The sequence below is a fragment of the Musca autumnalis genome, unplaced genomic scaffold, assembly GCF_047663935.1.
Source record: "Musca autumnalis isolate F117 unplaced genomic scaffold, ASM4766393v1 scaffold_4, whole genome shotgun sequence".
NCBI classification, from domain to species: domain Eukaryota; kingdom Metazoa; phylum Arthropoda; class Insecta; order Diptera; family Muscidae; genus Musca; species Musca autumnalis.
The window spans coordinates 159559629-159631717 of NW_027411977.1; the positions used below are offsets into that span (position 1 = coordinate 159559629).

The 72089-nt window shown below is 38.0% G+C and overlaps 3 protein-coding genes and 2 long non-coding RNA genes across 11 annotated transcripts in view; all 5 read left to right on the forward strand.

The window, feature by feature from the left end:
• Positions 1–9202: 9202 nt before the first annotated feature.
• On the forward strand, positions 9203–11304 carry LOC141404218 (uncharacterized). Its single transcript, XR_012412975.1, has 2 exons — positions 9203–9372; positions 9441–11304. It is a non-coding gene; the product is annotated as an uncharacterized lncRNA (long non-coding RNA).
• Positions 11305–16865: 5561 nt separating this feature from the next.
• LOC141403138 (uncharacterized) lies at positions 16866–25183 on the forward strand. Its single transcript, XM_073985303.1, has 2 exons — positions 16866–23288; positions 24983–25183. The coding sequence occupies exons 1-2, from the start codon at positions 16866–16868 to the stop codon at positions 25181–25183; spliced, it is 6624 nt and encodes a 2207-aa protein (XP_073841404.1).
• Positions 25184–30498: 5315 nt separating this feature from the next.
• On the forward strand, positions 30499–33531 carry LOC141401407 (uncharacterized). The gene is made up of 2 exons (XR_012412349.1): positions 30499–31696; positions 31760–33531. It is a non-coding gene; the product is annotated as an uncharacterized lncRNA (long non-coding RNA).
• A 19446-nt stretch (positions 33532–52977) lies between these two features.
• Positions 52978–53811, forward strand: Spase22-23 (Signal peptidase complex subunit Spase22-23). Its single transcript, XM_073979892.1, has 3 exons — positions 52978–53213; positions 53275–53541; positions 53607–53811. Exons 1-3 carry the CDS (start codon positions 53071–53073, stop codon positions 53734–53736), a joined length of 540 nt encoding a protein of 179 aa, XP_073835993.1. The 5' UTR covers positions 52978–53070; the 3' UTR covers positions 53737–53811.
• An 18021-nt stretch (positions 53812–71832) lies between these two features.
• Positions 71833–72089, forward strand: part of LOC141401865 (uncharacterized) — a 7187-nt gene continuing 6930 nt past the window's right edge. For all 7 annotated transcript variants that reach the window (XR_012412462.1, XR_012412461.1, XR_012412460.1 and 4 more), the window contains exon 1: positions 71833–72089. This exon is cut by the window's right edge. The gene's annotated coding sequence lies outside the window, so the exon portion shown is untranslated.

Consider the following 72089-nt stretch of genomic DNA (forward strand, 5'->3'; position numbering starts at 1 on the left):
GCTGCCAGACCTACCATTTTTCCGTTCCTTTACTTTTCTGGTAAAAATGTTCATGAGAGAGCAATTTTGACACTTCTCTCTTTTACCACCCTTACCATTAAAAAAGTAAAGGAACAAAGCTATTGTCAGTTTTGAATGACAGCTTTGTTGTTGCTTGCTAGTGTGGCCGTTCATTTTTATCATTCATCATGCAACCGCAAAACGTTTTGTGGTTGCTGGATGGTTGGACAGTTATCGATACTTGAGAAATATCGACATTCACAACAATTTTAACAAAAAATTAAGGAAATAGGTAAAGAAAACGAAAATGTGAGTGCTATTAAAGTTTTTAACAATATAAATTGTGTTCTTTGCATGATTTATATTTTGTGGTCATATGAAATTGTATGCTAGTGTCATGGTACAATAAAGTAGAGGTAGGCCAGGTATGAAAATCACTGAGAAATGCCACCCTGCAGCCATGGCTTAAAACGTCAAATGGCATGGTACAATAATAATGGTAGATGTACCTGCATAGCTATCCCGTATTACAAAAACAAATGGAACTTAAAGCCTGTTTATATTATAGCTTTTTGCAGGGTTAACCTTCTTTATGAGGATTTGTTTGAAATATAAGCAATGGAATTGACATTTGAAAACCACTGGTTTTGCTAAATCCGGTTATATATAAACGTACTATTAAGGCCTACGTACATAAGCTGCCTCGCCTGGTTGCGTTGCTTACTTCTAATAAAAGAATAAAAAAGAAAAGGGCAACTTGTTATGTCACCCGGTAAATTTTCTTTGCCATCCAATGAAAGTTTACTGCGTCACTGATAAGGAATCATCTTATCGATCAGCTGACAAAAGATATCAATTTCAGTGAATATCGATATTATCTCATGACAGACGAAAATCAGGCTCGCGATCCCTAAAACGCCATATTGGTCATTGCAAAAAATTCGTGGAAGCGGCAACAAGTTTTAACATAAAACTTGCAATTTAATAAAGTGTGTGTGTGCGCGGTAAACATTAAAAGTTTGCATTCGTTTTAAGGACATATCTAAAGGTTTCCATTGGAAACCACCTAGTATAAAATTCCTGTGGAAACAAGACAAGGTGAATTTCATACTCAGACCAAAACTCTGAGGCAATTGCATTGAAATAATTTATTGCGTTTTTTCTAGAATTCTCGTCCACGAGGAAGAAATAACGGCCCACGCATGTTTTGGCCTAAAGTGCATAGCCACCTTAGCAATAAATTCGTTCGGCACAGAAGCACCACCTCTAACCACCTACCATTAATAACCACAACACCACACAATTATTTCCCCAATATAAATGCTGCACATTTACATCAGCACGTAATGGAATATTAGGCGCTCATTACATCCACGACCTGGTACAGTTCCATTAGGCCAGCAGCACGTGTTCCGTTGTAGAAGATTACACGTGGTACCCGGTTCATCCTTTGGACTACAGCAATTGAATTCCACAATACCATCCACTGTCATATGCCTGTCGTCGCGGAACTGTTAAGCAAAAAGTGCAGTCTTGCTTTCTGGAAATCGAGGTCCGAACCACGTGATTTTATATAACGGAACACTGTACTTCCACCCTGCCGCGGATTAACAGCTTGAACCTCAACCCATATACACGAAACCTGCCATAAAACATTTGTAATTTTGGACAAGAAATTTTAAAACAACATTCCAATTAAGATCAAGTTTAGTGCATTTTGGTAGAACAGCCGACGACGTCAAGCAAATCTGCCCACGTGTCAACCAACATAGCCACATTGCTACAAGGCCGAAACCCAATATTATATCTTTGATTGTTTTATTTCATGGCTTAGACCAACAACTCATGGAATAGCTCCATTAAACATGGCCAACATTAGCTAAAAATGCAACCATCAATCCAAACATACATTTGATACGGTGTAAACTACATGCAGTTTTACTCCACACCGTCACCAATACATCAACATTTATCACCACACAATAGCCCGACATCTACAGAATCTACATTTCACTCCAGCAATAGAATCAACATTTTATACAGTTTTCGACATTTCCATCAACCATCCAAACCTCCATCACCATCATCAAATTTAAAACAACAACACTCATACCCAAATGTAGCCAGCATCATCATAATTCTTTCACCAACCATACAGGATGAGAATAGTAGAAAGGTAGAAAAACCGATATAGTACTTGGCTTTAACATCAAACATATTTTTGGAGACTATGTTGAAATCTCGAAAATAGTCTACAGAAATATCTTTCTGTTTACTCACAATTAATTACGATTATTCATTTATAAGTCTATTGACTAATTGTACTAATTATTACCATATTATTCAACCAGCTAATAATTTGTTCTAGATTAAGTCAATTATTAATTTTATTAAATAGGCTTAATTAGAAATTAAGTTTTCCATGATCTAAAATTTACAAATTAACGTATTCACGTACAATATACTTAATGACGTTTTTCATAAATTTCCAATCTGTCCATGTTTAACGTGAACTCAAAAGAAGCATACCTTTAGGCATGATCTTAAAAAAAATAAAAATAAAAAAAAACATTATTACTTATACATATAATTAACTACATATAAGCTTTTGCCTTGTTGGTAATCCCATTTACAAATATCATAAGAAAATTATATGTCTTTTGACACACCCGTTTACTAATCGAGCTCGAATAGGTTGGGGAATTTAATCGTATTCTATTTACGTGCACAGTGGCACGATTTAAATGGGGTTAACCATTGGTTATACCTTTAATTGTTTTACATTATACTTTTGAATATTGTTTACTCTTAATTACCATTAAGTATTAAGTAGTCAATGATCGTTATTTGCCATAGACTTTATATTTGAAATTAAGTCGACTTTGACTTAATTTTGTTAAATTGTTAGACACCGCAGAATTACAATAAAAAAATGTTTTGAATTACTATCTGAACGAAGAAATTAACATGTGGATATAATTGTTATATAATCGGGTAATGCGAAGGAAGGTTACGGGCAAGAAACTTATTGGGGGTTCGCATAGAACATGGGACCCATAGGGGGTTTAGATAAGGAACCCAGTGGGTGGGCAAGGGTACCTAACTGCCACCTGAGGTACCCACAACAGTGTACATTGCAATTCACCGACGTTTAATAGCTTTTTGAGGATTGTATAGATGTTGATACTACTTTCTTTGTGCATGAACGAGTGAGGCCGACAGAGCAAAGTCGGAGCACATAAACGATATGATGATGAGTACCACTCCACCTGTGTACATTAAGCTGCCACATCACACAAGTACTCGCTCGACATGTAACAATAGATGGCGCCCAACGTAGATCCAGTGTTTTGGGGTCCCAGGATCTCTAAACCTAAACATTTTAGAACTTATAGATTTTGATTTTCTTTCAGTCCTGAGATGTTAGTAGATCCTAACGCTCAATTGCGCAATAGTCAATTAAATCAAACCATTTCTAGATCATCACCATATAGATACATATTTCGTTGTCTTGGATTATTGTCTTATGACAATATTCAATTTAGTAACGAAGTACAGGTAGAAGTTCATTTTGTTATTTAGATATTGCTAGTATATTGTCATTCGCCTACGATAAGTTTTTGATCAGCGTGTAATTTGCGATACTATCAGTTATCTATAATAGTGTCACCATATAAAATTTTTTGTAAGTAATAATTATGATCGGTAGAACTTCCGATAAAATACAATGTTTTTTTTTATTGATTGACCGAATCCTTACCTTTCACATTTACCTTCAAATTCATGCACATAGAAGAAATTTTGACATCGTTGAAGAATTAAACATTGATGTTATTTGAATACTGATAACCATTTATATAAGAGTTAAATTTTTTTTTTTTTTTTTTTTTTTTTTTTGAAAAAAAAATCTTGGTATCATTTGTTTTATTGGTTTTTGAGATATGTTATTTTCATTCCGTACGGCGGTTGGACAACAACACTTTTGATAACTTTTCTTTGATGCAACTACATAATTCCTTCGGAATCATACAACATAAAAAAATTATAAAATTCGTAGACGTTTAAACTGAACTTATAATGAAAGCTTCTAGCATACCTAGGCCTCATGGTATGGCTACCCGGTCCAGTAGCAGGGCAACCGAGGATGCAGAGGGCGGGCAGAATGAAATATCTGAAGACAGTGCGGTAGCGACAGCTGCAACTTCACAGGCTGCAATTAGTGAAGAACCCTCAGGAGATGACAGTGCGGTAGCGACAGCTGCAACTTCACAGGCTGCAATTAGTGAAGAACCCACAGGAGATAACAGAACGATTACGCGGCCACCATATAGTCCTTTGACTATTCATCAAGATAGCGGCGAAGATAACGCGAGAATGAGTAGTACCGGTATTAACGAAGAACGCGAGTCAGCGCTAGTGGATACGCAGATTTCTTTCCTACAAATAATGAGAAATGAGATGCAGACAACAGTTGCTGAAGCTGTAAGAAACGCACTTTCTCAGGCATCTATACATCCTAATAATTCTACCTCACAATCACAGAATATCAATTGGCCTCGTGACTTACCCCCGATACTAACAGCTCCTGATCGATATAATGTACCTCCTCGAAATAACGTACCAGAAGAACCTAATATACCCAGATACTTCTTCTTCTACTACTTCTTTTTCGTGTAGAAAGGCTGAAGAGAAGCCATGGGTGTTCCGATCAGACCTTAGTAGATGGATTTCACCATTTACTGGAAGGTCGTGCAAACCAATGGTATTGGTCGCAGATTAGGTTGTACCCAAATATGAATTTCACTAATTTAAAGCTCTGCATGACCCGCGAATTTCAAAGGTACAATACGAATTTAGATGTACTGCGACAAATGATGGACCGAAAACACGGTCGGGAGGAAACTGCAACCCAATACATCGATGCAATCACCAATTTAAGAACTCAATTACGAGAGCCCTTGCAAGACTTTGAGGTAATGGACATAATTAAGGCATGTTTAAAATCGAAAGTGGCACACCTGATTTTTAGTGCCGACTGTTTTTCTGTAGAGGGGCTTAGAAACGAATGCAAAAAAGCAGAGGACTTTTTAAACCGTGAATTCTCTCAGAGGGCCAGAGTCACTGCATCCAATCGTATGGTCAATGAAATCGTCGAACCTGATTTTAATGACTTCACAGAGGGGATAGATGCGTTGAGACTTGTGTCAAAACCATCTGCTCCTCCCAAAAATGACACGTCACTTTGCTGGAACTGCGGACAAAACGGTCACGTTTTTAAAAAATGTCTCAGTTCACAGCGGTCTCTATTTTGTTTTCGTTGTGGTTCTCCGGGAGTAACTGCTCCCCAATGCACACATTGTATACAAAATAATCGATCAACCAACAAGTTCAAGGGAGAATCCCGCTCAACGCAAACCGTAGATTGACTGAATTTTGAAAATAAATCTACTACTACTGCTACTGCACCGGATCTTCCCCTATTAAAACCAAACCAGACTTGACTCTACCATTTCATGTGCGTATGGCAAATTATATTAAGGCCCGAGAAAGAATCTTTAATTCTGAAATTGTTGCTAAATCTACAACTTTTGTTTCCAAAAGAATGAAAGCTCGAGAGAGATACAGAATTAGACGTGCGAAGAGATTGTCATTGGCATCCACCACTTTTAACGATTTAAAGTCCAAAGATCCTCGACCGTTTCGCGAGGTTGTTCTCAATGGTATTTCTGTTCTGGCTCTCTTCGACAGTGGAGCCACTTTCACCTGTCTCGGTAAAGACTGTTTTGTATTGGTTGAAAAATTGAATTTAGAGGTTATACCTGTGTACAAGTGTAGCGTTGGTACCGCGAATGGGCAGCGAGTATCGTGTCTAGGTAAAGTCAAAGTAGAGCTCTCGTGCGATGGCCAGACGAAAACCATGGAGATATGTATATCTGATCCCAGGTTTAGAGAATTCCATGTACTGTGGTGTAGACTTCTGGAAAGAATTTAGTGTAGCTCCTAACTTAATAAGCAATTTAGAGATCTGTTCCCAGGTTCAAGATTCCGACATGCACATCTTGTCACCAGACCAGTCAGCGTTGCTTGAAGAAGCAAAGCAAAGCTTTAAAGACTTTGATAAGTATGGTCTTGGAAAGACAGGTGTAGAGGAATACATCATCGACACCGGTGATGCAGTTCCAATTAAACAGCGGCACTATCCAGTGTCACCGGCTGTCGAATATTTGATCTACCAGGAACTTGATCGCATGCTAAGTCTAGGAGTTATAGAACCCAGTACATCGCCATGGAATTCGCCAGTCACGCTCGTACGTAGGGGCGAGAAAAATAGGCTTTGCTTAGACGCGAGAAAGCTGAATGATGTTACCATCAAGGACGAGAAAAATAGGCTTTGCTTAGACGCGAGAAAGCTGAATGATGTTACCATCAAGGACGCTTACCCGCTACCCTTCATCGATGCTCTGTTAGGCCGATTACAGGACACGTACTTTATTTCAAGCATTGATTTAAAGGACGCTTTCTGGCAGGTTCCTCTGGCAGTAGATGGTCGACCGAAGACCGCGTTCACAGTGCCGGGGAGACCGCATTATCAATTTACCGTCATGCCGTTTGGGTTGTGCAACGCAGCCCAACGGTTATGTCGGTTAATGGATAAGGTGATTTCACCGGACCTGAAGAACAAAGTCTTCGTGTACCTCGACGAACTCCTTGTGGTTTCTCCAGACTTTGAGACACACATCAGTCTGCTTCGCAAGGTAGGAGAGATGCTGTCCAGAGCAAACCTGACCATAAACCTGAAAAAGTCGAAATTTTGTAGGCGAGAGCTAAGGTATTTTGGGTACATCATCGGTGAAAGGAAGTTGAAACCAGATCCGTCCAAGATAAATTCACGCGAGAGGTCAGGAGATTTTTAGGTATGGCGTCGTGGTTTAGACGATTTATTCGTGACTTTTCTGGAATCACTGCTCCTATAACTTCTACGTTGAAAAAGGGCAAAGCATTTTCATTTGGCGATGAAGTTATCGAGGCTTTCAATAAATTAAAAATTGCTCTTACGACCAGTCCGGTGTTATATCACCCAGTTTTCGATAAGAGATTTTATGTTCAATGTGATGCCTCCAACTTAGGTATTGGTGCAGTCTTGTACCAACTCGACGCTGAGGGGTTGGAGCGTCCCATCGCCTTTCACTCCGCTCAGTTGACTCGAGCTGAAAGGAACTATAGCGTCACTGAGCGTGAGTGCTTGGCCGTTATCAGTGCTGTGAAGAAGTTCAGACCGTTCATTGAACTTATGCCTTTCACAGTGGTAACGGACCATAGCGCACTTAAATGGCTGATGGGGCAAAAAGACCTCAGTGGTCGGTTGGCAAGATGGAGTTTGAAGCTCCAATCGTTCAACTTCAACATACAGCACCGCAAAGGCTCACAAAATGTTGTTGCTGACACATTGTCACGCATACACATATATGAAGTTAACATGTTCATAGATGAAAACCCTCTTGTCGATCTGGACTCACCGGAATTCAAAAGTGAAGAATATCTGCAGTTGATTAATAGGGTATCAGAAAACCAGGATAGCCTTCCCGACGTCCAAATCTCCGACTCTTTTGTTTACAAAAGGACTGTACCGTCAGATGGCACAAATGTGCATGAAAACTTTCTTTGGAAATTGTGGATCCCTTCAGGATTAACAACATCTCTCATTGAAAACGCACATGCCCCTTCAGTTAAAGCTCATTGCGGGATTGGTAGAACAATAGCATCGTTACGGCAATATTTTTACTGGCCTAAAATGGCTAAACAGGTTTGTGAATACATCAACTCGTGCATTGTTTGTAAGGAGACAAAGGCTCCCAATAAGATTCTTCGACCTAAAATGGGCAAAGAGACCATTACTCATAGGCCATGGCAGAAGATATATATTGATTTTATTGGACCATTCCCGAGGTCAAAGTTTGGTAACACATATGTGTTTATTGTTTTAGATCGCCTAACGAAGTTTGTCTTGTTGAAGCCTCTTGGAAAAGCGAATTCCAGGAATGTTATTCGATTTCTAGAATGTGAAGTTTTTCATAAGTTCGGCGTTCCCCAAATTATCCATTCGGATAACGGGAAACAATTCACGTCTTCGGAGTTCACATCATTCTTAAATAAATACGGTTGTTTGCCTCTTAGGAACGCAGTTTACTCGCCACAGGCGAATGCGTCCGAGAGGGCCAACAGGACAATTATAGCGGCGATCAGGTCTTATGTGTCTGAGGACCAAAGAGATTGGGACAGATCCCTATCTGCCATTGAGTGCTCCTTAAGGTCAACGGTGCATACATCCACAGGTTGTTCACCATATTATTCACTCTTTGGGATGCACATGATCACTCATGGCAGCGCATATGACTTAGCAACCAAAGATGGGTCTGTGGATATTATACCGAAACATAACTTACTTGAATTAGTTCGTAATTTATTTTATTTATTTATTTATTCAATACAAAGAAAGCTACAATGCCAATTATACATGTATTGGAGATAACTAAAAAATATATAGCTATGACTATGGTAAGACATTTTTATCTTAAAAACTATTAAGAGATCAAAGGAAAAAAAAATAATGAAATGGCCCCCCAGCCATATGAGTGTCGTAAGCATATTAAGGAATTCAGTAAAAAAAACTTCACGATTCATTTGAAAAATCGGCGGCAAGATATAACAAGAGATCTCTGGAGGTCGCGTTTAATCCTGGTCAAGAGACATTGAGACGCAACTTTGTGTTGAGTGACGCCTCTAAAAACCTTAACGCCAAATTATGTCGGAAATTCGTGAAATGCAGGGTTGTACAGAAAGTTGGAAACGCTCTTTACGAAATCGAGGACCTGAAGGGGAGGAAGATAGGGATCTACCACGCAAAAGACCTTCAGCATATCCTACCTCGATAGTTGCCCGGCTTTTATCTCCGATCTCCCCAAGCTTCAGAAGGAGGTTGACTTCCCGAGTCAGCAATCCTTCAACAGGTCGTCCGTCAGTTGCTCGGGTTTGTTATGTCACCCGATAAATTTTCTTTGCCATCCAATGAAAGTTTACTGCGTCACCGATAAGGAATCATCTTATCGATCAGCTGACAAAGGATATCAATTTCAGTGAATATCGATATTATCACATGACAGACGAAAATCAGGCTCGCGATCCCTAAAACGCCATATTGATCATTGCAAAACATTCGTGGAAGCGGCAACAAGTTTTAACATAAAACTTGCAATTTAATAAAGTGTGTGTGTGCGCGGTAAAAATTAAAAGTGTGCATTCGTTTTAAGGACATATCTAATGGTTTCCATTGGAAACCACCTAGTATAAAAGTTCCTGTGGAAACACGACAAGGTGAATTTCATACTCAGACCAAAACTCTGAGGCAATTGCATTGAAATAATTTATTGCGTTTTTTCTAGAATTCTCGTCCACGAGGAAGAAATAACGGCCCACGCATATTGTGGCCTAAAGTGCATAGCCACCTTAGCAATAAATTCGTTCGGCACAGAAGCACCACCTCTAACCACCTGCCATTAATAACCACAACACCACACAATTATTTCCCCAATATAAATGCTGCACATTTACATCAGCACGTAATGGAATATTAGGCGCTCATTACATCCACGACCTGGTACAGTTCCATTAGGCCAGCAGCACGTGTTCCGTTGTAGAAGATTACACGTGGTACCCGGTTCATCCTTTGGACTACAGCAATTGAATTCCACAATACCATCCACTGTCATATGCCTGTCGTCGCGGAACTGTTAAGCAAAAAGTGCAGTCTTGCTTTCTGGAAATCGAGGTCCGAACCACGTGATTTTATATAACGGAACACTGTACTTCCACCCTGCCGCGGATTAACAGCTTGAACCTCAACCCATATGCACGAAACCTGCCATAAAACATTTGTAATTTTGGACAAGAAATTTTAAAACAACATTCCAATTAAGATCAAGTTTAGTGCATTTCGGTAGAACAGCCGACGAAGACAAACAAATCTGCCCACGTGTCAACCAACATAGCCACATTGCTACAAGGCCGAAACCCAATATTATATCTTTGATTGTTTTATTTCACGGCTTAGACCAACAACTCATGGAATAGCTCCATTAAACATGGCCAACATTAGCTAAAAATGCAACCATCAATCCAAATATACATTTGATACGGTGTAAACTACATGCAGTTTTACTCCACACCGTCACCAATACATCAACATTTATCACCACACAATAGCCCGACATTCCAGAATCTACATTTCACTCCAGCAATAGAATCAACATTTTATACAGTTTTCGACATTTCCATCAACCATCCAAACCTCCATCACCATCATCAAATTTAAAACAACAACACTCATACCCAAATGTAGCCAGCATCCACCATCACGAAATAGACGACAACACCTTTCATCATCATAATTCTTTCACCAACCATACAGGATGGAATAAGTATACACTATACCCAGTATGTAAGTCCAGAATAGTAGAAAGGTAGAAAAACCGATATAGTACTTGGCTTTAACATCAAACATATTTTTGGAGACTATTTTGAAATCTCGAAAATAGTCTACAGAAATATCTTTCTGTTTACTCACAATTAATTACGATTATTCATTTATAAGTCTATTGACTAATTGTACTAATTATTACCATATTATTCAACCAGCTAATAATTTGTTCTAGATTAAGTCAATTATTAATTTTATTAAATAGGCTTAATTAGAAATTAAGTTTTCCATGATCTAAAATTTACAAATTAACGTATTCACGTACAATATACTTAATGACGTTTTTCATAAATTTCCAATCTGTCCATGTTTAACGTGAACTCAAAAGAAGCATACCTTTAGGCATGATCTTAAAAAAAATAAAAATTAAAAAAAAACATTATTACTTATACATATAATTAACTACATATAAGCTTTTGCCTTGTTGGTAATCCCATTTACAAATATCATAAGAAAATTATATGTCTTTTGACACACCCGTTTACTAATCGAGCTCGAATAGGTTGGGGAATTTAATCGTATTCTATTTACGTGCACAGTGGCACGATTTAAATGGGGTTAACCATTGGTTATACCTTTAATTGTTTTACATTATACTTTTGAATATTGTTTACTCTTAATTACCATTAAGTATTAAGTAGTCAATGATCGTTATTTGCCATAGACTTTATATTTGAAATTAAGTCGACTTTGACTTAATTTTGTTAAATTGTTAGACACCGCAGAATTACAATAAAAAAATGTTTTGAATTACTATCTGAACGAAGAAATTAACATGTGGATATAATTGTTATATAATCGGGTAATGTGAAGGAAGGTTACGGGCAAGAAACTTATTGGGGGTTCTCATAGAACATGGGACCCATAGGGGGTTTAGATAAGGAACCCAGTGGGTGGGCAAGGGTACCTAACTGCCACCTGAGGTACCCACATCAGTGTACATTGGAATTCACCGACGTTTAATAGCTTTTTGAGGATTGTATAGATGTTGATACTACTTTCTTTGTGCATGAACGAGTGAGGCCGACAGAGCAAAGTCGGAGCACATAAACGATATGATGATGAGTACCACTCCACCTGTGTACATTAAGCTGCCACATCACACAAGTACTCGCTCGACATGTAACAATAGATGGCGCCCAACGTAGATCCAGTGTTTTGGGGTCCCAGGATCTCTAAACCTAAACATTTTAGAACTTATAGATTTTGATTTTCTTTGAGTCCTGAGATGTTAGTAGATTCTAATGCTCAATTGCGTAATAGTCAATTAAATAAAACCATTTCTAGATCATCACCATATAGAGACATATTTCGTTGTCTTGGATTATTGTCTTATGACAATATTCAATTTAGTAACGAAGTACAGGTAGAAGTTCATTTTGTTATTTAGATATTGCTAGTATATTGTCATTCGCGTACGATAAGTTTTTGATCAGCGTGTAATTTGCGATACTATCAGTTATCTATAATAGTGTCACCATATAACATTTTTTGTAAGTAATAATTATGATCGGTAGAACTTCCGATAAAATACACTGTTTTTTTATTGATTGACCGAATCCTTACCTTTCACATTTACCTTCAAATTCATGCACATAGAAGAAATTTTGACATCGTTGCAGAATTAAACATTGATGTTATTTGAATACTGATAACTATTTATATAAGAGTTTTATTTTTTTTTTAAAAAAAATCTTGGTATCATTTGTTTTATTGGTTTTTGAGATATGTTATTTTCATTCCGTACGGCGGTGGAACAACAACACTTTTGAGAACTTTTCTTTGATGCAACTACATAATTCCTTCGGGATCATACAACATATTTAAAAAAAATACGATTCGGATTTCTCTATATTCAAAATTATAAAATTCGTAGACGATTAAACTGAACTTATAATGAAAGCTTCTAGCATACCTAGGCCTCATGGTATGGCTACCCGGACCAGTAGCAGGGCAACCGAGGATGCAGAGGGCGGGCAGAATGAAATATCTGAAGACAGTGCGGTAGCGACAGCTGCAACTTCACAGGCTGCAATTAGTGAAGAACCCTCAGGAGATGACAGTGCGGTAGCAACAGCTGCAACTTCACAGGCTGCAATTAGTGAAGAACCCTCAGGAGATGACAGTACGATTACGCGGCCCTTTGACTATTCATCAAGATAGCGGCGAAGATAACGCGAGAATGAGTAGTACCGGTATTAACGAAGAACGCGAGTCAGCGCTAGTGGATACGCAGATTTCTTTCCTACAAATAATGAGAAATAAGATGCAGACAACAGTTGCTGAAGCTGTAAGAAACGCACTTTCTCAGGCATCTATACATCCTAATAATCCTACCTCACAATCACAGAATATCAATTGGCCTCGTGACTTACCCCCGATAGTAACAGCTCCTGATCGATATAATGTACCTCCTCGAAATAACGTACCAGAAGAACCTAATATACCCAGATACTTCTTCTTCTACTACTTCTTTTTCGTGTAGAAAGGCTGAAGAGAAGCCATGGGTGTTCCGATCAGACCTTAGTAGATGGATTTCACCATTTACTGGAAGGTCGTGCCAACCAATGGTATTGGTCGCAGATTAGGTTGTAATCAAATATGAATTTCACCAATTTAAAGCTCTGCATGACCCGCGAATTTCAAAGGTACAATACGAATTTAGATGTACTGCGACAAATGATGGACCGAAAACACGGTCGGGAGGAAACTGCAACCCAATGCATCGATGCAATCACCAATTTAAGAACTCAATTACGAGAGCCCTTGCAAGACTTTGAGGTAATTGACATAATTAAGGCAGGTTTAAAATCGAAAGTGGCACACCTGATTTTTAGTGCCGACTGTTTTTCTGTAGAGGGGCTTAGAAACGAATGCAAAAAAGCAGAGGACTTTTTAAACCGCGAATTCTCTCAGAGGGCCAGAGTCACTGCATCCAATCGTATGGTCAATGAAATCGTCGAACCTGATTTTAATGACTTCACAGAGGGGATGGTTTGGTTTGGTTTTAGGACGCGCAGCTACCGTTGTTGGCAGCTACTTCACTCGGAGACCTTGAGGTCCATTGTGATCATCCTTAAAGAAACTGTGTGTTGTAGTTGGACTATATGTAATGATGATAGATGCTGGATTATTGCGTATTTGTTGTGAAGTTGAGTGTGTAGGTGATGCTGTGATGATGGATGTGAGTTTATAGGTTGTTGCTGAGGTTGTGATGGTGGATGTAAGTTTAGATGGGTTGGATGTGATGATGATGGATGCTGATTTATAAGGTGGGTGTTGAAACTGGTGACTGGTTTATTCTGAAGTAATGTGAGGTGGTTGGGCTATTGTCGCTTTGTTGATGTAAAGTGGCTTGGTGTGATGGGTGTGGTGAGTAATGGATATGGTTGCGCGACTGCTGTGATTGTGGCAAAGTTGTTGATGTAGTGAATGTGATGTGGGTGTATTGCCGCTGAGGGTGTTGTTCAGTGTTGAGCCGATTTCTATCCCCCTGTGTGAAGGAGAGAGAAAAAACAATGATTAATTAGTTTTGTTTGCCAGCCATGTGATATTTCTGGCAAATTGGTACAAGTAGATGGGGTCTATGTCGGAGAAGAAAGTCAGAGTATTTATCTCATATCTACCGAAGAATCGATGTCTCCTCGTGAGTAACGAGGGGCATCTACATAGTAGATGTTCGACCGTCTCTGTTTCTTCCGGATCTTGACATAGCCTACAGTAGTCTACACCACTGTTGTCCCATCTAGAAGTTAGGGACCTGACCATGTTGTGACCGGTAATGAGACCTAATGTGGTGTTTATCCCTAACTTATTTAGTGAGAAAAGAGAGTTGGTTCTATTTTGAGAATAGCTGGGCCAGATTGCCTTGGATACTTTACAGCCAGTTTCCATTTGCCATCTTTGCCCCGCCTTCTCAAGGAAGTAACCGCGAAGTTTCCGGATGTAGTAGCACTTTGGTGGTCTGATAGATGACTCAACTGGTAAGTCAGTCGACTGAGAGCCACCCCGTGCTAGTTCATCCGCCTCTTCGTTTCCCTTTATATCACTGTGTCCTGGAACCCAGCAAAGATCAACGAAGTCGCGTACTTCAAGCAGAGCGTTTTTGCAATCGAGGATAGCTTTTGAGTTTATGGTCCATGACTTGAGAGCCTTAAGGGCCGCTTGACTATCGACAAAAATAGTCACCGGTCCTTTAAGGACACTCCCAAGTTCTTTGATCATCTCCGCTGCTTTCCTAATTGCAAAAATCTCTGCCTGAAAGACGCTGCAGTTATCGTTGAGTTTGAAGGATTGCTTAATATGTGGGTTTTCGCAGAAGACCCCGGCACCTGTGCCAGCCTCCATCTTTGAACCGTCTGTATAGATGGCCAGACCGCTAAGAGGAGGGCTACCACTAGACCAGGCATCTCTGCTTGGGATTGTGACGTTAATTTGGTTGAAGTTGAGCACAGTGGGTATATAATCACTGATGTGATCGGGTCCACTGGACTCAACTAAATCGGTGAAGGGGAAAAGGACCTTTGCATGTCCAAATCGTGAACACTGCCACATACCTGCCTCTCTAAGCCTGAAAGCCGTTCTCGCCGCCTGAAAGTTGATAGTGATGTCCAGAGGTTGGAGATCCAGTATCACATTCAGGGCGGCTTGAGGTGTGCTTCTAATGGCACCAGAGATTAGCAGAGATGCAGCTCTTTGAACACTAGATAATTTGGACAGAAGTGCACTGTTCCCGAGTGCATGCCACCAGACAAGCCCACCATAGGTAAGAATTGGGAGAACCACGGTATCATACAACCAGTGTATGATCATTGGTTTGAGACCCCAACTTTTACTAATGGAGTTCTTACAGGAATAGAGTGCCATAAAACCTCTCTTAACCCTCTCCTCAGTATTCCTTTTCCAATTTAAGCGTTGGTCCAGGATAACACCGAGGTATTTGGCTTCTGATGAGAGTTTTAGGGCAACACCATCTAGCTCTGGTAGCGGGAAATCGGGAATTTTGCGCTTCTTCGTGTAGAGTACGAGCTCGGTCTTCGTTGGATTCACACCAAGTCCATTGGTGCGAGCCCAGCTAGACAGCTGCACTAAAGCACGCCGCATAAGGTCTGATATGGTCGACAAGAATTTGCCGCTTATAAGGATAACAACATCGTCAGCATAGGCTACCACCTTCGTCCTTAGTTGGTTGAAATTCACAAGAATTTCGTTTATTACAAGGAGCCAGAGGAGGGGTGATAAGACTCCTCCTTGAGGCGTACCCCTGCAAACCTTTTTCCTTACGGAACTCTCTCCTAGATGGGAGTTGATGATTCTGCTCTTCAGCATTTCATCAACCCACCTAACAAGGATAGAGGAAACTCCTGCGTTAGTGAGCGAATTATGAATGGATTCCAGCTTCACATTGTTGAAGGCTCCCTCAATATCGAGGAAGGCTGCAAGTCTGAAGCACGAACCCTCCATATCCCTCTCAATATATCCAACCACCTCGTGTAAGGCGGTGTCCACCGACTTGCCTTTAATATAGGCGTGCTGCGAGTTGCTTATAGTATTGGAATCTAGATGAGACCGTATGTCGTGGTCGAGTAGTCTCTCTAGAGTTTTAAGGAGGAAGGAAGGAAGACTAATAGGTCTATAGTCTTTAGGTAGTGTGTGACTAGGCTTCCCAGCTTTGGGAATGTAAGTCACCTGTTCAAAGAGAACATACATCTTTACGTTAGCTTTACTTTTTATTTAATGTAGTTCTAGAGTGTCAGCGAAAAACTGACCTAGTATATTTTCATTGTTTACATTATGCAGGCTAATAACCCAAATAAAGAAACAACTCGATTGGTTTCACATTGCATGGGTTATTGGCTGAAGTAAATTTATTTCCTATTTATTAATGCTTAGTTTACACTTTTACCATAAGAATTAAGTTGATCAAAATGTATAAATACTAATTGGCAATAAAGAATCTGGGTAGTTTACAAGAAATTGTAAAGCTATCTAGGTTTACACAATTCAAGTGTTGTGTATATCCGCCTTTTATTTACATTTTTAATCATTTTTGGTGACCCCGACGTGATCTCACTTATAAATTTCTTACTTCCCCCCACCAGTGGTAAGGAAGTTGAAACACTTATTTGTGAGAGTAAGGAATTTAGTCCTTACAGCAAGCAGAAGCGTGCCTTATATCAGAAGGTCGCACAAATTCAAAAGAAGACCTCCAACAAAGACATCGAAGTCAAGTAACCAGAGTCGTCTGGTATTCAAGCAAACAGAGAGAATTTAACCAAGTGAGCCGAATCATCGGAATTCTAGTAACTACGAGGAGCTAGAAACCGTCACGATGGATCTGTCAGCAATGATCTCGGAGCAGCAAGCAGCAATCGCCGAATTGAGGAAGGCGATTTCGAATGTAAAGAAGGCTCCAATAGAGAGAAGAACTGTGGAGTTCTACACGAAGAAATTGGGGGAGTTGGAAGCACTCTGGGTGGTGATAGACCGGAATGAGAACAAGATACGAGCGGATCCGGCAGCAGAGTCACAACTCCATGTCTCGAATGACGTGCACAAGGTCATTGGAGAAGAATATAGAGCTGCAGTTGACGCCATACAGGAGGAGATACACAAAGGTAAAGAAGCAGGACCTCAAAAACCACTCCCTGCAGTAAGGGAAATGGAGAAGCAGAAACAACCCAGCGGATCTAGTATGACCAGCAACATGACTGCATTAGTAAGACGTCAGAGGGCTCTAATGCAGTCAATCCAAACGTTAATAAGGGGCAGCTCAGGTCAAGCTGCGCCCTGTCAAACGATGGCTTCAATCGAGCGATTGTGGGCAAATGTGGAAGACATCCACTTCAAGATGTACGAGAGTTTTGACGACCCAACAGTGGTTGGGTACGATGCATCAGCATACGTTCTCTTGGAAGAAGAGACGTTAAAATTTAAGGAGAAGATATCGACGCTATCACAGGTCGATCATCCATCATCTCAGCAGAGATCAGGCGACAACTTGGCAAATCAAGTTAACCTGCCAAAGATTACAATCCCTCAGTTCAATGGGGATTACTCGAAGTGGCAGACATTTTCGGACATTTTTGGGAAAATGATCAACGAACAAGCATTGCCGCTGGTACAAAAGATGTGGTACCTCAAGGCGAATGTGACTGGAGAAGCCGAAAAGCTCATAAGGCACCTCGAGTTGACGGAGGCGAATTACCACATAGCCTGGACGACTCTACAGGAACGATACAATAACAAGAGAGCTCAAGTTTCAACTATACTTGAGAGAATTTTAAGCTTGCCTAACATGTCAGGCGATTGCAGATCAGTGAAAGACTTTCATGACAGTCTTCATGAGTCACTGTTAGCTCTGGAGGGCCTTGGAATAAAGTCAAAAGAATGGGATCCACTCTTAATCCACATCCTGACAAAGAGGATGGACAAGACGACTCATGTGTTGTATGAGCAGTCGATTGTCAATTCCAAGGAGCTTCAAACAATGGATCATTTCATGAAATGCCTGAAGGGTCGCTTCGAATCATTAGAAGCAGTCAACGGGGTTCAAAAGAGTAAGCCAACAGCTACGTCTGCTTCAACAACAACCCGAAAATGTTACATGTGCAAAGGTGACCACCCACTTTACAATTGCAAACAGTTCTTGGCAAAGACCGCGCCCGAAAGACAGAAATGGGTTGCTAGGAACAAGATGTGCCTGAATTGCTTTAAGGAGGACCATCAGGCAAAGACGTGTACAAGTGGGACATGCAGGAAGTGTCAACAGAAGCACAATACACTTCTGCATTTCTCCACGAAGACACAAGCAGAAGAGAAGGCAGCAGTAACGTCAACTCAGCAATCACCTACAGTAGCATCGGCAAATAGAGCTCAGTCATACGTACTCCTAGCAACCGCACGAGTCGCCATTAAGGCCAATAATGGAAGGAGCTATGAATTTAAGGCGATGTTGGATTCCGGCTCACAGATTAATTTGGTGTCAGAACGGCTAGTACGGAGATTGGGTATTGAACCCATTCAAGCAACTCTCGCTATCGAAGGAGTTGGCGGAAGGTCAAGAACAGCAAACCACAGAGTCAATGTGGAGATTCAGTCACTAACAAGCAAATTCCGAGCGCGCCTAGAAGCTTTTGTATTACCAAACATAGTTCCACCGCAACCAAGCACTGACATCGACGTCACGTCATGGCCTATCCCAGAGAACATACAGCTAGCTGATCCACACTTTTTCCAAACGGGCAGAATCGACGTACTGCTTGGAGCAGAGTTCTATTTCAATTTGATTTTGTCACAAGAAATTCGGATGTCCAAGGAACTTCCGAAATTGAAGAACTCGAAGCTAGGATGGATTGCTAGTGGAAAGGTACATGCTGAAGCAGGAACGGTTACGTGTGCTGTTTTTGGAGAAGAGGAACGTGGTCTGGAAGAGTTGTTAAAACAGTTTTGGGAACAAGATGATGTTGGTGAGGACCAGAAGTTGACACTAGCAGACGAAAGGTGTGAAAATCACTTTAACCAAAACACTACAGTCAATGAGAGTGGTCGATTTGTGGTGCGACTACCATTTTCAGACGATACAGAAAAGATATCAGAGTCGCTGAATATTGCAGCTTCCAGATTCTTCGCTCTGGAGCGTCGGTTAGCAAAAGATGCAAATCTTCGCGAGCAGTATGCGAAGTTTATGAAGGAGTACGAAGAGTTGGGCCACATGACGAAAATACAACCAAGAGAGGTGCGCGGCAGTCATTACTACATTCCGCATCATTGTGTCCTGCGTCCAGATAGCAGTACGACAAAGCTCAGGGTAGTGTTCGATGCGTCCTGCAAGTCATCGTCTGGATGGTCGCTCAATGATATTTTACATTCAGGTCCCAAGGTGCAAGGAGACCTGTTTGGGATGCTGTTGCGATTTAGATTACCGCGATTTGTGTTCACGACGGATATCGAGAAGATGTACAGACAAGTGCTAGTGGGCACGAGGGATCGCAGATATCAGCTGGTCGTATGGAGGAGTTCCCCAGACAAGGAGCTCGAGCACTACATGTTAAATACATTAACATATGGTACGACTTGCGCCCCGTATCTTGCTACGAGATGTTTGAAAAAACTAGCAGATACAAATTTGCATAGATATCCATTGGGTGCTCCAGCACTTCAGCGAAATTTCTATGTTGACGATGGCATGTGCGGATCCGACAGCTTAACGACCGCAATGGAGATGCAGAGTGAGCTGAATAGGTTGTTGTCAGAGGCAGGATTCAAATTGCGAAAGTGGTGTGCCAACCACTTAAAACTATTACATGGAGTCCCACCAGAGGATAGAGAAGTAGACCTCGACTTCGATAATTCATCAACCAAGGTGCTGGGGTTGACATGGATTCCCCAAGCGGACCGATTTTGCCTGAAGAGTAATATGAGCGATTGCAGTGTCGTAACTAAGCGCAAAGTAACATCTGATTTGGCGAGATTGTTCGACCCATTGGGAATTGCAGGTCCTGTTGTGTCCGCAGCAAAGATCTTTATTCAGCAGTTATGGAAGAATAAAATTGGCTGGGATGAGGAACTTCCAGCAGAATTGACATCCTATTGGTTATCGTTTCGAGAGAGTTTGAAGATGCTAAATGATTTCAAGTTACCCAGACATATGTTTAATGGAGAGAAACCAACGAGGGTTGAGATCCATACATTTGTGGATGCTTCAGAAAAGGCGTATGGAGCAGTGATGTATCTGCGGGCTAAGTTGGCAGACGGAAGGCATATAGTTAGGCTCCTTTGTTCAAAATCAAAAGTTACACCTATAAAAGAAATCACATTGCCACGGTTGGAGCTTTGCGCCGCTGAGTTGGGAGCAAAACTTACCTCAAAGGTCAAAACAGAGTTGGGTTACGAAGATTTGAAGACGATTTATTGCTCAGATTCGGAAATTACGTTGTACTGGATTAACTCGGAACCATCATCGCTGAAGACGTTTGTTGCCAACAAGGTGAAACAGATCCAAGACAGGTCGCTTGGAACTCAATGGCGACATGTGGGTACGAAAGACAATCCTGCAGATTTTATTTCCAGAGGTATGAAGCCGGATCGCCTGTCAGGATGTATGATGTGGTTTTATGGACCCACATTTCTACACGGAAGCGAATCTCTCTGGCCGGAACCCTTTTCAAAGAATGGAGAAAATCAGACCGATTTTGAGTTCAAGGTGAAGTCTACAGTGTCAGCAGTGGCCTCACAGAGCGGGTTGCAGGATATTTTTTATGGAATAAATCACAGGAATTCATTTAGCCGATTACAGCGAATTGTCGGTTATGTCTTGCGATTTGCCGAAAGGGTAAAAGGACGCAAGGATGGGTGCTCGACAGAAGTGCTAACCCCCATGGAATTAAGTCGATCGATGCAGCTAATTGTCAAGACTATTCAGGTGTCGGATTTCGCGAAGGAAATACAGCTGTTGAGAAAGCATGGAGCATTGGACAAATCAAGTTCCATACACAGCTTAACTCCGTTTTTGGATGACAAGGGAATACTGAGAGTCGGTGGCAGGTTGGAAGAGGCAACCTTAGCATACGACACAAAACACCCGATGTTGTTACCATACAACGATCCGATTGTGAAACTCGTCCTGGACATGATTCATCGGGAGAATGATCACTGTGGCTCCCAATTACTACTTGCAACATCAAGACAAAGGTTCTGGATTATAAAAGGGAAGGCTATGGCACGGAACATTGTGCAGAATTGCGTGAAGTGCACCCGAGCAAAACCAAAGTTATACAGTCAAATCATGGGGAATCTCCCACCTAGCAGAGTCACGCCAGCAAGGCCGTTTATTGTATCAGGCGTTGACTATTGTGGGCCTTTGTGGGTCCACTACAAACTACGAGGAAAGAGACCATATAAGGTTTACATTGCTGTATTTGTCTGCTTCGCAACGAAGGCTGTGCACTTGGAAATAGTGACCGATCTGACTACGGAGGCATTCATTGGTGCGTTGAAGAGATTTGTCGCTCGTCGTGGCAAATGTCAAACGTTGTATTCAGACAATGCGACGAACTTTGTAGGGGCCAAGAATCAGCTCGACGAATTGAATCAGGCGGTATTCGGAGAGGAAGGCAAGAAGAAAATAGCCGACACATGCGCAAGGGAAGGGATAGATTTCCAATTTATTCCCCCAAGAGCTCCACATTTTGGTGGTCTATGGGAAGCTGCGGTGAAGTCAGCAAAGCAGTTGTTAATTCGCACCACAACTAGCGCGTCATTGACTCACGAAGAATTGGAGACGGTCGTCGTCGAAATAGAGGCAATACTGAACTCTAGACCGCTGACACCTATTTCGAACGACCCGAATGATCTAACAGCGTTAACGCCTGGACACTTTCTTGTGGGGGAACCTTTAACGGCTCAGGTTGATCCGTCAGCCAGCCACTCATCTACTTCATTGAAAAGCAGATGGAAGATAGTATCCCAAATAAAGCATGAGTTCTGGAGACGTTGGTCTACGGAGTATCTAACTACTCTGCAAGAAAGACGGAAATGGAGCACACCATCTCCAAACATTGAGCCTGGGCAATTGGTCATCATTAAGGAAGACAACATACCTGTAATGCAGTGGCCGCTAGGCAGAATAACCAGAACATACAAGGGAAATGATGGAGCCGTTCGAGTAGCTGATATAAAAACGCAGAGCGGAGAAGTTAAGCGGGCTATAAACAGGTTAGCTCCCTTGATGGAAGATGAAAATGTGCCTGTGCCAACGTTAAAGAACGTAAGTAGTGGTGAAGGACCATCGTCAAAGCGGTTTAAGCCGTCCAGCAGCATGTTGCTATCAACAATATTTATGGCTCTGTTATTCCTGCCATTATGCTTATGCCAGTCGTTCAGCGTGCGTAAGTTTGAGAATAAGCCTGGAATTTACTTCGAAGGCATTGGAGTTACTAAGGTTGTAACAGCAGAGTGGAAACTGATGACTTACTATGACCTTTCCACGTTTTGGGCGGACATGGATGACTTTTCGTCTGGGATAAGAACCCTTCACGAGTTGTGCAGACTTTCAGGTGAAAATCGAAGCTGCGAGATTGTTTCAGAGGCTCTGGTTCAAGACCAGAAACAGCTAGAAACTGGTACTTTGCACATCTTTCCCAGACGCACCAGGCGAGGGGCGCTGAACATAGTTGGAAACCTTGCGAACTCCTTATTTGGTGTTTTGGATTCTGAATATGCGGAGCAGATGGCTGTGACAATTGAGAAGGCAAATGAAGACAAGCAACATATACTTGAGCTGCTAAGGAACCAGACATCTATTATTGATTCAACAATTAATATCATCCGAAGGGATGAAGGGGCGAGTCAAAGGACTTTTAGCGATATCCAAGCTGTAATGAATCATCTAGCTAATAAGGTGAAAAAGGAGGAAGATGTTGCGAAGGCAACACAATCAATTATTTTCCTTATATCGCAGCTCACGCTACTGTCATCTAAGTTGAAACATGTAGAAGACAACATTATTGACGTGTTAACAGATGCTCATCACAATCGTATAAGCCCATTGCTACTGACCCCACATCAGCTGTTGAGCGAGCTCCAAACCATCAAGGCTCATATTCCACCATCTCGTGCTCTACCTATTCAAGAAGAGAACTTGACAGAGTTCTTCAAATTAATGACGAGTAAGGGAAGTGTTATGAGAAATAGCATCATATTTGAGATTCGCCTTCCATTAGTGGATCTCCAACAGTATGATCTGTTCAACATGGTTCCCATCCCGATGATACGGTCCGGTCAGTTCATCTCAATCTCAATAAAGTCAGCCGTATTGGCAGTCAACGCTCATCGGGACGAGTTCATATCTCTCACAGCAGATGAAATGCACAGTTGCATCCATACTACGAACGACGTTTTTATCTGCAACAAACAAGCAAAATTCAACAAGGGCGATCGGTCGCATTTGTGCGAAGTAAACTTTTTCCTGAATAAATCATCAGAAGCTTGCGACTTGCAGTCAACCGTTTCTCATCAACCTTGGACCCAAATGGCTCGGAAGAATCGATGGATGTTTACTCTAGCCAACATGACAGAATTGACGTTTGTTTGTGGTACAAAAATGACGCATTTAGAGGCACAAGGGGCTGGAACATTAGAGGTTGGGCCCGATTGCACCCTAAAAGACAACACCGTTACGATATACGGTCATTATGAAAACAAAAAAATTGTACATACATCATATTTGAGACTCAAGGCATTGGACACAATAGCTTCACCCAGTCAGCTTATTTTGTTGAACACAACATGGAATAACACCTTTGAAACTCATACTGCTGAGCTCATTACATTACACCAACAGCTGAAAGCCATTGATATCGGACGCCTGCCCCAATTAATGAAATCGTCTTCCATTCATCATCACACTGTCAGCTACTTGGCGCTTTTCATTGGAATTGTAGTAGTCATATACGTCACGAACACACTTCGCCAACACAAAATTTCCGCCAACAGCAGCATTAACCCAATACCAACCCCGAGGCAGTCAACATCGTCATCATATGTCATCGACCAGATAGCCTCTTGAACGTCCCCGTTCAACGTGGGGGGAGAATGTTCAAAGAGAACATACATCTTTACGTTAGCTTTACTTTTTATTTAATGTAGTTCTAGAGTGTCAGCGAAAAACTGACCTAGTATATTTTCATTGTTTACATTATGCAGGCTAATAACCCAAATAAAGAAACAACTCGATTGGTTTCACATTGCATGGGTTATTGGCTGAAGTAAATTTATTTCCTATTTATTAATGCTTAGTTTACACTTTTACCATAAGAATTAAGTTGATCAAAATGTATAAATACTAATTGGCAATAAAGAATCTGGGTAGTTTACAAGAAATTGTAAAGCTATCTAGGTTTACACAATTCAAGTGTTGTGTATATCCGCCTTTTATTTACATTTTTAATCATCACCGTTACCTCCTTCCATGAGTTAGGTATGTACGACAGACGCAGGCAGGCCCTGTAAATTTCCTTTATGGTTGCCAGTACCGAGTCAGCTGCATTCTGCAACATAGCCGGGATAATGCCATCCGGTCCAGGAGACTTATAGGGTTGGAAGCTGTCTATCGCCCATTTTATTCTTGGGATGCTAGTTAAGCTGTCAATCAGTTGCTCGTCCTGTGTCGTGCAGCCCTGATTTTGACTCGTTTGTAGCGAGTCACTCTCTAGGTCTGTACAGCCTGGAAAGTGCACTTCAGACAGCAGATTTAGAGTCTCTAGACCAGAGTTAGTCCACGTGCCGTTTTCTCGTTTGATGCTACCCATGGGTTTGGGATCCTTGGATAGAATCTTACGAAACCTGGCAGCTTCGTTTACTCCTTCTATAGACTCAGCGAAGCAAGCCCAAGATCTCTGTTTAGCCTTTTTAATTTCACTCTTGTGCTTATTGAAATTAACCCTGTAGGTATCCCAATCTGTACTGAGAGAAGATTTGCTGGCTTTGTTGTATGATTTCCTGGCCTGGTATGAAGACTGGCCAGGTCTTTATTCCACCATACCGGCTGAGATTTCTTCCCAGGGTAGGTTATTGGGCAGGAATCCTCGTAACACCTCAGGAGGGACTTACTTAGATCATTTACAGCAACCTCGACTTCCTTTGATGTAGACAGTCTTTGGGAATTGCCTAACACCGAAGTCGTTTGTAAGCTGTACTTGTTCCAGTCTGTCCTCCTGGGATTCCTGTATGGTTTTTGTTTCTCCGAACTTATGGGGACTTTGAAGAGTATCATCTTGTGATCTGAAAAAGAGCACTTTTCGGATACCTTCCAGTCCATAACTTCGGAGTCTTCCAAATTGGTTAGGGTGATGTCAATTACTTCGCCTCTAACTCTATTTTGGAAAGTGGGTGTGGTGCCCCTATTGCAAATTCTTAAATTATGTTGCAAAATAAATTTAAAAATTGACTCACCTCTAGTGTTGGTATCGCTGCTTCCCCAATGGAAGTGATGAGCATTTGCATCGCATCCAAGAATGATGTGGCCTGTGCTCCCCATTTCGTCCATTAGATTATTTACGATACCGCCGGGTGGGTCGGGGGCTTCATAGGGCATGTAGACAGAGGCCATTATAAAGGGTTTTCCATGCCCTCTGTCCATCCTTATAGTGGTGATATCTCCTCTGCTGAAATTAGAGAGAAGCATTAGTTTTAGGTTCTTTTTTGCGACTACACATGTTCTCACCTTGTCTCCGTTCGAGGCAGTGAGGACAGTGTAGTTGTTATTACTCAGTCCAGCAACCTTATTACTGTATAAATAAGGCTCCTGCACTAGAGCAATATCAATCTTGGAAGTCGAGAGAGTAAGTAGGAGTTCGGTAGCAGCAGCTTTACAGTGATGCAGATTAATCTGCACCACACTGAGCTGCTGTCGCCTACCTCCTACTGTTACTTTGTTGGGATTTTGAAGCATAACCTTCCCAATCCAAAGTTAAGCAACCCCTCTCGACTACGTAAATAGGCTTCCCCGCTAACATCCGTTGCAAAGCGAATGACAAGACCGCCGTTCTTCGAATAGGAGCTGAGAATTCTCCAGTTCTCCATCTGAAGACCGACGTTCTGCCTCTCGACTAACTTCAGTATTTTGTCCAGCTCCATAGATGGAGGGGGGACCCATACTGAAGTCACCATCCCACACGGGATCTCATCAATGCTGACAGCAGCCAAATCACTCCCCTCCCAAAGAGGATCAAGGTTGTTAACCGTAGATCTAAGGAAATCCGCAGATTCCTTATTCTCGCAGTTAACAACCATGACCCCCTTATAGGGGGCAGACTGACCGAGTCTCACTTTACTGCGATCCACCTCGTCTGAGATGAGGACGTCTCTAAGATGACCCTCGATTTGCAACCAATGACTTGTGCTGATCCTCCCATTGGGGTCAGCCTTGTCAATGATGGCCACTCTCAGGTCATCCGGAACTGTCCGTCGCAACGCACTGTCACCCTGCTTGGATGTGCAAGGTTTCTCTTGAGACCCGCTGGCTGGTTCACAAGGTTTTTGTGAAGGGACAACGATTGTGGAAGTATTACTCTTCCCTGTGTTGTCCTTCACACTCTCCTTGATCACCTTCGGCTCGCAAGGTTTTTGCTTGGTGGCGGTAGCTGCGGAGTGTGTAGCCCCACAGTTACTGGCACCTGCACTGACCTTGATTACCGGTGTAGCAGAGGTCTGCGAGATGATCGGTCGTGACAGGGATGACTTCTTCGCAGCCGGTGGTTGCTCCTCAGAGGACCTCATCATCTTCACCACTACGGGTTCGGTGGAGTTTGTCCTTGAGGTACCACTGGTCTTTGAAGAAGTGTTCCCTGGCACTGACTTCTCATCCCGTTTTTCGAGCTTCCCCCTGCCCATCAGCCGACCCACCTCCATCACCTTGTTTATGGGCTTAGAAGAAGGGGCAGCAGAGGGGTTTGGGGAGGCAGCGGTTTTTTTGGGCCTGGTTTTTGACCTTGTTGGCTTCTTCACAGTCTGTATGGACTGTGATTTTGCCAGGTCCCCGACGTGTATAGTAGTAGGAGGGTGGTCTGTCGTCACATCCGTACGGGTTACGGCAGAATACCCTCCCTCACTCGACGTGGGAATTTTATTGATTAGGAAATCCTTAATCGTTAGGTGAGGATATTTCCTTTCAAATCTCCTCACAAACTTTAGGTTCTTCCTAATCAATTTAAATTCCCTTTCGGTGATGGTCTTGGGGTCCTTATCGACAAATCGCCCACAATACGAGATTGCAAAGCGATAGTCTTTCCTATCCATAGCCTCTTTGCTTGCACGTTTTGAGGTTGTGGGTTTTTGCGACTCATCCATGACTTCCATGGTTGCGTCGCACTCTCCGACAACTTCATCAACCGCAGTTTGCCTAAGAAGCTGTGAGGGTTTTTCTCATGAACAAACTGGAGGAACGATTTTGTCGGACAGAGGTGACGACTCAGCTTGACCTGTGGAGGGAATAATGGTGGTTTCCATCATTTCTTCCTCGTTGGTTAAAGTTGAGTCATTTGCCTCGTCGACCTGTTCGTCATCCAAATTTGTTGATGTGAGAAAGTTCTCATCTATTTTGGATAGGAGGACCCTGCTCTGTCTGTTTAGACTGTCGTTAATTATGTCTAACGTAGGGCTGTCGTTGGTGTTGGGGGATCTCTGATGGGTAGGAGATCGCTACCTGGATAACCTTTGGTCAGCCGCACTCTCTCGCGCTCAAAAAAGTCAAGTAAAACGGAGCTCTATTAGTCCGTTTAAGATGCCATGTCGAGTACCGAGAGATTGCGACCTAAGCCCCTGTATCGCGTCAAGATTGTTACCCCTGACAGGGGTATAGATGCGTTGAGACTTGCGTCAAAACCATCTGCTCCTCCCAAAAATGACACGTCACTTTGCTGGAACTGCGGACAAAACGGTCACGTTTTTAAAAAATGTCTCAGTTCACAGCGGTCTCTATTTTGTTTTCGTTGTGGTTCTCCGGGAGTAACTGCTCCCCAATGCACACATTGTATACAAAATAATCGATCAACCAACAAGTTCAAGGGAGAATCCCGCTCAACGCAAACCGTAGATTGACTGAATTTTGAAAATAAATCTACTACTACTGCTACTGCACCGGATCTTCCCCTATTAAAACCAAACCAGACTTGACTCTACCATTTCATGTGCGTATGGCAAATTATATTAAGGCCCGAGAAAGAATCTTTAATTCTGAAATTGTTGCTAAATCTACAACTTTTGTTTCCAAAAGAATGAAAGCTCGAGAGAGATACAGAATTAGACGTGCGAAGAGATTGTCATTGGCATCCACCACTTTTAACGATTTAAAGTCCAAAGATCCTCGACCGTTTCGCGAGGTTGTTCTCAATGGTATTTCTGTTCTGGCTCTCTTCGACAGTGGAGCCACTTTCACCTGTCTCGGTAAAGACTGTTTTGTATTGGTTGAAAAATTGAATTTAGAGGTTATACCTGTGTACAAGTGTAGCGTTGGTACCGCGAATGGGCAGCGAGTATCGTGTCTAGGTAAAGTCAAAGTAGAGCTCTCGTACGATGGCCAGACGAAAACCATGGAGATATGTATATCTGATCCCAGGTTTAGAGAATTCCATGTACTGTGGTGTAGACTTCTGGAAAGAATTTAGAGTAGCTCCTAACTTAATAAGCAGTTTAGAGATCAGTTCCCAGGTTCAAGATTCCGACATGCACATCTTGTCACCAGACCAGTCAGCGTTGCTTGAAGAAGCAAAGCAAAGCTTTAAAGACTTTGATAAGTATGGTCTTGGAAAGACAGGTGTAGAGGAATACATCATCGACACCGGTGATGCAGTTCCAATTAAACAGCGGCACTATCCAGTGTCACCGGCTGTCGAATATTTGATCTACCAGAAACTTGATCGCATGCTAAGTCTAGGAGTTATAGAACCCAGTACATCGCCATGGAATTCGCCAGTCACGCTCGTACGTAGGGGCGAGAAAAATAGGCTTTGCTTAGACGCGAGAAAGCTGAATGATGTTACCATCAAGGACGAGAAAAATAGGCTTTGCTTAGACGCGAGAAAGCTGAATGATGTTATCATCAAGGACGCTTACCCGCTACCCTTCATCGATGCTCTGTTAGGCCGATTACAGGACACGTACTTTATTTCAAGCATTGATTTAAAGGACGCTTTCTGGCAGGTTCCTCTGGCAGTAGATGGTCGACCGAAGACCGCGTTCACAGTGCCGGGGAGACCGCATTATCAATTTACCGTCATGCCGTTTGGGTTGTGCAACGCAGCCCAACGGTTATGTCGGTTAATGGATAAGGTGATTTCACCGGACCTGAAGAACAAAGTCTTCGTGTACCTCGACGAACTCCTTGTGGTTTCTCCAGACTTTGAGACACACATCATTCTGCTTCGCAAGGTAGGAATCACTGCTCCTATAACTTCTACGTTGAAAAAGGGCAAAGCATTTTCATTTGGCGATGAAGTTATCGAGGCTTTCAATAAATTGAAAATTGCTCTTACGACCAGTCCGGTGTTATATCACCCAGTTTTCGATAAGAGATTTTATGTTCAATGTGATGCCTCCAACTTAGGTATTGGTGCAGTCTTGTACCAACTCGACGCTGAGGGGTTGGAGCGTCCCATCGCCTTTCACTCCGCTCAGTTGACTCGAGCTGAAAGGAACTATAGCGTCACTGAGCGTGAGTGCTTGGCCGTTATCAGTGCTGTGAAGAAGTTCAGACCGTTCATTGAACTTATGCCTTTCACAGTGGTAACGGACCATAGCGCACTTAAATGGCTGATGGGGCAAAAAGACCTCAGTGGTCGGTTGGCAAGATGGAGCTTGAAGCTCCAATCGTTCAACTTCAACATACAGCACCGCAAAGGCTCACAAAATGTTGTTGCTGACACATTGTCACGCATACACATAGATGAAGTTAACATGTTCATAGATGAAAACCCTCTTGTCGATCTGGACTCACCGGAATTCAAAAGTGAAGAATATCTGCAGTTGATTAATAGGGTATCAGAAAACCAGGATAGCCTTCCCGACGTCAAAATCTCCGACTCTTTTGTTTACAAAACGACTGTACCGTCAGATGGCACAAATGTGCATGAAAACTTTCTTTGGAAATTGTGGATCCCTTCAGGATTAACAACATCTCTCATTGAAAACGCACATGCCCCTTCAGTTAAAGCTCATTGCAGGATTGGTAGAACAATAGCATCGTTACGGCAATATTTATACTGGCCTAAAATGGCTAAACAGGTTTGTGAATACATCAACTCTTGCATTGTTTGTAAGGAGACAAAGGCTCCCAATAAGATTCTTCGACCTAAAATGGGCAAAGAGACCATTACTCATAGGCCATGGCAGAAGATATATATTGATTTTATTGGACCATTCCCGAGGTCAAAGTTTGTGTTTATTGTTTTAGATCGCCTAACGAAGTTTGTCTTGTTGAAGCCTCTTGGAAAAGCGAATTCCAGGAATGTTATTCGATTTCTAGAATGTGAAGTTTTTCATAAGTTCGGCGTTCCCCAAATTATCCATTCGGATAACGGGAAACAATTCACGTCTTCGGAGTTCACATCATTCTTAAATAAATACGGTTGTTTGCCTCTTAGGAACGCAGTTTACTCGCCACAGGCGAATGCGTCCGAGAGGGCCAACAGGACAATTATAGCGGCGATCAGGTCTTATGTGTCTGAGGACCAAAGAGATTGGGACAGATCCCTATCTGCCATTGAGTGCTCCTTAAGGTCAACGGTGCATACATCCACAGGTTGTTCACCATATTATTCACTCTTTGGGATGCACATGATCACTCATGGCAGCGCATATGACTTAGCAAACAAAGATGGGTCTGTGTATATTATACCGAAACATAACTTACTTGAATTAGTTCGTAATTCAGTAAAAAAAAAACTTCACGATTCGTATGAAAAATCGGCGGCAAGATATAACAAGAGATCTCGGGAGGTCGTGTTTAATCCTGGTCAAGAGATTTTGAGACGCAACTTTGTGTTGAGTGACGCCTCTAAAAACCTTAACGCCAAATTATGTCGGAAATTCGTGAAATGCAGGGTTGTACAGAAAGTTGGAAACGCTCTTTACGAAATCGAGGACCTGAAGGGGAGGAAGATAGGGATCTACCACGCAAAAGACCTTCAGCATATCCTACCTCGATAGTTGCCCTGCTTTTATTTTCGATCTAAGGGTCGCAGTTCTTCCCCACCCCAAGCTTCAGAAGGAGGTTGACTTCCCGAGTCAGCAATCCTTCAACAGGTCGTCCGTCAGCTGCTCGGGTTTGTTATGTCACCCGATAAATTTTCTTTGCCATCCAATGAAAGTTTACTGCGTCACCGATAAGGAATCATCTTATCGATCAGCTGACAAAGGGTATCAATTTCAGTGAATATCGATATTATCTCATGACAGACGAAAATCAGGCTCGCGATCCCTAAAACGCCATATTGATCATTGCAAAAAATTCGTGGAAGCGGCAACAAGTTTTAACATAAAACTTGCAATTTAATAAAGTGTGTGTGTGCGCGGTAAAAATTAAAAGTGTGCATTCGTTTTAAGGACATACTAATGGTTTCCATTGGAAACCACCTAGTATAAAAGTTCCTGTGGAAACACGACAAGGTGAATTTCATACTCAGACCAAAACTCTGAGGCAATTGCATAAATTTATTGCGTTTTTTCTAGAATTCTCGTCCACGAGGAAGAAATAACGGCCCACGCATGTTGTGGCCTAAAGTGCATAGCCTCCTTAGCAATAAATTCGTTCGGCACAGAAGCACCACCTCTAACCACCTGCCATTAATAACCACAACACCACACAATTATTTCCCCAATATAAATGCTGCACATTTACATCAGCACGTAATGGAATATTAGGCGCTCATTACATCCACGACCTGGTACAGTTCCATTAGGCCAGCAGCACGTGTTCCGTTGTAGAAGATTACACGTAGTACCCGGTTCATCCTTTGGACTACAGCAATTGAATTCCACAATACCATCCACTGTCATATGCCTGTCGTCGCGGAACTGTTAAGCAAAAAGTGCAGTCTTGCTTTCTGGAAATCGAGGTCCGAACCACGTGATTTTATATAACGGAACACTGTACTTCCACCCTGCCGCAGATTAACAGCTTGAACCTCAACCCATATGCACGAAACCTGCCATAAAACATTTGTAATTTTGGACAAGAAATTTTAAAACAACATTCCAATTAAGATCAAGTTTAGTGCATTTTGGTAGACAGGCGACGACGTCAAGCAAATCTGCCCACGTGTCAACCAACATAGCCACATTGCTACAAGGCCGAAACCCAATATTATATCTTTGATTGTTTTATTTCATGGCTTAGACCAACAACTCATGGAATAGCTCCATTAAACATGGCCAACATTAGCTAAAAATGCAACCATCAATCCAAATATACATTTGATACGGTGTAAACTACATGCAGTTTTACTCCACACCGTCACCAATACATCAACATTTATCACCACACAATAGCCCGACATCTACAGAATCTACATTTCACTCCAGCAATAGAATCAACATTTTATACAGTTTTCGACATTTCCATCAACCATCCAAACCTCCATCACCATCATCAAATTTAAAACAACAACACTCATACCCAAATGTAGCCAGCATCATCATAATTCTTTCACCAACCATACAGGATGAGAATAGTAGAAAGGTAGAAAAACCGATATAGTACTTGGCTTTAACATCAAACATATTTTTGGAGACTATGTTGAAATCTCGAAAATAGTCTACAGAAATATCTTTCTGTTTACTCACAATTAATTACGATTATTCATTTATAAGTCTATTGACTAATTGTACTAATTATTACCATATTATTCAACCAGCTAATAATTTGTTCTAGATTAAGTCAATTATTAATTTTATTAAATAGGCTTAATTAGAAATTAAGTTTTCCATGATCTAAAATTTACAAATTTACGTATTCACGTACAATATACTTAATGAGGTTTTTATAAATATCCAATCTGTCCATGTTTAACGTGAACTCAAAAGAAGCATACCTTTAGGCATGCTTTAAAAAAAAAACATTATTACTTATACATATAATTAACTACATATAAGCTTTTGCCTTGTTGGTAATCCCATTTACAAATATAATAAGAAAATTATATGTCTTTTGACACACCCGTTTACTAATCGAGCTCGAATAGGTTGGGGAATTTAATCGTTTTCTATTTACGTGCACAGTGGCACGATTTAAATGGGGTTAACCATTGGTTATACCTTTAATTGTTTTACATTATACTTTTGAATATTGTTTACTCTTAATTACCATTAAGTAGTCAATGATCGTTATTTGCCATAGACTTTATATTTGAAATTAAGTCGACTTTGACTTAATTTTGTTAAATTGTTAGACACCGCAGAATTACAATAAAAAAATGTTTTGAATTACTATCTGAACGAAGAAATTAACATGTGGATATAATTGTTATATAATCGGGTAATGTGAAGGAAGGTTACGGGCAAGAAACTTATTGGGGGTTCTCATAGAACATGGGACCCATATGGGGTTTAGATAAGGAACCCAGTGGGTGGGCAAGGGTACCTAACTGCCACCTGAGGTACCCACAACAGTGTACATTGGAATTCACCGACGTTTTATAGCTTTTTGAGGATTGTATAGATGTTGATACTACTTTCTTTGTGCATGAACGAGTGAGGTCGACGGAGCAAAGTCGGAGCACATAAACGATATGATGATGAGTACCACTCCACCTGTGTACATTAAGCTGCCACATCACACAAGTACTCGCTCGACATGTAACAAACTCAAGGCCTGCGTACATAAGCTGCTCTGCCTGATTGCCTTGCTTTCCTGCTTCAATTTTGACATAATAAAAATAAAAGAATAAAGAAGGCCGAGGAAATTTCGAACTGGGTTGCACTTTTCTTTTTTATTCTTTTATCAGAAGTAAGCAAGGTAAGCAGGCAAGGCAGCTTATGTACGCAGGCCTTCAGATCGAAATTTGCTCGGCCTCCTTTATTCTTTTATTTTTATTATGTCAAAAATGAAGCAGGAAAGCAAGGCAACCAGGCAAAGCGGCTTATGTACCCACCCCTTTAGAGCTTCACTTTTTATATGTTAAAAGTGCCATATAGTGTAAAAACATTTCTTTAGCTAGGCTCCAGAATATTCTTGTTGGAAAAGTGTTCCAAAAATAGCAAAAGTTCTTCCCAAACTTATGACAGTGAAAAATGTTATTCACTTATTTTCTACTTTACAAGTTTGACTAATCTGACATCGTGATTGCTGGCATCCGATGTTCATTCGTAAGTTTTGCTAAAAAAATCACCAATTTTATTTTGCCACGCGAACACACATTTTTTGTCCTTGTTTTCAATTTTAAGATATATGCTCTGTTCCAGAACTTGCAAGAAGCTACTAATTTTTACTACGATAGCATTTTTTCCTTTATGTTATCGGAAAAAATAGTAAAAATTAGTAGATTCTTGCAGTTCTGGAATAGACCAATAGTGTTACAGCAGAAGTTTTTTGTTGGAACAATTCAGCGATATATCTACCTATATGATTGCATAATGTCAAAAACAGTACAAAATGTCAACCCTGCTTTTGACAGATTAGGCCATAAAAAGAAAAAAATCGTAATCAGCTGTTAGCTGTGGCCTAACTTTACTTTATTCTACCATGGCTAGTGTGAACGCAAAAACTAAAAGTGGTATGGACTTTGACAAACATGTCGAATGTCGGATGTCGAATGGATTAAAGACACAAAACCTTTCTTAAATAATACTAGCCACCACAATCCTTGTCATTCATATGATGAAATATATGCTCCAATCAAGGTTTGTTTAATACCAGTTGGTCATAATAAATGGTGAGAATGCAATTCATAATCATTAATTAAACTGAATAATCTAATACTACGTTAACACTTGCGAAAGGGGATTTCAACTGTCAATTCCTTTGATTATACGTTAAACGAAATCTAATGTATTTCAAATGAGTTTTCATTTCACGTTTACACAAAGGAATTGACAGTGTAAATCCACTCGATTTCATAAATGTAAACGTGCTATAAGTGAGAAACCCTTTTAATTGCCTTTCTTTTTTCTACAGCACTCTTCTACCTATTGGATGCGGATATTCAGGCACATCTACGCCCTTCCAATGCACCAAACGTCTACAACTAATACGCATTCATGCTTACAATTAAAAGATCAACTTGCAGCTTGTTCTCAAATATTATGACAAACGTAAGCCAACAAAACAACAGTAAACAGGATTTTTTGGCAAAAGCAACTGACTCGCAAAAGTTATAGTTTGGAATTTTAAACAATGTTTATGAAAACTGAGGATTATATCAGTTTAAGTCCCAATTTACATTAGGCGAGTTTACTTGCGGCAATTGTCTGTTTGAGGGAAAGAGAGGTGAGGTATATGGTAACCCTTTGCCTCTCAACACCCTCTCTCACCCACAAACTGACAATTGCCGCAAGTAAACTCGCCCAATGTAAATTGGGACTAACCAGTAACCAGAAAATGTGTTTGGTATGTCAATGTTTACGTTTTTAGGAACGATGAATTTGTGGCTGATACAATTTTAGTTTTTTGTATTTTTTCAGATTTATAATTACGTGGTGTCAATTCATATGGTTGAAAAGACATGTTGAGACTAAATGGTGGTTTTCTTCGATTTGCTTAATTGCCGTTACAAGGTTGCTTCTGAAATTGCAGATGGTACACGTACAAATCTTAACTCCCAATTTGTAACACAACTACGGTGAAACTTCAATCAAACGGTGAACAACAGCAATGACATATAAGATTATTTTAATTTGAGGAAGTATGTCATTAATGTATTGTTTAAAATTTTGTTTAATAAATTTATATTTTACTTCATAATTTGAATAAGTAAATTGAAAAATGTTATTCTTAATGCTAAGGGTTAAAGTGCAGACTATTGGTGCTCTTACCCCACATAAAAATGCATATATACAATTACATATTTTTTTTGAAACTTAAGTGACCACAAATAAAGGAAATAAGCATCACATTTTATGTTGTTATTGTATTTTTTAATGTGGATATTTTGAGGAAAGCCGTACAGTAGTGTATTTCTAATAAATCTACCTTTTGATAAATTTAAAATTTCATCATCATACCTGAAATTGGGCGGGGCCGTTATATGGGGGATATAACAGAAGGTGGACCAATTTAGCCCATCTTCAAACTTGACCTGCCTGCAAACAAAAGACGCATCTTTCCGAAATTTTTGTGGATGCTAGAGTGATTACCACAGACGGACAACCATGCATAGATCGATTCAAAATTTTATACTGATCAATAATAAATATACTATATAGGTTTGCAAATGATTATTTCAATGCGTTACAAACGCATAAACAAACTTAATATACCCTCCATACTATGGTGAAGGGTATAAAAAGGAAACGAGAGAGACTCATAGTTCCTTTTAGGCATAAACATAGAATCACCTTATGCGTCGATTTATGCATGTCCGTACGTCAGTTCGTAACGCGTAGGTCATATTTATTTTCCGATTCAGCTAAAATTGGAGAATAAAAATTTAGCCATTGTAAGAACGGCATCGCTTTTGGTGAAAATCGGTTCAGATTTGGATATAGCTCCCATATATAATACCAACCGATTTCACGTATTTGGTTCAACAAAGACCCTATATATATATAAATTAGATAACGGTCGGTATTTACACATATCTCCAATTTTTGCAAATCACCTATAAAAATTTTATGTATCCATAGTGGTTTAGGTTACAATATAGTCGCCCGCCTTTTGCTTTCTCTCCTGGTTTTTAGATGCAGTTAAATAAAAGATAGCGGTCTTATAGAACATTAACATTACTGTTGAGATATCTTGCAAAAATACCAATAGGTATATCATTTTGATTTATTACTCCATAGAGATCATCACGTTTAAACTATGATTCATACTATTTTTATGTGAAAAGAATGGACAGTATATGGAAGTTTATATATTGATACAGTTAAGAAAAATGTTGCTCTATAATTTGGCTCTGAATACGTCGAGCAACAGACAGAAGCGGTTGACCCTCAGGAATGTATTCTCGTTCTCTTATTATTGGTTCATTTTCATAGTAATGATCTACCGTGGGCTCCCGGTATTGGCATTTCATGTTGTGCAAGACCGTACATGCATTTACAATTCTTCCAGCGAATGCAGGATCATATTGTAATACACGATGACGAGAAAGGCATCTCCATGTATTCTTCATGACACCAAATGCCCTTTCAATACAATTTCGAGTTTTACACAAAGCTTCATTGTATGCAAATCTCGGGGTTCCAGGTATTTCATTTGGTAGAGGAATCATTAGCCAAGGTTCAAGCGGGTATCCCATGTCACCTGAAATTAGTGTATGGGGTGTATAAAAGAGTAGTGTTAATGTACCATTATAATACCTATTAAAAAAGTCCTGCGTTCGCCATTATTAAAAGACCTTTCTAACAGAATTCGAACTGGACTAGAACCCCATATATATGAATCGTGCCTTGAACCTCCATATTGGGCATTGACATTTAAAATGCTTAGATTTCGATCACAAATCTGAAAGGGAAACATATCTTTACATTTAATTTTCATATCGTATATACCTATATGTAAGTACTTACCATCTGAACGTTCAATGAGTGGTAACCGTGATGGTTTATATATGCACCCTCATTTCTCTTAGGGGCTAGTATTGCAACATGCGTGCAGTCAATAGCACCAATGCATCCTTCGAAAGGGTAGGAACTGTTCCGAAATTTATCTTTCATTATGTTTCGTTCATATGTGTTTTTTGGAAACATAACCCACTGCCTCAAAAGGAGTTCATTGATGCTATCAGCTACTTTGTGTAAAGATCGGCTGACTGACGATTGGCTAAGAGAAATGCCCCAATGTTCGCCGATAGGCCTTTGGAAACTTCCCGTAGCAAAAAAACGAATTGACGACGTCACCTAAACGATACAATTAATTCAAAAGTGATTTAACCTAATGTACAAATTATCCATTTAAGATCCCCATTTCATCACATTGGCCTTTTGGTCAATGCATAATAATAACACAACGTTGTTATTGATTTCTGAATTACTTTATTATTAGTACGAGCTAACCGCTCCCATTAAAGGTATAAATGTAATTGAACTAAAACTAAAAGTATAGCTAGCCACCACCAAATTGTATAATAAGCATATTGTGGCAATTTGGGCATTGACACAAAGTCAGCACCTTATTGCCCTACTTAATATTCTTATTGTCGCAATCAGGGCGTTAACAGCTATGTCAGCACCTTATTGCAACTATTCAAATTTATTAATAATATTAATTTATATTTTTAACTACATATTTAATAGCATATTTGTTTCCTGATAACTGCTCTCCCTTTAAAAAGTGGGTGTCCCAGCCACGACATAGCTTTCAACAACTCGTTGAATTTTCTTAGAAGCACGTCTTGTCTTAAGATATTGGCAAAGGATGATAGCGCCACTAAAAGATAGACTTGCTGTCATTGCAACGGCAAACAACATTTTTGGGGAGCCATCTGATGCAACGTCATCCCTAAGTTCCTTTATGATTTTCAGGTTTTGCTCATTCATTCGGTGCAACATCGGCAGGCTTAAAACATCATTATGGCCAATGATGTCCAGTATTACACCCTCGTCCACGATGGTTATAGGTCTTAAGTGACTTGGTTGTGTGTGGCATTGGGCAGAACCTCCTGAATGAATTGCACGCGCACAGGTATCGCTTTTCATTACTCTACAGAATGTTGCTTGGTTGACCTTTGCACAATTGTTGACAGCTATGACCCCATCGTCGCATTCTGCAACTGTATTTTCTTCCAACTGCAATATGGTGTCGTTATGGTTTACAGGAAATATTATGACCGCTTGGCAGCTGGACTCTACTCTAGGATATTCGGATTTCGTGAAAGCGAGTGGATCCAGGAGTGTGGGTGAAAACATGTCTTATGGTGACACTATCGGTACTTAGTAGTGCGCATGATGGAATAATAATATCTGAAAACTTAAACAAACATTTTGATATTTTGAAGAATTTTCGGCCAAAGTTGGGTTGTTGTTGTGCTCTTTATGTAACCTGGTAAATATATCTTGACCATTATTTAGTCGCGCGTTTAGATCGTCGTCGCTCGATCATCGTGGTTGCTGTTTGTTTGGTGATTTATTATTCAATCCGATCGCAGGTGAGCTACATATATTATAAATAATACATGCACTACATAACTTATTCTAAATGGTTATTATAAATTCACATTAATTAATAATTTTACATTAACTAATAATTTTAATTAAATTGCAAAATTATAAACCTTTCAATAAATAGACTTCAATTTATTATTCCCTAAATTTGGGGAGTTTTTAACGTTATATTTAGCTAGTGTGACAATAATCTTAAAATTCAGAATTTGAGCGAAACTGTGCAATTTTGGTCACTATTATTACTTATATCCAAGATTTGCCTATGAGTTGGTTGCATTTGCCTTTCCGTCCCATTTCGCTATTGATTTTTTAACCGGCATATAAAAAAGAAATTGATCTCTTGAATTATCTTTGTGGACCTAACGGCAATGCTATTGTAATATTGATTTATTAAACAGAAACAAAAATACAGCTTGGACAATGCAATAAAAGGAAAGAAAGCAAATAAATCTATCGCAAATTGACCTTTCGGGCCACTCCCCTTCTAAAAAATCGTCGAAAAATTGTTCGAATTATTATTAAGATACTAGTCATGGAGTATTTATATAAGTAAAAACTCAGATTGCTGACCTGTGCTGTAATATAAGTGTCCATTTCAAAACGAAATTTTGTGCTTTTATTTCTATTTTCGATGAGGTTAAAATACCATTAAAATCATTTCCCACGGAGGATGAATTCACTCATATCCATGATAGAGTTTTCAGAGAATGCGGCAATCAGTTCTAAGGGTTTTAGCTATGGCTAAAGTAATGTCCAAGATTGTCTAAACATTATTATGCCCTTTTTTCTCACAGGCAAAATTTAAAAGCTTTTGTGTATTCATTACAATAACAAACATGTCGATCTACTGAACATCTTTAGTGACCGATTTTTCTCTAAAATTCATGTACATCCGATTTAGGAAATACCTAGTCTGTCAAGTTAAGGTAGCGGTGAGCGAAATTGCGATATGTAAATCATATTTTAAACATAAATGTAATCCAAATTAATAAATTTAATTAATAAAAAGTTGACACCAACTTTAAAGTTGCCTAATGCTCATGAAATAAGGTAAAGTTTGCAATAGACTCAACTCAGAACAAACAATACCTAAGTGGATACAATGCGAAAACCTTGTTAATATGTGCGGTATTTTGTTGAATTTGAAAAAATAAAGCCCTAATATGCATATGTACGTGTGAATTTTGATTTGCAAAACAAGGGTTTGAAAAGCGTCAATTAATTCTTAGCGATTTCGAGTATTTTGAAAGAGTTATATTTTCTGCGAGTTATTAGTGAAATGACATAGAAACGTTAAAAATGAAAATTATATTTAATCAAATGTTACATTTTTTAATTAAAATATTTTATTGACACTTCCTTTGTTTTGTTTACAAATGCCTATAGTTTAAATTCTACCTTCTACCTTCGCAGCTCTGAGAGGTTTCTTGTAGAAGATATCTGATGGTAATATGTGTTTTGTTTTAATGATACTAGAAATTGCTCTATTAATAGACCAACATTTGCCTTGGATCGTTTGTTTGCATTTGATTTACTATTATTCTGCCAATCTTAATGATGGACTAAGCAATTGGACAAATTGCGTATATTTATTGTAGTAAAGAAATTAGGGTAAATTTTGAATTTTGGTGGAGGTTCGTTTCTTAATTCAACTTGAATTTAATCCAGAGAAGGATTTAAGAAATTTCTAATTAATGGTAAAGTGAGATCTTTGCTAATAAATTCATTTAATAAAATTCAATTATGTTAAAAACAAATTTTTAACAGATCAAGAGTGTCCTTTAATCAAACTTCTAAGATCGTTAAACATTTTTTCTTCCATAAAACAATGTCCGAAGAAAGGAAAATTAAAAAGAACAAAAATTTAGAGAAAAAATCTGAGTGCACCAATGATTTTTTTACTTTGGCTAAGAAAGAACAATTTCTTTCTTAAAGTGCGGAAAATCATGTAATCATTTGAATAAAAAATTGGAAAATAAATAAGTTATTCTCAACTAAGAGGTAGTATTGAGTTTCTAAAGATTAATATGCCAATGTTAGGTAGAAGCTAGAGTTAGGACAGATAGTAATATAATTGCTAGGACGAATCATGGAATCATGGCTTAAATAGAACGGTTTGCTAAAGCTGTCGTCAGTTTGCAATTTTTTCTTCGGTTGTCTTATAAAACTTCAACCTGTCTGCTGAATAATATGCTAAAAATGGGATTGTATGATATTTTAAATCGTTTTTAGAAAATTTGTATGGATAAATAAACACTTAATCATATCTGTAATCCAATTTTGTGGAAAAACCTTGGAACTTATTAATTTTTCGCATTTTTCTAAAATACTCATAAAAAATCTTATAAAGGAGCTCACTTGATGCTTTGCTTGTATTTACTACTTTCGAAATTTTAAGAAACGAAGACTCTAATAGATTACTAAGGGCAAAATATGAGATTAATGAATATTACTAATAATGCGAAATATTAAATATTTTTTAAGAAAACAAACTTAAAAATCAACTAAATTGGATTAAATACAAATAAGATTAAATAAGATAAAAGATTGCAAAAAAATTTAATAAAATGAGCAATAAGTATGAAATATGGATAGTAGGCTTTTTTGCCTTTGTCAAACACCCTATTTTGCCTGTGTGTATTACATCTGCTTAACGGGTTTTTATTGTTTATTAGCAAACGATGTAGTACTTTATATCGACTCTTCTTTTCTAAGAGCAAACCATGTGTTATAATTTTGTGTGAATTCTTTCTTACAAAATTTTTATTAATATATTTAACCCTCTTGTCATTTTTATCAGACTGTGTTACTTCTTTTGGCTGAAGTATTTCATTTTTTTTATTTTAAATTCACTTTTAAATTGACTTAATCTGATTTTGATATAGTCATGAAGATACATTTTATTATAATTTCTAAAATCTTTCTTGTAATCCATAATGGAAACTTCATTTATTTCATTTAAATTTTCAATTAACTTGTCGCTACTGTTATTTTCTTTTTGTTTGTCCTCCAAAAATAGGGGATATCTAAGTCCTTTATTTTTAAATTGAGATTTAACTTTAATAGGTATAATTTTATTATCAGACTTTAAGCAGACCAAAGACTTTTCGATTATTGCCTCGTTTGAGGTCAACAGTTCTTTCGGTTTATTTATATCCAATTGTTTATAAGTGCTCGACACTTTTTGTAACGTGTGATTAATTATCGGAGCTAAAGTGTTTAAGGTTATAGCCTCGTTAGAGGTCGAATATACCTTAGATTTCTTCAGGTCCGATTTCTTAAAGTTATTCCGTATTTTATTACGGCTTTTTGATTGTTCAATTATCTGAACTGAATTTGAATTATTTGTATTTATTGGAACTAAACTGTTTAAGGTTACTGCCTCGTTAGGGGTCAGTAATTCCTTGGGTTTATTTAGTTCAAAATTTTTTAATTGTTTCCTTTAATTTATTAGGGAATTCTATTTGTTCATCGGGTGTCCCGTAACCAATTTTAACTGAAGAGTTGACCATTTTCGCTTCGTTAGAATTCGAACATTTTTCCGAAAAAACATTCATGTTTTTACATGAAGAACTATCGTCAATTTTCCGTCTATCCTCTTCCGTACCTAAGGAGTATCTATTGGCATAAATGTGGTCAAATCTTGATGTTATATCGTCAAATTGAAGTTGGAATTGTTTCTCTAATCGCTCCGTTCGTTCGCGGACGGCATTTTTCACCGCCGCTTCTATCACCTTCTGTAGCTCGATTATATCCATGTCTATTATGGACGAGCACTTCAGGATGAAACTTTCACGAAGGAAAAATTTAGCCGAAAAAACTATTTTTAGTTACATGTTACGATATCACTTACACTGAATTATTAAATTCTTGTCACATTTTCTAAAACACATTTCCACATTATTTTTTTAATTCTTTTTTTTTTCTCAAAAAGTGCATAAAATTTTGAAGTCTATGTTTTATCAAAAAGTCTACTTACATGTCTTTATTTTTGATTAATTTAATATTTACAAATATAAACTAAATCTCCAGTTGCTTGTTGATCCAAATGTAGATGATGGTGTTGTTATAGTTGGGCGTGGATGATCTTACTTTGTTGGGCGCCAATTATCCATTTAAGATCCCCATTTCATCACATTGGCCTTTTGGTCAATGCATAATAATAACACAACGTTGTTATTGATTTCTGAATTACTTTATTATTAGTACGAGCTAACCGCTCCCATTAAAGGTATAAATGTAATTGAACTAAAACTAAAAGTATAGCTAGCCACCACCAAATTGTATAATAAGCATATTGTGGCAATTTGGGCATTGACACAAAGTCAGCACCTTATTGCCCTACTTAATATTCTTATTGTCGCAATCAGGGCGTTAACAGCTATGTCAGCACCTTATTGCAACTATTCAAATTTATTAATAATATTAATTTATATTTTTAACTACATATTTAATAGCATATTTGTTTCCTGATAACTTACACACTTACCATTTTTTCAGGGTTTATCCCAGTAATTCTTTGGGATTCCAAACGACTCCCTATTGCATCCACTATTGAATATATGGTATTCTTTTTTAACCTATATAATACCCGAAACTCTCTGTCGCTTAATTCGAATGGATCTTCCATTTGCCTTAGAATTTTTCTTTCCTTTGTTCGAAAATTGATTTCAGCTTGATTTTCTAATTCCATTGCGACATATTCAAAAGCCATTTTCGTTTTTAATTCTTCCAATGTTGAATTAAATTGTAATTGTTTTGTTCTTTTTAATATGACAACACATACATAAATAAGTTTGTTGGTAGACATAGCGACTACTTTTTTTTGGTCGTTAACTTAGCAATGTTTTTCGGTATTTAACGATAGGACTTAGCTACAAAAATCGGTAAAATGTAGGTACAGAATAACATTTAACGACGATTCACGGTACTTATCAAATTTTGTTGTTAATTTTGTCGTTAAGTAGTTAGAGAATCCCACTGTAGCTGTTATCGATAATCGTCGGTAAAATGAATATGCTTATAATTTCGATAATTAACGAAATTTTTCGGTAAGTTAACGATGAATAAAAAGTAGTCGCTAGCTTCTACCGACACAAACAGTGATGCCAACTTTGCTTTATGTTTTTAGTCTTAATTTTACCGATTTTTGTCGGTAACAGCAAAAATGTGTTACAGAATCCCACTACAGGTCATGTAAGTTGCAAATAGGGTAATGTAGAGCAACAATCGATTTTTCGACATTTCGATTATGGTCTAAAATTAAAAATGCGATTTTTCGGTCTTGTGATTATTTCAGTTGTCTTAAAACTCGATTTTCGACTTTTTCATAACCGTAGAAAATCGATTATAATCGATTATTCGTCGATTATCGAGTTTTATTTGAAACTGTAAAACCGCCAAGTCAACAATCTATAACGAGGTACACACGCTCAGTTTTGACTGTCGATTTTTCGGAAATGTCAAACCGTTCAGCAACCCAAAATATTTTGTGGTTGCCTGATGACTGACAAAAATTAGCGGCCACACTAGCAAGCAACCGATTATTTGAGCAAAATTGACAGTCAAAACTGATCGTGTGTACATTAGAGTTGCGTCGTTCATGAACGAACCGGCTCAAAGGAACGATTCCGTGAAAAGAACGAACGGATCCGTATCCAGCTCATTCTTTTATTTCGTTCATTTAGATCCCCGATGGACGAGTCATTGCTGCTTACAAAAGCATTGGTTTTGTAGTCAAACTCTAAACAAACGCTGCCTTGGCGCAAGCAGCACAAATTTCCACTCAAAACAAACAATGATTCAGAGAGTTACTCTCGCTCAGTAACTCACCTCATTCAGTAGCACATCTCTCTGTCATATCTTTCTTTTGCATCAATCGTTCATCTGGTTCTTTCATATCAAAACCACCACCACTGCGTTCAGAAACAAAACCACCCCCATTAGCACACAATGTGTCATTCGTGAACGAACATTTTCAAAAGAACGATTCGGTGAAAAGAACGACGGAGTCATATGCAGCAGAGAACGAACGACTTCAAAAGAAAATAATAATAATACAGTCAAATGTATTGTTTGTATTGTTGAACGAAAAAGAGCCAAAGAACGAAGTGAAAGACCCGGATCTTTTTGGTGAACGGAATGAAAAAGATCGATCCGCTCAATGAACGAGATTGCCCAACACTAGTGTACATCGCTATGGGCAAACTCGAAAATCGATCACAAGACAAAGACAAAAGTCGACTACGATTTTTAAATGTTTTGACTGCAAAAAGTCGATTAAACGAAAGTCGACTTACCTATCCTTAAGCTGGGTACACATTGTCAGTTTTGAATGACAGCTTTGTTGTTGCTTGCTAGTGTGGTCGTTCATTTTTGTCATTCATCAGGCAACCACAAAATTGTTCTGTTCCAGAACCTGCAAGAAGCTACTACTTTTTACTACGATAACATTTTTTCCTTTATGTTATCGAAAAAAATAGTAAAAATTAGCAGATTCTTGCAGTACTGGAACAGACCAAATATTTTGGGTTGCTGAACGGTTTGACATTTATCGATATTTCCGAAAAATCGACAGTCAAAACTGACAATGTGTACTGTACTTCAGTCGCAAAACAAGAGAAAATTCTTCAATGTGCGAAAATGTTTAAATTTTTCATACGATTTATTTACAATAACATTCATTTTTGTCATTCATCATGCAACCACAAAAAATTTTGTGGTTGTTGGACAGTCAGGTGTTGGTTGTATGATGGTATGATAGTGTGAACCAAAAGGGGAGTACACACTATCATTCAAAACTGACAGTCAACGTACTTTTAGGACAATTTTCCGGCAAATAACAACTTTTATTTAGCTAAAAACGTTTGAAATACAATATATACGGTATTATTTAGAGATTACAGAAGAAATTTGTCAGTTAGTCTTTAATATTCACGAAATAGACCTCGATGACTGTCAGTTTTGTTTGTCAGTGTGTACTATACTAAAAACGTCATTCAAGAAATAAATTTGCAGTGTAATTATCAAATAAAAATGAAGAATTCGTGTGTTTTATTAAATTTCTAGAACTATTATTGGAAACTACTATTGGAATTGGCGATACACGCGGTCATAACAAAAGAAATTTGACGATACAGTGAACGGGATAACAAGGAAAAAAGCAAGTGGGCAAATGGTTCTGTGGATGGCGACAATACAAAAAGGAAAAAAATAAATTTCTGCATTGTGCTGTTAAAAAAATATAAAAATCTCCCGGAGTTTGAATTGTGTGTGCGGTACTAGTAGATGTGGGAATAGCTATACATAAAACCAAATTGTGAAAGTAGTGAATATTATAAAAGGAAAAACGAAATGGTTCTGTGGATGATGCCAAAGTAAAAAGAAACAAACAGATTCGGGTATTGTGCCAATGGACAAATGTGCTCAATATCTTCTAGTGTCTAAATTGAATTTGCAATACTAAAAAAATGTGCTGTATTATTAAATAAATGCTAGTGCTTTTCCAAATTCATTATATGTGTATTTTTAATTTAGTGAGAAGTCATGGGTCGCTGAGTAGAGATTTTCATGGACAACATTCACAAGTAAATAGAAAATACCCATATATTTGTTAATATGCATCATTTTATTGTTTTTTTATTAGTTTGTGGTTGCCAGCGCCCATATTTATTGAGCAAATTTGACTGACGGCTTGGCATCCAACATGAATGATAGTGTGACCACTCCGTAAAACCCCACAAAACTGAAGCAATCGATATTTTCGAAAAATCGTCAGTCAAAACTGACAATGTGTACGGCACTTAAGTTTACATTTACGGAATCCACCCGATTTCAACTGTCAATTCCATTGATTAAACGTGAAACGAAATCCAATGGATTTCAGATGAGTTTTCATTTGACGTATACGCAAAGGAATTGACAGTTGAAATCGAGTGGATTTCGTAAATGTAAACCATGGTACAATAACTTAGTCCCGGTCCACACTAGGGTGAATTTCATTAAAAAATTTGATGAAATTAGGCGTTCTTAATTCGGATTCCCCACTACAGCAATTTTATGATTTTACACTAGTATCAAAGTCGATCTAGAGACGCACAATTTCATGCAATTTTTTTAATGAAATAACTCTAGTGTGGACCGGGACTTAGGTAGATGCCTCAGCCCAGCTGATCGAATCTAAAACGTCAAAAAAACTAGGAATTCGCCATGGTACAATTACATAGGTAGATGCCTCAGCCCAGCTGATCGAATCTAAAACGTTAAAAAACTAGGAGTTCGCCATAAAAATTCAAAACAAAAACCATATTCGGTAAGTAAGAGATAGCATGTGTTAACTTTATAGACAAACAAAAGCGATAAAAAGAGACAACAACAGACCATTTGGCGAAAATTTTGACAGTTCACATTACAAAAAAATTTGCTTTGTTGTAGCAATTCGCCGATGCATCTACCTACCAAGCATTACACCACCTTAATATTTCATCATTTGGTCTGTTCCAGTACTGCAAGAATCTACTAATTTTTTCGATAACATAAAGGAAAAAATGTTATCGTAGTAAAAATTTGTAGCTTCTTTCAGGTTCTGGAACACAGCAGTGGTTGTCACCTTACTTAAGGGGTGTTTACACCATCTATCAATGTCATATGAGCTGTCACTTCTTTTATCCATTCGACATTCTCTATGTTTGTCAAAATTGGCGTCATACATACAACATTCGATCTGTGCGTTCACACCTGCAAATGTTATTTTCATATGACATAACCTAAAAATATAAATAACAGCTGTCATTGTTTGTATTTATTGTTTAGTTGAACATTTGGCCAAATTTTAATTTTGGCTGAAGAAAAATGATTTTAACAACCGCTGATAAAGAAATAGCTGTGAAGTCTGGAATAAAAAAAAAAGAAAATAAATTTAAAATCTTTATGCAGTCATAATTGGCTTCTTCGAAAACAAAATAATAAAAACCATTTATTAACTTTACTGAATATCTACCCAGCAAACCAAATGTCGGATGTCCGACACGTCTGAACAATTTCGGAAGCAACGTCGTTCAGATTTCGTCCCGATTTCGAAACGATTTTTCGGAACGGAAATAGTTCAGATTTTGTACCGATTTCGTTCAGATTTCGGAACGAATGTCGGAAAGAAATTTCCTTTCCGAATTTCCCAAGGATTTTCTTCAGATTTCGTTACGAAATCGGATCAAAATCGATACGGTGTCGCTCCGACATTTCGTTCCGAAATTATGTCAACCACTTCATACAACTTTCGTTAAGATATCGTTACGATTTCGGATCAGACATCGGACGTATCGTCCGAATTTTGTTCCCATTTCGTTAAGGTGTCGGTACGATTGGTTTGCTGGGTAAATCTATGTACCTTTTCATTTTTTTCATCCACTTTTTGCTTAAAAGATTTTGTTTTTCAATCTTTCTTTGCGTCGACTACGAAAACAGCTGATAAATTTGTGTTTACATACGCGAATGACCAATTAAATAGAGCGTTCCCTAATAGCTATATTACATTACGTGCATTTCATGTGTATGTTTTGAATTTGTTTGTCGTCGTGTAATTCTTTGTGTGTGCGAAAAATGACATTTTACATATGATTTATAATTTTTGCTATTACACCAGTATATGTTTTTTTGGGTGAACTAACCTATAAATGTAAACAAATCCTGTATCAAATCGTTTTATTTAAAAGATCATTTAGACTACGCTGGATTTAGAAATTATCTGGCTTTATTTGACATATGTTGTATGAAAATGACAACTTAAATCCACTGGATTTGCTAAATCCAGCATAGTCTAAATCTGGCATAAGTTTCTTTAAGAAATTTTTTCTTTCAGCAAATGTTGCAAATTTCTGCTTTCACCAAAACAAACAAATCAGCTGTTTTCTACAAATACAAATATAGGAAGGGCTCTAAAACGAAAAAGTTACACATGGGTTCACACATCATTTTGATAAATTAAATTTTTTATATAGATCACACTATTTGTACAACAAGTAGATGTAAAACAAGTAGGAAAAGCCGTAAGTTCGGTCGGGCCGAACTTTTTATACCCTCCACCACAAATTTCAGCCATTTCGGTGGATTAATGTGGCCACAACCTTCAAAATACCGAAAATCGGAAGGTACCGTTCTATGGGGGCTATATGATGGCGTGGACCTATACCTAAAAATGTATGGGGGAAAGTTTTATACCCCCAACGAAGACTGAAATTTGGTATTTCAGCCATCTCGGTGTGATAATGAGGCCAAAACCTTCAACATACCGAAAATCGGGAGATATCGTCCTATGGGGGCTTTATAAAAACGTGGACCTATATAAACACTTTACGATGGAAATGTTTCTTAGCCTCTGGAAACACAAAATACAAAGTTACAACCGATTCTGTTGTCAAATGGGACTAATACATTCAAAATATATTAAAATGAAGCGTACTTTATATGTGGCGTTATATGGGGGATATACCTCTATGGCCTCTGGAGACACAAAATACCAATTTACAACCAATTCGGTGGTAAAATGGGACAAATATCTTAAAAATTCCTTAAAACGACGACGGGTCACGCGTCATTTTGTATGGGGCTACACGAAAGCGTGGACCTACATAGCCCGCTTTCAATACCAAAAGTCCTACGTACATATAATAGATTTTCCCAAAATTTCATCCACCTACGTCAATCCGTTCGGACGCTAGAGTGATTTCCACAGACGGACAGACAGACGGACGGACATGGCTATATCGATGTAGAATTGCACGCTGATCAAGAATATATATAGTTTGTGGGGTCTACAAGGATTGTTTCGAGTAGTTACAAACGTAGTGACAAACTTAATATACCCCCATCCTATGGTGGAGGGTATAAAAATGCAAAACATACACATGAAATACACGTAATGTAATATAGCTATAAATGAAAAATTTACATATGAGTTGCCACATCATTTTGATAGAAGAAAATTTTCATAGTGGTCACACTATGAGTTGATTTAATTTTGTATGGTAAATCAGGGTGGATTTGGGTGGATTAAGCACTTAAATCGAGATAATGCCCTTAATCATCGTATAAGGGTATAGTCTAAACGGGCTATATGTGTACAACACTCACAAGTTGCAAATTTGACATCTCATATGACATTGATAGATAGTGTAAGCAGCCCTTTAATACAGCAGACTAAATTTAACGAATGGAACGTTTTTTTTTCTTGGTTCACGTTTACTAGGCGTTTTCACAAGACAGACTGTCTGCAAATACAACTCTGATTTACTAAGAGGTTGTTTGCACTATCTATCAATATTTGGTCTGTTCCTTTACTTTTGAAAATGGTAAAACCGGCAAAAGTAGTAAAAGTTGTAAACTGCTCACATATGAATTGTATGGTGTCAGAAGTAAAGGAACGCTTTTCGAGTGGCAAAACTTGAAGATTCTTGCACGTAAAGGAACAGAGCTATTGTATGACACGAAACATGGTAGAATAAAGTAAAGGTAGGCCACAGCTAACAGCTGATTACATTTTTTTCTTTTTATGGCCTAATCTGTCAAAATCAGGGTTAACATTTTGTACTGTTTTTGGCATTATGCAATCATAAAGGTAGATGCGTCGCTGAATTGTTCCAGCAAAAAATTCTACTGTAACGCTATATCTTAAAATTGAAAACAAGGACAAAAAATGTGTATAACTACGGGAATGTAAAAATTACTATTTTTGTAAAAATTCTGCTGACATTTATCTGAAAATCGGATGCCAGCAATCACGATGTCAGATTAGCCAAACTTGTCAAGTAGAAAATAAGTGAATGACATTTTTTCACTGTCATAAGTTTGGGAAGAACTTTTGCTATTTTTGGAACACTTTTCCAACAAGAATATTCTGGAGCCTAGCTAAAGAAACGTTTTTACTTTATATGACACTTTTAACATATAGAAAGTGAAACTCTAAGTTCCATATGTTTTTGTAATACGGGATAGCTACGCAGATACATTACCATTATTATTGTACCATGCCATTTGACGTTTTAAGCCATGGATGCAGGGCATGGTACAATTATTACAGGTAAAAGCAAGTGTTGTTGTACAACAATCGATACAAAAACCACATGGAAATTTGTTGTTGTACGTAATACTAGTGTCAACTTCATTTTTGAAAATTTTAAACAAAAATATAAAATGTCAATATGATTTTAAGTCTCATAAATATTGGTTTAATGAAATACAAATATATGTAAATTTAATAAATGAATTAAAAACCATTTAATCTAACATCATAACATAATTCCGCGTGTTACTTTTCTTCAAAATAATTCATGGTTAATTTCAGATGGGGCACATTGAATCACAATTTTCAATTCACCAAATCCAAACATACATATATGCGAAGAAAATATGAACTCCACGATGCAGAATGAAATTTATCAACATTAATGAATAAACACTGCTAGAAACAAATCAAGAAAGCCGATGGTGATGCAGTACGGAAGAAAACTACTGCTGTAATAGGAATGCAGCCGATGTTGCCAAGATAAGCAAACATCTCTATTTCTGACTCCCTTATACGGCATAAACAAATGAAACATCTCAATTCGATATATAAAATATATTATGTTCTATGAATGTACATATGTTTCAAATAAAATCGGTGTGTTTGGACATTATCCCCAATAATTGTTGGCTGAAGTTCTTAGATGCAAAATGGGTTCACTATTTTCATCCTACAGGTGTAACGAAAGGACAGTTTCAAAGTGCCTTATAGCAAATTCAGATTTACGAAATCTGAACGTGTTCAGAACGTGTAAGATCTGTTTAATCCATCGCTTGACGTTTTGTGTAGCTAAAAACAACAACCACATAGGACTGGTTTCGGGATGCCAACCACAGCAACACTTGAGACGAAACTGCTGTTCTGATAACTCTTCTTTAGCAAGAGGAGCCTACTAGGGATATTTTAAACAAATCTGCTTCGTCATAACCAAAAAACACGACTGAGGTTCCATAATAGAAGATTAACCATACTCTGTAATAATCTTATTCTGTATAATTCACAGTTCATCCAATATATTGAGATTTCATTCATAATCTTTTCCATCAGATCCTTGTCTGCAATGAGATATTTTTAAGTGCATAAATACCTACTTGATCCTAAATAAATATAGCACTGACCTGTATCCGCCAATGCCTGACACACCATTTTAAACGGCCTTTTGTTCACTTACACCATCCTTACAGATTCCTAAACTATTCGAAAGTTGCATCCTGTGGATCTATTTATTCGAAGTTCGCACGTACATTTTACTCGTGAAGTCTATAACTTCAAAAATATGTGTTTAATGTTTGTTTATCAGAAAGTAAAAAAATATAAATACTAATTAACGAAAAGAACAACTTCGTAAACTTCATATTGTATTTGACACTAATATTACGGGTGAACCTAATCAGCTGGGACTTGCTTTTACCTGCTTTATTGTACCATGGATGCAGGGTGGCATTTTTCTACTTTATTGTACCTACCTCTACTTTATTGTACCATGGTAGTCACCTTACTTAATACAGCAGACAAATTTTAAAGAATGGAACGTTTTTGTGTCTTTGTTTGTATAGTAGATTTACCATTTTTTTTAATTCGTTCCATTTATTGTTGACGTTCAATAATTAAAATCCTACGTGTCATATATTAAGTTTTAAAAGTAATAAATTTCTGAATCAGGATGCATACAGTATTGACAAGAGGGAATGCTACCGTGGCTTATACACTTTCGGTGTTAGCGTGTTTAACATTTTGTTGTTTTATATCGACTGTCTTCTTGGATTACAGAGTTCAATCAAATATAAGTACAGGGAAAGTTTTAGTGTAAGTATAAGTAATGTAACTTTTTTATAATTTGTACTTCATTTGAATGTGCGATACGCAGGAAAAATGTGCCAGACTACGGAGCATCAAGGGAGAAACATGATTTGGGTTACATTACGTTTGATTTAGAAACAAATCTTACTAGCCTTTTTAACTGGAATGTGAAACAATTGTTCCTATTCCTCACTGCTGAATATAAAACCACAGACAATGTTCTCAATCAGGTAGTATTGTGGGACAAAATAATTCGGCGTGGAGATAATGCGGTATTGGATTTCAAAAACTTAAATACTAAGTATTACTTCTGGGACGATGGAAACGGTTTAAGGTTGGTACACGTAGATATTGCATTTAATAGTTGTTTTTTTTTTAATTAAATATATATTCTTGCAGGAACAATGCTAATGTTACACTTTACTTGTCATGGAATATAATACCAAATGCTGGCCTTCTCCCCACAATAATGTCGCTAAATTCGCACACAATCAAATTTCCATCTGAATATGCCTCAGCATTGATATGAAACAAAAATATTACTTTTTAAACAATAATGGTGTTTTTCTTTCAATAAAACTTAATTAACAAATTTCAAGAAAAACTATTGTCTGGCCTTACGCTTAGAAAATCCACAGGACAATATGTTCAATTTCGGAAAACTAACACTTCGCTCCCAACAGGATATTTGGCCCGTCGCACTGTGGTCGAAACCACTGATCTAGCGGCGCAAAATTATGACTTGCAAACGAATTGAGATATGCTACTGAAATTTTACGCAAACTCAGCTAGTGTCGGGGTAATAATGGACCAAATATGAACAATATCGGCTAATGTTTTGGTATGGCCCCATATAACAGTACCTTCCGATTTTTGGTATTTTGAGGATTTAAGCCACATTTTTCGCATCAAATTAGCTATAATTTGGTACTTAGGGTACTTAGTAGAACTCCTACTTGCAAAAATTTCTCAAGATAGGTCCATATTTTGATTTATCTCCCATACAAATACACAGCTAAATTTGTATTAATTTCAAGGAAAATTCCATTATTAAAAGATTTGCAAAGCCTGAATGTGGTTATTCCGTATCCAGAGAGGCCAATTAAATTCCCCAAAAAATAATCGAACCCAAGTTCGGCGAAGTTTACAAGATGCACTCTATGGAACAAGCGCGTACAACCCATAAAAACACTATACAAATTGAATTTTTTAAAAATTTATTGCTATATAACTATGTAACTCCTGACCCCAAAATATTTTTTTATAATTTAAATCACACCCTTTATTATCAATTGAAAATAAATGTTGTTGAGTTTTAATACGAATTTATTTACATTTACACAAATATGAAGTTAGGTTTTTATCAATTTTTTTTTAAATCTTATGCAGCAAAATTTCTTGTACATATTTGATAGTGAATATCTGAGTGAATATGTACAACAACAAAAATGAAAAAACAAAATTTTTGTCAGCAAAGTATCTGAAATCGAAACAATGGAACATATTTCGCAATTTCATAGTTTGTCTTTTTTTTCGCGCCGCTACACACTGGTCGAAATCACTGATCTAGCGGCGCGAAAGTAAAAAAATCGAACTATAAAATTGCGAAATATTTTCCATTGTATCGATTACAGACACTTTGCAGACAAAGATTTTGTTTTTTTTCATTTTTGTTGTTGTAAATATTCACTCAGTTATTCACTATCAAATACAAGAGTTTTTGTTGCATCAGATTTTAAAAAATTGTTGCAAAAAAATTAGCTTCATATTTGTTTAAATGTTAAATAAATTCGTAATGAAAATGGGCAAGATATAATTTTAATTAATAGCAGAGGGTGTGATTTAAATTATAAGAATTAGTTTGGGGTCTGGAGGTACTTAGTTATATAGCAATAAATTTTCAAAAAATTCAATTTTTTAGTGTTTTTATGGGTTGTACGCGCTTGTTCCATAGAGTGCATCTTGTAAACTTGGCCGAACTTAGGTCCGATTATTTTTTGGGGAATGAAATTGGACTCTCTAGATACTGAATAACAAAATTCGGGCTGCAAATATTTGCAAATATTTTTAATGACTGCACTTTTAAAATAAGGGATTTTGCATGAAATTCACACAAATTTAGCTGTGCATTTTTATGGGAGCTAAATCAAAATATTGACCTATCTTGAGAAATGTTTGTAAGGAGGAGTTCTACCCCTGGAGACCCTATAATACCATATTATAGCTAAATATGTTATTAAATATGGGATAACAAGTAAAAATTCAACGTATCGGGGGTACCATAAAAGGGGCTACATCGAAACATAAATCCGTATTGAAAATGTTTTGCAAGAAGATTTTATACGCAGTGAGAACACGGAATGCAAAATTACAGCCAAGTTGAATTAAAAATGTGGCGATGATATTCAAAATACCTTAAACTGGGAGGTACGGTTACATGGAGGCTATATGAAAACGTGGACCTATGTTCATAAGTTTTGGTGGAAATATTTTGTGACCACTAGGAACCCTAAGTACCAAATTACAGCTAATTTGCTACGAAATTGTGGCTTAAATCCGCAAAATACCGAAAATCGGAAGGTACCGTTATATGGACCAAAACAGCCGATATTGTTCATATTTGGCCCATTATTACCCACAGGAACAAGCTGAGTTTGTGCAAAATTTCAGTGACGTATCTTTATTCGTTTGCAAGTTATGAATTTCGCGCCGCTAGATCATTGCTTTCGACCACCGTGCGCTAGATCGATCAGTGGTTTCGACCAGTGTTCTTTATGGGCTTTATACAATTCATTATTATTTTTTTATTTATTTTTTATTTCTTTTTCTTCGGGCCCATTGTCAATGCGAGTTATTCATTGATGATTTTAAATTTATCAACAGATATCTGTAACCATGGTTTAAGTCCATATTTACATTAGGCAATTTTCTTGCGGCAATTGTCGGTTCGATGGAGAGAGAGGTGAGCTATATGGAAACCCTTTGCCTCTCGACACCCTCCCTCAGCTACAAACTGACAATTGCCTAATATAAATATGGACTAATACCAAGGTATGCATCATACATACATAATAGTCTCTGCAGGCCTATTCTGTAATTTTTAACAACCCTGCCAGTATATGGGAGTGAGTTTCTCACTTCCCCTATCAGAAAGCAAGTAGTGTGGTGGACGTGGTTAATTTCTTCCCGAACGGTTAGACTTCATCGATTAGAATGCGAGATCACGGGTGTGGGTTTCTATCGCCTGGGAGTGACTGCTTTGGTAATGTGGGATAGAAAATATTGTTTAAATTTCTTTTGTATTTGTAACAACAATTAATCTTAATAAATCAAACATATTTAGTTGTGGTATATGATTACTTCGGGTAATCATCCAACGCCATAGAGTATACCATTTGTAAAGACATTACCATGTCATGGCAACAATAACAAAATATTGTTTGTTTACATTATCTTGAAAATTTGTGCATATTAAATATTTTCTTAATTTTGGGAAAAAATCCTAATAAAAATCGGAAACAGTGTACAAAAAAAGAAACAGACATCGCAGCCCATTTGGGTATATTGAAATTCTGTGGAAATACGCTTAAATAACTGCAGAAGTGAAAAGTTCTGACATTGATATTTTGTATAGTTGTATATTGCAGAGGTAAATGATAAATTAAGAAAAATAACATTTTATTGCCAGCAGTGTTCATGGTACCATACTGAGGTCGTTAACAAAATCTGCCAATTGATGCTCCGTAACAATCATCAACCATATGCTGTCAACGAGCAAGCCTGTCAGAAATTTGTTAACCCAACTGTCTGTGAAAAAATGATGGACAGCTGGGAGACAAACGACAAATGTATGTATGTGTTAGTAAATCAGAGTTGTATTTGAAGACAAAAAAAGAATCATTTGGAGGCTTTTGTTTATTGCCAGAAATTTAAGCCGATTGCTGAGACTGACTATTTTCAATGAGCGAGAAGTTCGGTATAAATGTATCTCCCAGCACAGATTTAGGTTTAACAATTTTCCATCATACATGGTGAAATCAAGAATAAATGAATCTATTAATACAAATTTACTTGGTTTAGTGTCCTTGAATAATACGGCGTTTAGATTATAGTTTTTTGCAGGGTTAACCTTCTTTATGAGGATTTATTTGAAGTATACACAATGGAAATGACATTTGAAACCCAGACCCACTGGGCTAACCCGGTTATATGTAAACGGCCTATAAGCCCAAAGATTTTATTTAAGGTTTTGTTGGTTAGGAGTTTCGATATCGCAAACACGTTTAGGATTTTGAGTTATGGGTGTCACAGGATTGTCTAGTTTTGAGGCCTTGGTGGTGACTGGGTGATAAATTCAAAGAAATTATCCTGTCTTTTGCATTTCGCATCCGCCATGCTGTTGTCTTTCACAGACAATTTGTTCAACAATTCCTCTTCTGCTATTTTCGTTGGTTGGGGTGGAGCAAGCATGAATTTTGTAATTGTTTCATTTTTATCTTCCTCAAATATAATGAGCTGTGGAGGAGCCATTAACATTTTAGAAATTGTTTCAGTTGTATCTTCTCAAAATTTAATTGATAGGGGTGGTGCCATCAGCATTTTAGGAATGGTTTCGGTTTTATCTTCCTGGAATTTGACTGGATGCTGTGATGCCAGTAACATTTTAGACATGGTTTCAGTTTTATCCTCTTCAAAACGAATTGCTTTTACGACATAACCAGCTTCAGTGTCTTCCCGTTCCTACAAACGAGAAAAATATACAACATTCTGTTTTTTACTATTTCTATTCATGATATATTCGAATATGGAAAAGTTTAATGGACCCATAACGCGACCGGCTTTAACCGCTAATGGTTTTTGTCTTGCAACTCCGGGTGTGGTCAAAGTTGCCGCTGATATTTTTTGTTGGCCAGATTGCGTTCTTTATTCTGTGGCGGAGTCTTCAAAAATAGTGAATTCTAATCCACCACGAGCACCACCGCCAGCGACTTCACTGTATTTGAAGAACCTCTATTGTATATTCTTTGAGAGTGTAAAGTGTATTGTTACGGAATTAGATTTAACTAATCTCCGTGTAGACGTTGTTTTATTCCCCAGTACGATTTGTACCAAATAAAACAGGGTTAGTTTTAGATTACGTTTCTACAATGCTTTATTTACTTTATTACACTTATTCGGAACCGACTTTAATTACTAAGCACGCAGCAAGTCTCTAGTTAGCACGCAGCTATTCTTTAACCGATCTGTTCAGTTCAACGCTTAAAACACAACTCACTCGTCATTGCCAGTTCCCCTGTATTTATACCCCAAAGTCTCCCTGTTCTAGAGTCCTCTAGAACACATATGGCAACACCTCGAATCTGTGCAGCGAACACACAGACGCACATTCGCACTAAGCGAACAACCATACTCACATACATACATGGGGGGAATACAATTGGACGACAAGCACAGTAATGACGTAACTACAACAACAAACAGATGCAAGAAATAAAGAAGTGACAAACTAAACAATAATTACATGACTATGGCAAAACAAAATAAAAGCACATTAATGAAAGGTAAAGTAACATCTAGAATAATGAAGAGAGTTCTACATGGTAGTTGTTGTTGCTTAAATAAAGTAACTGCGTAATAAAAACTTTACGTTACAATTCAAAATTTTAAATTAACGGAAATTAAACTAAACTAACTTAAACCTATCAGTTACATTCGTAACATTGCCTCCCGCTTAAGCCTGTTCGTCCCGAATAGGCACAGTTCCCTCTCTGTGGTATGGGCATTGGTACCACTGCCTCCCGCTTAAGCCTGTTCCTCTTGACTAGACGCAGTTCTCGTTCTGTAGTGGTGGCAACTGATTTAGATGTACCCTCTACTGCGTCAGCTTTGGACTCTTGCTCTTCTGGACGACGTTGCTTTCTCTCCAGGAATCGCGACGCTATACCTTCTTTCTTCGTGGTCACCTTCCTAAGTGCCACCTGGTCTTCCTCGGACTTGTCCTTCCTTGCTGTACGGACGTTTTTCGATGGACCTTTCCTCGACGTACATCTTCGCTTTTTCCTCCTCATTGCGAGATTTTTCCACTTTCCTACATGAAGTCTACACCAAGTCTAAAATCGAAATTTACCGATTTCCTACCCATACTTAGCCTTTGGTAGGCCTTTCCATGCACAGTTGTAGTCTCGCCTGTGGCCGTCCGCAACTTAACTCCATTTAACGGCAATACCTTCCTTTTTACCAAATCCGGTCTAATAATGGACTTTGTTGCACCGGTGTCCAATGTCAAGGTACGAAATACACCATTGACGAAGCCTTTAACCGTCAAGTTGTGATTCTCCTGCTGGACTATGGCTATAGAGATAGTGGGACCATCGTTTTCATCCTCTGCCAGCGGCGCCTCGTGATTGACCGAATTCATTTTATTTGATTCACCTGATGTCTCTCTTTCCAGATTCTTGGCCACCGGTTGGTCGTCGCTGTTTGAAGGCGGTGAGGTGGATCTGAGCCTTGGTCGTTGCAATATGCATTCTCGTGCAATGTGTCCAGCTTTACGACAGTTGTAGCAAGTCTTTCTCGTTTTACCAGCCCCTCGTTTCACATGCATTAGGGCATCCTTTAGCGGATCGACAACGGTCTGGGAATTGTTGTCCTCAACTTGCAGCCTCCTCACGTTGTAAGCTTTAGGTTTCACCAGCATCCTCGCGGTTTCTTGGGCCAGGGCAAATGACACGGTTTCTGCAAATGTTCCTATCGGTGCCGCATACGTCGCAAATTTTATCTCTGGATCACGTATACCACTTGCAAATGTCTCAATCTTTATGCGGTCCACCAATGGATGTGTCTCTCCTGGATATGCCAACTGCGCCAACCGCTCTATATCAGCCGCAAAGTCTTGTAAGGTCTCATTTGGCTTCTGGACTCTTCCCCTCAGTTCCATTCGGTAGATCTCTTGCTTGTGTTCACTACCGTACTTACGTTCAATAGCAGCCATTATATCTCCATAGTTGTTCCTAGAAGCGGCGGGAATACTCTGTAATACGTCAGCAGCATCACCCTTCAATGCCATAAGGAGTGATACCGCCTTGTCGTTGTCGTTCCAAGAATCTCTAGCAGCCAATGTCTCGAACTGTAATTTGAACACATTTAAAGATGTAGAGCCGTCGAACACTGGAGGCTTAATTTTTAACGCGTTATGGATAGCTCTCACTGGACCGCCTTTAATTTCCAGTTCCGACATTTTCTTTTCTATGCCCAGAATCTTCTCATCTTGAGCCAGAAATTTCTCGTCAACAGACAAAATCTTTTTATCCAACTCTTTAATTTGTACCTCCATGTTTTCTACTCTCTTTTCAACCACCATCGTGATGTTTTCGAGTTTCTCGTTAATTGTTCTAGAATTTACCTCTAATTTATCTTCCATGTCCTTAGCGATTTTTCTAGAGTTCTCTTCTAACTTTTCCTCCAATTTTCTGGAATATTCTTCACTCTGTCTGGAATTTTCTTCAACCATTCTGCAATTTTCTGCTTTCATTTCCATCATAAGTCTAGAAGTTTCTTCATTCTTTCTAGACATCTCTTCTAACATTTTACTGGAATTTTCTTCCATTTTAGCATCTAATTTCTCCATCATTTTGGAATTTTCTTCACTTTTCTTATTCATTTCCTGCATAATCATAGCCAGCATTGATTTCAAATCGTCACCCCTGGCAGCTACCGATGAAACTTCCTCAACAGTGGATTCGCCCTTTGCCGGTAACTCGACTTCCTCCTTACCGTCGAACTCATATTCATCGATGTTCATTCCACGGCGCTCGAACTCTTCCAGCAAGCGTTTTTGTAGTTCGGCCTTGTTGCCAGTAGAACACAACTCCAACTTACTTAGCTCCTTCTTCAAGTCTTCTACTCGTAGATCCTTAAACTTCATTGTAGGATGATCGTAATCTCACTTCCTGACACCAATTGTTACGGAATTAGATTTAACTAATCTCCGTGTAGACGTTGTTTTATTCCCCAGTACGATTTGTACCAAATAAAACAGGGTTCGTTTTAGATTACGTTTCTACAATGCTTTATTTACTTTATTACACTTATTCGGAACCGACTTTAATTACCAAGCACGCAGCAAGTCTCTAGTTAGCACGCAGCTATTCTTTAACCGATCTGTTCAGTTCAACGCTTAAAACACAACTCACTCGTCATTGCCAGTTCCCCTGTATTTATACCCCAAAGTCTCCCTGTTCTAGAGTCCTCTAGAACACATATGGTAACACCTCGAATCTGTGCAGCGAACACACAGACGCACATTCGCACTAAGCGAACAACCATACTCACATACATACATGGGGGGAATACAATTGGACGACAAGCACAGTAATGACGTAACTACAACAACAAACAGATGCAAGAAATAAAGAAGTGACAAACTAAACAATAATTACATGACTATGGCAAAACAAAATAAAAGCACATTAATGAAAGGTAAAGTAACATCTAGAATAATGAAGAGAGTTCTACATGGTAGTTGTTGTTGCTTAAATAAAGTAACTGCGTAATAAAAACTTTACGTTACAATTAAAATTTTTAAATTAACGGAAATTAAACTAAACTAACTTAAACCTATCAGTTACATTCGTAACAGTATGTTAATGATGTTGACCAACGCCGTCGCACTAATCGTTGATTTTGTTGTTGCACCTGTAGTATGGCTGCATTGCGTGGTTCCAAAATTGTTGACAATTGTTTACGTTGTGGCGAGAACAATTTTCATCATTAAAAAACCTCAGCCACAGCAGTTGTATTGGGAGACATCTCCTCCTCTTCCTTTGGAATCGTTGAGGTTCTGGTTTTATTTTGGGTGTTTGAACGTTTGTGTGGAACAGGTCTCATCAGCATCAATGAAACCAGAAACCCGCAAATCTCCCGATATGGACTGTGGTAATGCCATTGTCTTCGAAAATTTCAAATATCAATTTGTCTGAAAATTTAAAAATGTTAAATTAAATTTAGTTTGGAATTTGAAATGTAAATAAAACCGACATATGTTTGTATGCTTTAACATATACATACAAAGTTTGTCAAAATCGTTTTGACTACGAACCCTGCCAACATTTGCTATCTGTTTATTGTCCAATGAGTCACTTCAATTAGATTGCACAAACGAATGCGATAGTCGCATTCTTATCCAAAAAGATAAAGCTCTCGGGAAGAACTGTTCCACTCATTAGATACTTTTTTGAGTGTCTAATTGGACACTTCAGAAAGTTATTAAAACGATAATATTGGTGGAGCAATGGTAAGCATGCTCGCTTTGCAATCTGAATGCCCGGGTTCGATTCCCAGGCCAGTCGACATTTTTTTAATGACAAATCTTTTTTTTAACTATAAAACATTAATATAGCTAAAAACTTGATAAAAATAATAATAAATAAAAAGAACAAAAATTAATTTGATTTTCTTTTTAACTTAATTTAATTCCTTTTTATTTTATGTTTTGTTTTATTGTTGTTGTTGTGTCGTTAATCCTTCGTTTGGGTTATTTTTGACTTTTTGGTTTTTTATTATTTAATTTAATTCATTATATTTTTATAATTGTGTCAGTAATTGTCGCTTATATTAATTTTGTCATTTGAAAATGTGATGTTGCCTGACCTGGTAATCGAACCCCGGACATTCAAATTGCAAAGCGAGCATGCTTACCATTGCACCACCTGCGTATATAACAATCTGTGTACAAATGTCTTATTTGTTCAACTTACAACAATTCTAAAAATAAATGTAAGCTGTCTAATTTGTATCCAAATAAAGGATGGAAAATAGATATGTCTATCTAATTTCCATCCTTCATTGGGATATAAATGAGATAGCTTACATTTATTTTTAGATACATATGTTATTGTTGTTATTTTTCTATCGTATTCTTTTCTAAATGGTGACTGGATACGATACAAATGGGATAACAATGCAATTGTTATTGTATATAACCCAAATGTCGCTTTTACAGAAAATTAGACACCAAAAAGATCCTCATTTATAAAATTAGATAAAACTCACTTCCAATTGCTGGCAGGGAAGGGACGTCAAAGCTAATACAACCCTGTGAGCGTGAGGTTACCTTGTATCATTGTATCATGGTTACTGTTATGAATAAATTAAATTAAAAAATTAAAATTAATGGTCTGTTCCAGTACTGCAAGAATCTACTACATATTTTTTACTATCTTTTCAATAAAATAAAGGAAAAAATGTTATCGTAGTGAAAAGTAGTAGCTTCTTGCAGGTTCTGGAACAGAGCATAAATTAAATAAAACAAACTAATGAAATGGTTTTAAAATAAACAATGAGTAAAGTTGTTAAAAAGTTACTGAATAGGGGGGCTGGTTTCAAATCTGTTCGCGTTTCCAATGCCAATTGAGAGATTTCCAATGCCGGTCCATTTCAGTATATAGTCAATCCATGATGTTTCTTTCCGTCCTCTGGATGGCTTCCCTTTTATCGTTCCACCGATTATGGTTTGGAGCAGCTTGTATTTTCGGTTCCTCATTATATGTCCAAGATATGACACTTTTCTTCTTTTTATTGTCGTAATGAGTTCACGTTCTCGATTAACCCTTGTCAGAACTACTGAATTGGGTATCAAATGTGTCCATGGGATTTTTAGGATACGTAGATAAATCCACGTTTCAAAAGATTCCAGTTTCTTTATGTCAACGGCTTTTAACGTCCATACTTCTGAGGCGTACAGCAAGACCGACCAGAGATAAGTTTTAACAAATCGAATTTTTGTTTCCATGTTTATGTCATGACTACATAAGACAATTTTGTATTTGAAAAATGTAGCTCTTGCCATTTCTATTCTGCATCGTATTTCTTTTGTGTTGTCCCAGTTTTCATTTATTTTGACGCCGAGATATTTAAAGGTCTGTACTTTATCTATATGTACATTATTTATTTGTAATTCGGTTGTTTCTTGGTTTCTGGACTTGGATATAACCATATATTTAGTTTTTGGGATGTTGATCTTTAACCCATACTTTTCGCTACAGATATTTAGACGATTCAGGAGGAATTGTAATTCTGACAGGCTATTTGCAATTAACGTGGTATCATCTGCATATCTGATGTTGTTGACGAATGTTCCACCAATATATATGCCTTTACGAACGTTAGAGACTGATTCTTGAAAAAATTTTTCGGCGTAAATATTAAATAGTAATGGAGATAGTATGCAGCCCTGTCTAACTCCTCTCGATATTGCAATGGAGTCGGTAATTTCTCCATTAATGTCGACTTGCGCTGTTTGGTTCCAATATAGTTCCTTGGTGCATTGTAATTCCTTTCCTTGGATGCCAATAGAAATGAGGATTTCCACCATTTTGTCATGCTGTACGGTATCGAAGGCCTTTTCATAATCCACAAAACAAATGTATACGTCCTTTTTTACATTTCTGTATTAAAACTTGTATAGAGAGTAGGGCTTCTCTCGTACCCATGCCTTCTTTAAATCCAAATTGCGATACATTTTTTATATATTCTGGAATGTATAATTCTTAGAAATATTTTGAGAGCGTGGCTCATCAAACTTATTAGTCTGTAATCGGTACATTGTCTAGGGTGGTTTTTCTTCGGAATCGTGATGAAAGTAGATTTCAGCCAGTCTTGGGGGTATCTGCCTGAGTCGTAGATGTAGTTAAAAAGCAATACTAAAAGCTGTATGTTTTCGTCGTCTATTAATTTTAGTAATTGGGAATGAATTTCGTCTGGCCCACAAGATTTTTTATTACGTAATAATTTTATTGCAGATTCCACCTCAGTTTTAGATATTGGGTTCCCTGTGTGTGGTTGTTGGTTAGCCGAAACGTTGTTTGATCGGTTACTGTCAGTAAATGTTTGTTTTATGTATTCACTCCATATTATTATTTTTTCATTTGTCTCAAAAACAGCTTTGTTGTTAATATATAGTATTTTCGGTATTGATTTGTAATATACTCCTGAGGCTTCTTTAAGTCGTTTATGTAAATTGAAGTCGTCATGAAGCTCCAGCAGACGATCAATTTCCTGACATTGCTTGTTTAAATGCTCATTTTTTGCGGTTCGTATTGCCGATTGAATTTCTCTTTTAAGCTCAAAATATATTTCATAATTTGTGTGTTTATATTTTCGGCGCTCTTCCATCAGTTTAAGTATGTCGTTTGTCATCCATTCTTTATTTTTAGGTTTTTTTGTAGTTTCCTAGGTTATTGCAGGCAATATTTTTTAATGTATTTTTGATAGAACTCCATATGTTCTCTACTTCCTCCCTGTTTATATGGTCTAATTCACGATTTATACGTAGTTTCACAACTGCGAGTGTATTATGGTTATCAAGTTTCTCCACAGCGAATTTCCTTCGCCGAATCGTTTTCCTTGCTAGGGATATTCTGCAACACATATTTGCTAATAAAAGATTATGGTCGGATGGCTGGATAAGTGGATGTTTTCTTTATGCATGAGAAAAACCGTTTATTTATGATTATATAATCTATTTGATTTCTCACAATGTTGTCTTTTCGATCTTGTGGAGGTTTCCAAGTATACAGTCTTCTTTTGGGACGACAGAAAAATGTGTTTGTTATTTTCATTTTATATTCTTGGCAGAATTGAATCAGTCTGTCCCCTCTTTCATTTCGATCTCCAAGTCCGTATTTTCGCGTTACACTAGGTACAGCTTCTTCTCCAACTTTTGCGTAAAAGTCACCTTGGATAATATTTATCTCATGGGATTTTGTAGTTTTCAATAAATATGTGATTTCGTCATAGAATGCTTCAATTTCTTCATCACTTTTATCTGCAGTTGGCGCGTATGCTTGTATTATGTTTATATTCATAGGCTTTGCTTCTATTTTTATGAGCATTGTTCTATCTGATTTGGTTATAAATCCAATTACAGAATTCGCAATATTCTTTTTTACTATGATTCCAACTCCATTCCGGTGGTTGTTATTTTGATTGCCAGAGTGGTATACCTTTGTGTTGTTAGATGTAAACTCGCCATTATCAGGCCACCATGTTTCACATACACCCAATATGTCTATGAAATGTTGTATGTTGTGAGATGAAATGTTGTATTATTGGTGTCAACCCAACTGGGTTGTCGATAAACGTGTTATCGATCAGTGTTTCTTCAAACTTGAGAACTCTGTTTAATCCAAAGGCACAATTCGCCAAAAAAAACTATTTTAAAATGATAAGTTCAGTGGAATTACTTTTGATGATTAAGAAAATGTACAGGACATGAATCTATTAAAAGAAATTTGAGGTACAAGTCGAATCCATTCGGATTGCCATCTGTACTGTAAGTTGAGGCTCATGTTGGAAAGATCTGTATAACCAGTACATTTTTTTAGGTTTAAGGCGTATTTTCTATTGCCAAAAGATGCCGTAGTTTACATTGTGGAAACACTAAAGGATGACTTCAAAGTAAGTTACAGATCAACAGAAATACCCCCACTTTTATGAGTGTGCGCTGCGTTGAGATTTTTTGCAGAGGGAAGTTTCCAAAAGTCCCATGGGATTGTTTACAACAATTGCATGGCTCTATCTACATACATTGTCGAACGTGTTGAAGGAAGTTGTCCACTTGATAGAGGACGTTCGGATCGTTTCGAAGTTGACGGAGGAGGAAAAAAGACAAAACAAAAATCATTTTTAATTAATTCTCTTTCGAGTTGAGCTGTTAGGCCTTTAGAGATACATTGAAAAATTAGGAGTCTACCGAAGTCCCACGCATCCAACCATTACACTACGTTTCACGGGTGGTAAATCCGATCTTCAGGTGTATTAGGATGTTGTTTTTGTGGCAGACGAAGGCAAAGCTTGGTAACTGGTATATATATCGAACTTCATTAGATAAATGTATATGCGAAATTATGTCAGTTAATTGAAACTCCAAACTTTTCCTATAGTCCTGCTTGGTAATCCCATTTTTCAATGTTCACAAATACTATGGTAAGTTTTATTCCTACATCATTAGTAATTGCTCTTCTATATCAGAAGATTTTATTTTTTGATCATCAATTATTGTCTACTAAAGTTTTGACAAGTTGATGGTGGCTTAGAACGCTAAGACGCCGGCAACCTTGACACTCAGTTGTCGGAGACCCAGGTTCGAATCCCAGCCTGGCTCATGCTGAAATTATTTTTTATTTTTGCCTTATTAAGGCGAAGGCCATTTATAGTGATATTTAATTAATTCTCTTTCGAGTTGAGCTGTTAGGCCTTTAGAGATACATTGAAAAATTAGGAGTCTACCGAAGTCCCACGCATCCAACCATTACACTACGTTTCACGGGTGGTAAATCCGATCTTCAGGTGTATTAGGATGTTGTTTTTGTGGCAGACGAAGGCAAAGCTTGGTAACTGGTATATATATCGAACTTCATTAGATAAATGTATATGCGAAATTATGTCAGTTAATTGAAACTCCAAACTTTTCCTCTAGTCCTGCTTGGTAATCCCATTTTTCAATAAATGGCCTTCGCCTTAATAAGGCAAAAATAAAAAATAATTTCAGCATGAGCCAGGCTGGGATTCGAACCTGGGTCTCCGACAACTGAGTGTCAAGGTTGCCGGCGTCTTAGCGTTCTAAGCCACCATCAACTTGTCAAAACTTTAGTAGACAATAATTGATGATCAAAAAATAAAATCTTCTGATATAGAAGAGCTATTACTAATGATGTAGGAATAAAACTTACCATAGTATTTGTGAACATTGAAAAATGGGATTACCAAGCAGGACTATAGGAAAAGTTTGGAGTTTCAATTAACTGACATAATTTCGCATATACATTTATCTAATGAAGTTCGATATATATACCAGTTACCAAGCTTTGCCTTCGTCTGCCACAAAAACAACATCCTAATACACCTGAAGATCGGATTTACCACCCGTGAAACGTAGTGTAATGGTTGGATGCGTGGGACTTCGGTAGACTCCTAATTTTTCAATGTATCTCTAAAGGCCTAACAGCTCAACTCGAAAGAGAATTAATTAAATATCACTATAAATGGCCTTCGCCTTAATAAGGCAAAAATAAAAAAAAAAAAATAATTTCAGCATGAGCCAGGCTGGGATTCGAACCTGGGTCTCCGACAACTGAGTGTCAAGGTTGCCGGCGTCTTAGCGTTCTAAGCCACCATCAACTTGTCAAAACTTTAGTAGACAATAATTGATGATCAAAAAATAAAATCTTCTGATATAGAAGAGCAATTACTAATGATGTAGGAATAAAACTTACCATAGTATTTGTGAACATTGAAAAATGGGATTACCAAGCAGGACTATAGGAAAAGTTTGGAGTTTCAATTAACTGACATAATTTCGCATATACATTTATCTAATGAAGTTCGATATATATACCAGTTACCAAGCTTTGCCTTTGTCTGCCACAAAAACAACATCCTAATACACCTGAAGATCGGATTTACCACCCGTGAAACGTAGTGTAATGGTTGGATGCGTGGACTTCGGTAGACTCCTAATTTTTCAATGTATCTCTAAAGGCCTAACAGCTCAACTCGAAAGAGAATTAATTAAATATCACTATAAATGGCCTTCGCCTTAATAAGGCAAAAAAAAAAAAATCATTTTTATTCAAAAACGAAATTCCTTGGTGGAGAATATCCACAAACAAAAAACAAGGGAACTGATGAGATTCTGTGGCGAGAATCGAAACTATAGTATTCCCTGCCTTACTCCTTGGCGAACTAGTTTAATAAACTAGTTGTTTTAAAATATTAAAACAACAACAATGGGATTAAGCCAGACTATTTTGAAAAAAACAAAATTGCAAACGCTATCCAAATAAAAACGCCACAATGTTTCTAATTTATTTCAACTATAAAAAATTATTGAAATTTAAATTATTATTAGAAAATTTGCATTCTACATATAAACCCCATATTATTGAATCAATTCAGATTACAATTCCGCAGGTATTTGTTGCTTATATTACTGTGATATATGATCTCTGACACTATATATAGTTCCAAAGACGATCTTTTCAATATGTTACGAATTCTTGCCAGACAAAGAAAAGGACTAAAGGTGGTACATATCAATGCCCAAAGACTAAATAACAAACTCGTTGAATTTCTAAAAATCTTCGTTTCTTCATGCGTTGATGTAATCTGCGTTTCAGAAACATGGTTTCATTGTGAAGTGCAAGACGGGATTTATAATATCCCAGGATGTACACTGTATCGTGCTGATCGTATATCGTTTGCCGGTGGGGCGTGCATATACGTGAAAAATGGAATTAAATGTAAAGTTAAACTGAGATCAAAAATAGTACTTTTTCTTCAAGAAAAATGTAGTCTTATCTGAATGAATGTGTACCAATGAAAACATTTTTACCAAAAACTAAAGAGAAACCATCGTTTAACAATCACATCAAACAGCTTATATTCAAACGTGATGTATGTTATAAAAGATGGAAAAAATACAAAACTCCACAACTCTATGGGCATTATAAATCATCAAGGCGAGAAGTAATAAATGCAATACAAAAGGCTAAGTCTACCCACTACAAAAACCAATTTTCTACCGAAGTCAACAGCAAATGTAAATGGAAGAAGATACGTGAAATCGGCATAGGACAGAAATCTAGATCCCCTTCAAATGTTGATATGGATATTGACGACTTAAATTTGTTGGTGATAACTCGGTCTTTAACTCTGAAAATGTTAATTCAAGACTGAAAATAGTTCGTAACAAATATGAATTTTCTTTCCATTGCGTAGAACAAGATGAAGTCATTCAAACTTTCAAGTCCATAACATCAAATGCTGAGGGCGTGGATGATATCAATCCGAAGCTTCTAAGAATGATCCTGCCAACAATTTTGCCCCACATAACATATATATTAAACACTGTTCTCATGAAGTCAGTTTTTCCGGATAAATGAAAACAATCGAAAATTGTTCCCCTTCCTAAATCCAACAATGTATTTAACCGATCTTACCCCCTTTTTTCATTCGAGGAATATGCAGATTTCCCCCACAAAATCTGCAGCCACTCTGTTCACCACATGGACAGCGCAGTTTGGACGTGAGTTGAATGTCGTGGTCGACGATATCAGAATTCCGACCACAAACTGCCCTTAAATTTTAGGGGTCACATTCGACACTACATTCACGTCGTGCGCACACGCCACAGCTATCTGCGACAAGTTGAAAAGTAGGAACAAGGTCCTCAAGTCCCTGGCCGGCAGCACTTGGGGTGCAGATAAAGAAACCTTGTTGGCCACGTATAACGCGATAGGTCGGTCTGTGGTAAGCTATGCGGCTCCAGTCTGGTACCTGAGATTGTGTGAATCGAACTGGAAAAAGATTCTAACTTGCCAGAATGCCGCCCTGAGAACAGCGACAGGGTGCCTCCTCAAATCTTCAGTGGACAATCACCATGAGGAGGCAAAAATTCTTCCTGTAAAGCAACACAATGAAATGCTTTCGTTGCAGTACCTGCTTGGATGTTATCGTGTGAGCCATCCCAATCACCATCTTGTGGGTAGGCCCGGCCCATTCAGGGAGATCAGGAAGGATATCTATGCTCTAGAGGGAGAGGTCCAACGATACAGGAGAGAACCCCTAGATCAACAAGCATATCAAGCAGTATTGAATAGCATTCACACGGACGCAGTTGCCAAGGCCTTAAGCAATTATAGTGTGAATAAGGTACTCGGAGTACATCCTCCATCTATCGCAGCTGAGGAGCGTCAGCTGCCACGACAAACCAGAGTAGTTTTGGCTCAACTACGCTCGGGATATTTTGGGCGGAAATCGATCGCGCCGTGCAAGAGATATGCCCAGTATGCGGCATGGGCCCGCACGACACACAACACCTTTTTAACTGCCCCGCCAAACCTACCTATCTAACTCCAGTGGATCTGTGGCTACATCCCATCGAAGCAGCCACTTTTCTGGAACTGGAGATAGACCCAGAGCCAGATTGAACAGAGGAACGAGCAAATATACATAACAAAAACACTGTTACAACAACAACAACAAAATGTCATGTCTGTTCTAAATCATATGAGAAATGATTGAGTTAAACCTGAACAAATTTGAAGGTTATAACCAGGGTTTATCCACAATAGCGCCCACGAAAAAGAAATCATGTTTTCAAACTTAATTTAATTAAAACATACGATATTATAAAGCTATACTGCTGATATAGAAAATAATTCAAAAGATTTTCTCTTTTCATATGAAAATTCACATTTTACTGATGTAGGATTAATGTCCAATTTACATTAGCAACTTTTTCGTCATTTAGAGCCGTTTCGTCATTTATTTGCTAAAACAGGCAACATTTTGCGTCATTTACCATACAAAAATAAATGACGATAGCTACGTCAGTTATTCTAAACAACGCACGAAAACACCATACTTTTATACGCAACCCTGCTTTTTCGTCATAAACTACCAAAAAATGCAACTGTTTTATGATGTCTTTGTTTGTAGAAAAACAAAAATACTCAAACGATGACAAAAGCGAAAATAAATAGTTAAAAAAAAATTGCAAAAATTATGTTTTTTTTTTGTTTTTGGAATTAATTTAAGTTATTTGATACACATTTGTGTTGTGAAATTCCTATTTTTCTGAATAAATATATTGTGTGCGTGTGTTTGTGTTATTGTATAAGTGTGTATGTGCGATTGTGTGCGTAAGCAAATGACGCAAAAAACAGATGTAAATACACTTCATTTGATTCTAGGATTTCGTAAAACGAAATCATTTTAAGACTTAACTAGAAACAATGTAAAATCTGTTTATGCTGTGTAAGGTGTTAATACAGTAACTACATCGTATACAAAAGACATATGGAAACAATATTAAAAACTCTA

Coding starts and splice junctions, on each gene's coding strand:
- Spase22-23 (XM_073979892.1), top strand. CDS start 53,071: ATGCATACAGTATTGACAAGAGGGAATGCTACCGTGGCTTATACACTT. Junction 53,214..53,274: donor AGTACAGGGAAAGTTTTAGT/GTAAGTATAAGT, acceptor TGCGATACGCAG/GAAAAATGTGCCAGACTACG. Junction 53,542..53,606: donor GACGATGGAAACGGTTTAAG/GTTGGTACACGT, acceptor ATATTCTTGCAG/GAACAATGCTAATGTTACAC.
- LOC141403138 (XM_073985303.1), top strand. CDS start 16,866: ATGGATCTGTCAGCAATGATCTCGGAGCAGCAAGCAGCAATCGCCGAA. Junction 23,289..24,982: donor AGTATGATCTGTTCAACATG/GTTCCCATCCCG, acceptor TTAACCCTGTAG/GTATCCCAATCTGTACTGAG.